The following is a 72,089-nucleotide window of genomic DNA, read 5'->3' on the forward strand; positions in this document are numbered from 1 at the left end:
AATCACTTCCTGGTTGTCACTGTATAACATATTGCACCCTGGCCTGCATGTACAGGCCACAAGGAGAGAGAAAGAATGCAGGAAAAACACTGACTGGCTGGATTTCTGTAAAGCCTTAAATCACCCTTTCTTGGGTCACAACATTAAGAAATTTGAGTCACAGGCATCATTTCCTGAGTTAAAAAAAGGCTCAGCAGCCCATGCACACATGCAATGTCTTCTAGCAAGAAAATAATCACATCTTGACAAGCTATACCAGATAATTATTATTAAATAATAGAAATGATTATGAAATAATAATGTTAATACTCTCAGAATATCAGCAAACTGAAATTCTGAAAACTTTAATGCTGCTTTCCACTTTTTACAATTTGGACATTGTTGAAGTGCTGCCTACTTTTAACATATACATATACTTTATACAGTTTGACTGTAATTATACTCATACTCTTACCTTTAAACTGTTTTATAGTGTCCTTCACTCTTTTCTGTGATAGACTTATATGAAAACCTACAGATGTCAGCACTTGATTTCGTCACAGCTGACGAAACATGAATTGTCTATCCGTCAGGACTGTTATTGGTCCATCCAAAAACTTCCAGATGATGATGGTGAAGTCACTTCCTCTCCCTTCTCTTCATCTGACCCAGTGTGGTCACATCAGCCGACACAGCCGCGCTCCAGACATGACACCATAAAAATTAATCATCAAAGCCAAACACCAGAAGCAGCTTCTCCTTCTCGCGGATCTCCCTCTTTTTTCGTCCCCTATAACGCTGTCAAATGGGCTCCCACTGCGTGCATTCTTGCTCTGTGTCCAAAACCCAAAAGTCTTATGTCAAAGAACAACAGGGGTAGTTATCGGGCCGTCTCCTGCATCATCAAACACGGGCATTGTGTCTGCACTGCACAGATCCAGAAAGCAGTCTGTGTTCGTCCTCGGCATTTTTTGTCCCGGTTTGGCCTTTATTCCCTGCTCGCTCTATCCTTCGCTGACCCACATCATACAATGTCTCAGTCTCCTCTGTGACCGGAGCTGATGAACCGGTCAGTGCTCTGTGATTTGCAGCGAACATGAAATGCGTTGTAAGCTGTTGGTATTTTGGGTAGTGTTGAGGTTAATGTGCGCAGCTGGTTTCGCATGTGCAGGAAATGATTCATGTGAAACCTGAGAAGATAACTGGAAGTCATTTTATAAAAAGATCTGTTTTTTTTTCAAAGGAGTCTTGAGCAAGCTGAGTTACACGATCAAAACCTCCAATGTGTAATACTGTGAGAGTGTAAAAAGACAGGGAATATGCATCACTGAGCATCTATATGATCACATGTTGCTGCCGTTCACTAGTTTCCTCCAGCAATAGCAGACAAATATTTGTATAGACAAATCAAAAACAAAGTAGACAAACTTTTTTCAGATGTCCCTGTCTTATAAAAAGCCTATATATATACAGTACATATTATCCATATCAATAAATATAAATATGAATATATTTGAAATATATTCAAATATATTCATATTAAATTCAAATTTAGTTTATTATTATGCTGATCTGCTAGAAAGAAAAAACTCTCCACTGAACTTTTGCACGCTGCAAATATTCTGTGGCCAGACACTGATGGCCTGACCTGACCCTATGGAACGTGTGATATAGGCTACTGTAGCGCTGGAGAAAAAGGCCTTTGTTCCAGGCCCACCAGCGCTTACTTCCACAAAGCCAAGGCAGCTGCTGATGACCTCGCTTCAACTGACTTCACTGTGAACTCATAACGTGGATGCTTTCACGCTAAAAGTGCCTGTGGAAGCTCAATGTCGCTGTGAGTGTTTCATTGATACAGATACAGAAATAAAAGAAAGATTTTGCTAGTGCAAATGGGATTAAATATGATCAAAATTGTCCCTATCTTGCCCAAAATGAAAAGATTTAATGTTCTGGGGACACATGGGAAATCTGAGCACTAACATTTCCATAATAACATCAAACATCAAAAGCATATACATGTATTGCAGTACAGTTTCACATTGCTAAGGTATGTTGACTATTGTTCAGACGTGGCTGAAATTTTTCTTCTTAATTCATCATTGTATATTTCATGTTCAATGCAAGTTAGACTTTTATTTTGACTCCTCATTCAATGGAATGCTATAAATAATAAACTAAATGAAAATGGCATCGACGAAAATTATGGTACCCTTCACCTTATAGTGTGTTGCACAACCTGGCCGCAGCCGTGGCCTACTGGTTAGCACCGGAGGGTTGCCGGTTTGAACCCCGACCAGTAGGCACAGCTGAAGTGCCCTTTTGAGCAAGGCACCTAACCCCTCACTGCTCCCCGAGCGCCGCTGTTGTTGCAGGCAGCTCACTGCGCTGGGATTAGTGTGTGCTTCACCTCACTGTGTGCTGAGTGTGTTTCACTAATTCACGGATTGGGATAAATGCAGAGACCAAATTTCCCTCACGGGATCAAAAGAGTATTTATACTTATACTATATATATACCTTTAGAGGAAGTCACTTCCAACACACGCTTTCTATAGCTCTGAATGGTACTTTTCTGTCTGTCAACAGGCTGGTGTTCATTGTGCAATTGCACGTGAAAACCACCTCAAGGCTCTGTTTCTGCAGTCCTGTTCACACTACATGTATACACCAGTGACTGCAGTAGTGTGAATCCAAATATGGGCCCACATTTAAATGCTGTTTTATTTTAATACCACGAGAAAGATCCTAAGTTCAAACAGTGGATCAGCTAAAGGCTATTTTACGCCAGATGATGCTGTAAGATGGAAGTTTGCTTATAGACTGACTTTGCACTTGGCCCAGCATTAAAATTAGGGCCTATGGTGTATCTGAAGTACTCAGATGACACAGTCATTGCGGACACCTCCAACTCAGGGCAGCGTCTGCTGTGGATAACTTCTCACTCTGGTGCAAAGAAAACCATGAACCGGAGCATCACCATGGAGATGTTCACAGACTTCAGGCGCTCCGCCACCAGCCCCCCCCCCCCCCACTCTTTAAGTAGATGACCAAACAATCAAGAGTGGAAGAGTATAAAAACCTCGCTCTATCATCGTCCAACAGCTGACATTTAAAAAAAAACTCTGACCTTATCTTTAGAAAAGGTCAACAACACCTGTACTTCCGCTGTAAGCTACGATGGCTGCAAGTCAACAAGTCAGTCCTGCTTCAACTGCTCCAGGCAATCCACACTCACCTTTGGCATCCTGGCATGGGTTGGCTCCTTGAGTGATTTGAACAAAGGTGCTCTCAACAGAATCATTAGTCATGAATCATTGAGTGAATCATTGGTCATGAATCAATGGTCATCCCCAGACTAGACTACCCTGCAGTCACCTAGTAACTAGTAACCTTGCAGCTAATTTGAGAAACAAGCCATCAGGAAGCCAAAATGGCATCTGACTCCACTCACAACCTCAATAACCAATGAGCTATTCTAAAACTGATAGTTCCAACCGTTGTTTATTATTGGCTGAATCACATTCGATGCCATTGTAAAATCCAGCACAAACGTACAGCTTGACCGCATTCCATTCTATATTACTGCACTACCACAACTTGATACAAAAGAGAGTAGCTGCGTCTCAACGTTGCTTGGCAACCATTTTGACTGAGGAAATATATTTTTTGGCGGAAGAATAATTGTCTATGAATAAATAGTTACATTTCTCATTGCTGTGCCTTTATTTTATGAAATCTTGCCAGATATATGTGTAGTAACTGTTTTAGAAAAGCAATAACCCACGCAAGTCCATATAGGTTACACTGATTTTAGAACAGCTAAGGGGGGTTTTAGGAACTTTAGGCGCAACAAAGCCCCTTCTAGCTGTTCTAAAATCAGTGTAACCTATGGCCTCTCGGGGCTTACTACTTATTTATCCTCTGGGAGGAGATTCCAGTCCCCACCCTTAAAATCCAAACAAGCTATGGCCACCTTTGTGCCAGCATCCATCAGACTGCTGACAAACAATAAGACCCCCCCCCCACACACACACACACACACACACACACACACACACACACACACAAACACAGTTTTTAAGGGTTCTGGTTATTCAGTTTTTTAGATTATTAGTATGGAATGCACGTGTGCATGTTTGCCTAACCGCAAGAGAAGTTCCCTCACAGGAAAATAAAGTTATCTTGAATTTTGAATCTAGTAATTTTATCCACTCTTCCTGAGCAAACTGCTCTAGCAGTCTTAAGGTTGAAGGATGGCTTCCGCAGACTGCTTGTTTCAGCGCTTTCCAGAGATGTTCAATGGGATTTAGAATATTCTAGTCCACTGTGTATTTCTTAACCATTCTTGGGTGCTCTTAGCTCTGTGTTTTGGGTCATTATCCTGATGGTGGATCCATGACCTGAGACTGATCTCTCTGGGCTGTGTATTTTGCTCCATGATGCCCTCTAGTCTTGAGATTTTACTGAACCCTGCACAGATTCAAGCCTCCTCCATTTTGCACAATAGATATGGTATCCTTTTTTTTAAACATAGAGCTCATGTAACTGCCAAAAAATAAGTATAAATGGCCACAGCAACAAAGATTATTGACTGAAAAATGTGTTGGTATTTGTGGGTGCCTCTATCAAGGGCTTGCAGTTTGTCTGGTTATGTTACTGATCATATCATACTATCAAGGGCTTGCAGTTTGTCTGGTTAGGTTACTGATCATATCATAAAGTAGCCACAGCAATGAAGAGGAATAACCTAGAATTTGTCTGTATTTGTTGGTAGAGAACACATCATGAGTTTGGAGGGGGATGGGTCTGGATGCCAGACACCACTGTTGAGCCTTCTGGAGGTGTTGTGGACCTAATTCAAAGAAACACCGTTTTAAGGAAGGTGCCTGTTTGATCACCCCAGTGAAATCCTCTTGAAGGCTGCTTTGTCGGTGATGTTTTGTACCCACAAACGTTACTTTGTCTGTTCTGGTTTTTGATGGTAAATAGGCTTAGTTGTTTGATTAGCCGTTGTGGAAAATCCCCTACCTTTAACACTACGAGTTGAACACCTCTCTTATTTTTATCTGACATTTCAAGCAAGAGTGGGTGATGTGAAATCCAGAGTTCTCGCGAGAGCACAATGGAATTGTCTCTGCGAGACACTCTGGTAAAGAGCAATGATGCACGTTTCTTTCTCCCCAAGTATTCTGGGCAACCAATCAAATCGGCGTGTCTGATAGAGGCGGGCCAGAGGCGAGCTAAACTGATGATGACAACGCTGTAAACATTGCAAGATGGCTACGGATGAACACCAGTTGTTTGAAACGGCTTTGGCTGCTACAATGAACGAGTTAGACTTGGCTTTTCATCTGAAAGAGCAACAGAAAACCGCGCTTGAATCGTTCCTTTGCAAGAAGGACATTTTTGCAGTTTTTCCGACCGGATACGGCAAGAGTGATTGGACGTGCCGTTATCCAATTGCGTGCAGTGAGAGTTTCAAATGCATGTTTGGTGCCGCCCCTCGAGTTGGTCCTTTTGCATTGCTCTTTGCCAGACCCTTAATCTTTCTAGATTATCAGGGTCTGGATTTTCCAGGCTAGGTGATGTTCTGCTTTTTTTGTCAAAAAATATTGACACAAGATCCGCCAAAAGAGAAGTAGTTCCATTTCGCTTCTCTAAATTAATAATATTTGTCAGACATCAGATATACTGTATACACTACAGTAATCTCAATAAAGGGTTTTAGAAGCTCTGGACTACATCTCAGTGTAGAGTTGCTTAGTGGAGTTACTAAGTAGCCTATAGTGTGCTGACTAAGGGCCAAATTCTCCCATTTGCGTGTAAGGGCGGTTTTCCACCAAAACTTTTGCGACTGTGTCCACCCTGTTGCCCATCCATTTCACAGAGGTTCATTGAATTGAATATGAAACAGGATGTTCACAGTCAGACGAGGCTTGGTGAAAAAGAGCCCTTAGGCCGGTTTTCCACCAAGCTTCATCTCCGACTGTGAATGCCAAGATAGGCTACTAATTAATTTCAATGTTACTAAAGAAAAAGGTTTTGAACAACTCACTTCTTGACTGGCAAGATGGCAGCGAGTGGAAAAACCAACTGCTAAAGTGAGTTGTTCAAAACCTTTCCTTTTAGTAAACTCTGTGTACACAAACAATGTTCTCAATGCTCGAGTTCATGTGTAGGCCTAGAGACCCTGTTGATAGGCTACTTAGAGCAAAGTTTCATGTTAATATCGAGCCTTCTTATTGTTTTAAAAATAGTAATTTTGATGCGATCATAATAGGCCAAGTGTCCCTAGCACTCCCATTCAATGGCCATTTGACCCAAAGACGAAAATATTGTAACAAACCACAATGTTTATCTCAGAATCGTTTTCTGTAGTTTTATTGACAGCAAACTCAAACACATGAACACCCCATGCCGGGCTAGAGCCGGCCCTTATGCCCCAGTACTGAACCTCTGCTTCAGGCTGTGCTGGCAGCACACACTGGTTAACCCTGGTACTACACACTCTAGCAACTGTAGAACACAGCCACAACTGTAAAGATAATGCATTGATATAACCAACATTGCAAGTAATCAAACATTAACATTCACGCACGCTTTACACAGCATTATTGGAGTTCACAGTCCTGAACCAGCTAGGCTCGGTTCATTACACAGCCCCCCGAGTCTTAGTCCATGTTTCTTTGACTCAAGTCTTACCCTACGCAGTCCCTGAGCCTGGCTGGGACGTGACGCTGGTGTTGTGGGTGCCCAGCCGGCGGTGGTGACCTTCGCCTGTGAAGGCTGCACGGTGACCGGTGTTAGAGCCACAGCTCCAGTGTCACCACGTTCCAGTGTCAGTGTCCGAGTCTCCACGGCCCTCGTCCGAGGCTAGGGGCCTGTGCGGGGCCAGTTGATCACGGTGGAGAGCCACAACTCTCCGGCGCTTAATCATTCTCACCCGATAGACCACGTCAACAGCTTCTCTAAGACATCACACGGCGCGACCCACTGGATAGTGAGTTTCGGGGAAATGCCTTTTTTTCATTCCGGGCAGTATACCCAAACTTTATCGCCGGTCTGGAACTCCTGGCCGTGACATCGCGTATCGTAAGCTCGTTTTTGACGTGTTTCAGCTTCACCTGCCGGGCCGACTCGTGTACTCCTTTCAGTCTCTCGGGTAGCTGCTTGTAGTATTCCATCCCTGGCTTACAGTACCTCCAACCTCCGCCCCGGGGGCTAACTGAACACCAAGTCCACCGGCATGCGTAGCTCTCGCCCGAAGATCAGAGCCGCCGGTGTGCATTTCGTTGACTCTTGCACCACTGTGCGATATGCCCAGAGCACCAGGGGCAAGTATAAGTCCCAGTCCTTCTGTCGGCGGTCAGCCAGTATGGCCAGCTGTACTGCTAGCATCCGATTAAACTGTTCCACTAGCCCGTCGCTTTGTGGATGCAGAGGTGTCGTTCTCGTTTTTCGGATGCCCATGCGCTGGTAAACCTCAGCGAACACCTCCGCCTTGAAGTTCCGCCTTTGGTCGCTGTGGAGCTCTTCCGGTGCCCCGAACCGGCAGAACATCTCAGTGACCAGTCTGTCAACCGTCATCTGGGCGTTCTGATCCGACACCCCATACGCCTCCGGCCACTTAGTGAAATAGTCCATGGCGACGAGAGCGTAGCGATTTCCCCGCTCTGTGACTGGCAGTGGACCCATGACATCGACGGCTACATGCTCCATGGGAGCCCCGACTGCGTATTCTTGCAGCTGAGGGTCGCGTGGGGACCTTCTTCGCTGTGCAGGTGTCACAGCAGTGAACATGCAGTTCAACGTCCTGCCTGCATCCCAGCCAATAAAAGTGGCTCCTCAGCCGACGAAGAGTCTTTGCAATGCCGAAATGAGCCGCCCCCACTGCCCCATGTACATGTTCCAGTACACGGGCTCATAATACGGCAGGAACCAGCAACTGGAAAATGTCAGATTGCCGTGTCCACTCGAAGAGCTGACCCTTGTGTGTCAGTCGATGCAGTGGGCTGGCGACCGTAGCAAAGTCCCGGATGAAACGACGGTAATATGACGCCAGGCCCAGGAAGCTCCGCAACTCGGCGCGTCACGCGGAACAGGCCAGCGTCTCACTGTTTCCACCTTAGCTGGGTCGGTGGCCACTCCGGCAGCCCCCACGACATGGCCCAGGAACCCGGTTTGCCTCCGGAACAGGTGGCACTTATTCAGGTGCAGTTTGAGCCCAGCATGGTATGGTGTCTGTTGTGTATATCCCTATCATACACACATTCAACCTTACAGTAATACCACATTCGATAATAAAGACCAGACAAGGGTTTAACGTAAGTTCTCTTTTTACCAACGACAATCAGTTACACAGCTACATACTCAATGCGCATGTCTCAATTACATCAACGCCACCAATGCGCAGCAGCAACCATACCATCAATACAACAAGAACATAAACACACACAGTGCATGAAACCACATACACAACACTCCTCCCATACAGCATTGGTGTTCACATTAAAAACTAAGGAGGTCATAACATGGATCAACTAATTCTAAACTAATCACATGTCTTCAAGTCTGAGTTTCTCAGGTGGCCTACGCATTCTCTCTGGATAACGCCTCGTAGATGCTGAAGTGATACTTGCAGTAGGGCTTTGAACTACAGGTGTATCAGTTCCAGAGCCATCTTCATTATTTCCAGAGATGTCGGTGGTGTCATGTTCTTGATTATTAGACTCTGGGCCATCTGAGCAAGATAAAGGGTCTGAGCCCATGGTTGTCGGCCCAGCTGCATCCAACAGCTGATCAACATGTCTACGCCAGACCATGTCCAGACCGATGTTGACTGTGTACGTCAATGGCCCAGTCTGTGATGCAATGGTGCCTGACTGCCATTTCTGTGCATTGTTACGATAGTCTCTGGCTAGTACATTCTGTCCGACACGGAAGGTGCGCAGAGGTCGCATTTTTGAACGTAGGGCAGAGTCAGACTGTTTCCGCTGCACATGCTGATGTAGGTCGGGCTTCAATAAGTCCAAGCGTGACCTCAGTGTACGTCCTAGAAAGAGCATGGCTGGGGTCTGCCCAGTTGTGGCATGCGTACTGTTACGATAAGCCAACAGGAAGTTTGTAATCTTGTGCTGTAGTGACCCCCTGTCTTTGTCCATGGCCTTAATGGACTGCTTGAAGGTCTGGATGAAGCGTTCCGCTTGGCCATTGGAAGCTGGGTGATACGGCACAATAGTGGTGTGTTGTATGCCATTCTTTCTAACAAAGCACCGGAACTGTTCGGAAGTGAAAGGTGTTCCGTTATCACTTACGATCTGATGTGGTAGACCTGTACGTGAAAACAGGGCTCTTAAGAGGTCAACAGTCTTTGCAGAGGTGGCGGTCTTCGTACAGAAAACCTCAGGCCACTTTGAGTGAGCATCAACCACAACCAGGTACATGCGGTCAAGGAAGGGTCCAGCGTAATCAATATGTACCCGTTGCCACGGCTTCGTAGGCCATTCCCACACATGTAATGGTGCTGTTGATGGTGACTTTTGCGTCTGTTGACACCTGTTGCATGTCTTGGCCAATGTTTCGAGCTGTTCATCAATTCCAGGCCACCATACAAAGCTTCGGGCCAGACACTTCATTTTCACCACTCCTAAGTGTCCTTCATGCAGTACAGTCAGAACCCTGGAACGCAGTTTTGGCGGTACAATCACTCTCGCTCCTCCACAAGACGCATCCCTGGTTCACTGTAAGCTGTTCACGCCGGCTGGAATAGCCTGGTAATGATAGATCACCCTTGTTTGACCAGCCTTTCAGGGTCAGGTCATACACTCTGGACAAGGTAGGGTCGCGGCCTGTCTCAAGCGCGATTTCCTCACTTGTGACCGGTAATGGATCCACTTGTACCATATGGAACATGTTCACAGATTCTTTGGTCTTTTCAGGCGGTGGCGGTTGTAGTGGCAGCCGGGAAAGTCCGTCTGCATTCCCATGCTGATGGGTTTCCTTATACTCAATGCTGTAGGTGTGAGCACCCAAAAACAAAGCCCACCGTTGTAGACGTGCAGCAGCCATTGCTGGAACCCCCTTAGCTGGATTGAAAATAGACACTAGCGGTTTATGATCAGTAAGGAGGGTAAAGTGTTTGCCGTATAAGTACTGATTGAACTTCTTCACTCCCCAGACCAGACTGAGAGCTTCTCGATCAATTTGTGCATAGTTGCGTTCTGCTGCATTTAAAGATCTTGAGGCAAATGCTATTGGTCGCTCTGTTCCATCAGCAACCCTGTGTGACAGCACTGCTCCAATCCCGTATGGGGAAGCATCGCAAGCAAGCTTGAGTGGTAACTGGGGGTTGTAGTGTGTTAGCACCTTGTCTGACGTGACTAACTGCTTTGCTTGTTTGAAGGCATTTTCACATTCTTTAGACCAGTGCCATTTAATTCCACTTTGGAGTAGACAGTTCATTGGGTGTAGCACTGATGAGAGGTTAGGCAGAAATTTACGGTAATAATTTACCAAGCCCAAGAAAGATCGCAACTGAGTAACATTCTGTGGTGGCGGTGCCTTTAAGACAGCATTAATTTTGTCTTTGCATTTATGTAGTCCATCTTTGTCAATTTTGTGACCACAGTATTCAATGGCATCCTGGAAAAACTCACACTTGGCTTTGTTGGCCCGTAATCCAAAATCTTCCAATGTCTTGAGTACTTTTTCCAGGTTTGTAAGGTGGTCGTCATCATTGGTTCCGGTAATTACAATGTCGTCCAAATAGCATTGTGTATTTGGTATGCCTTGTAGGACTTGTTCCATGGCCTTCTGCCATATTGCCGGAGCTGAGGCTATACCGAAAACCAGGCGGTTGTACTGATAGAGACCTTTTGTAGTGTTGATCGTCAGGTACTTTTTGGAAGACTCGTCCATTTCCATCTGTAAGTACGCCTGTGCGAGGTCGATCTTTGAAAACCGCTTACCCTGGCCCAGTGCTGCAAATATGTCATCAATACGCGGTAAAGGGTATTGTTCAGCTTTCAGGACCGGATTGATGGTTACTTTAAAATCTCCACAGATACGTACTGAGCCATTTCCTTTCACTACTGGAACTATAGGCGTCGCCCACTCAGACCAGTCAACTTTGGATAATATGCCCTCGTTTTCCAGTTTGTGGAGCTCATTCTCCACTTTAGGACGAAAGGCATATGGTACCTGGCGAGCCTTGTGAAATTTGGGGACTGCCTTATCTTCCAGCACAATCTGTGCTTTCATGTGCTTTAACGTTCCAATGCCCTCCTGGAAGACTTTCCCTGCATTAGTGAGCATTTTATTCAGTCTTTCACTTGTACTGCGGCTGCTCTGTTTTTCAGTGACTGTTATGGATTGCATTTCTTTGATTGACTACCAATCTAGTTTCACTTCACGTAGCCACTCACGTCCAAACAGGGGCACACCTCCTCTTTCTATGACATACAAGGGCAGCACACACTTTTGCTCTCCATATTGGACTTTCACTGTTACTATTCCCATCGGTGTTATCCTCTCCCCAGTGTATGTTTTGAGAATCAGAGTCGTAGGCTGCAATATCAGGTGTGGAAGGTGAGCCTGGTAGTCTTTGTTGGAGATTACTGACAAGGCGGATCCAGTGTCCAGCTCCATGTTCAAGATCACCCCTTCTACTTTAGGTTTCACCCAAATTATTCCCCTGTTGGGTCTTTTTAGTGAGTATACATCAAAACAAGCTAGGTCTTGCTCAGACTCTGAATCAGAATTGCAAGTTTCAATGTCATGCATATTTTGTTTTTTATCCTTGTTTTTATAGAACTTCCTCTCTTTCCTTTTTGTTTTGCACATTGTCTGTATGTGGCCTGTTTTCTGGCACTGTCTGCATTCTTTATCTTTAAACCAACAATCAGCTGGAGTGTGTGACTTCTTTCCACACCGAAAGCATGAGAGATTTTGCTGTTGTCGCTTGTCTGTTTTGTTCACATGGCACTCTTGCGCCATCTGCTGTTGCAATTCCACTGTGTCTTTCGCAGCAGTTTCCTTTGACACGGCTATTTCAATTGCACGTTGGAACGTAAGCGCCCTCTCTGTTAAGAGTCTTTTTTGTATATTGTCACTGTGCAACCCACATACAAATCTGTCTCGTAATGTATCTGCCAAATTCACTCCAAAATCTACAATTGACTCAGTTTTTAGTTGTGGAACCTAAAACGTTCAGCAATGACGAGTGGCTTAGGGTTCAGGTGATTTTGAAGCACGGTCACGATATCTTTGTATGACTTTTCAGCTGGTTTAGTGGGCGCCAAGAGGCTACGTAGTAGATTATAGGTTTTTGCTCCCATCACACTCAGTAGAACTGCTACCTTTTTCCCTTCAGCTATGTCGTTTGCCACACAATACTGGTCCAGTCTTTCGACGTATGTTACCCACTCTTCTGATGAGCTATCAAAACAGTCAATTTTTCCAATTCCCCCTGCCATAATTCGTTTGTTTTCCAGTTCGTTTTCAATTCGGTCAGTCATGTATCTGCGTTAGCAATCAGCTAGCTTTCATCTAAGTTAGTGTTCAGCTTAGCTTGCCAGAACAACCTACTCACGACTCCCGGCTGTGCAGAGATGCCTGTTCTTCGCAAAGTTTTCCTCTTCCTTCACACACATGAAACCTCAGAAATCCTCGTCGCCAATTGTTGTGTATATCCCTATCATACACACATTCAACCTTACAGTAATACCACATTCGATAATAAAGACCAGACAAGGGTTTAACGTAAGTTCTCTTTTTACCAACGACAATCAGTTACACAGCTACATACTCAATGCGCATGTCTCAATTACATCAACGCCACCAATGCGCAGCAACCATACCATCAATACAACAAGAACATAAACACACACAGTGCATGAAACCACATACACAACAGTGTCGAACACCCTCTCCAGATTCCCTATGGCGCCAGTGAAGTCTGTTGCATGACACAGGATGTCGTCCAGGTAAACCACGCAGCATGTTCGTGGAATGCCCGTCAGGACACGCTCCATCAGCCGCTGGAAGTTCACTGGCCTGTTGTATAGGCTGAACGGAAGTACCCGGAACTGCCACAGCCCTTGCCCAATGGTGAATGCTGTCTTCGGCTGAGCTTCCGGGGCTAGCTCAATCTGCCAGTAGCCCCTGCGCAGGTCCAGCGAGGTAAACAGCAGGAGCCGGCAATGCTGTCCAGTGCATCGTCAATGTGGGGGAGAGGGTATAAGTCTTTTTGGGTCACCTGGTTGAGGCACCTGTAATCGACACAGAACCGTCACAAGCAGTCCTTCTTCTGGACAAGTACAGTCGGCACAGCCCAGGGACTACTGCTTGGCTCTATTACTCCTGCCGCGGCCATTTCCTTGATTTTTTCTTCAGCTGCTTGTCGTTTAGCGAACAGTAAGCTGTGAGGGTGAAGTCGCATGGGCCGGGCATTTCCGGTGTCGATATTGTGTTGGACCAGACTCGTTCGGGTGCAGTCTCTTGCGGCGAAGATGTCAGTATACGCTTCTAGTAGCCTCGGAGTCAAGTGGAGTCTTGGATGACGAGCACTCTCTGCGAGTTTGATTTCTACGGGCTTGTGTGGAGCGAGTTGGAGGGGTCTTCGTCGTGCCAGCTCTGCGCACTTTGTGCTCTGTTTTCCCCACCGTGTGCAACACAACGCTGCTCGCCCCCAAATGTAGCGTGAACCGGGAAATGTCCACACAGCCCCCCATTTCTCTAGCAGGTCCAGGCCGAGAATACACTCATCCTGAATGCTAGCCAATCAAAGTCGGCGGCTCGCCATCTCACCGTTGATGCACACACACACCACTTTTTGCCCATACAGTTCCGCTCGCTCTCCGGTAACTGTAGTGATACGCGTTTTTGTTTCTTCCCAGTCTTTGGGTCTGGCTACCTACGTGCCAGGTAAAAGGCCGGGGTGCACAAGCGAGATGGTGGAGCTAGTATCAATCAAAGCGCGACAAGTCCCATCTAGCGTGCAGTCCACATAGAGCCCTTTTGTTTGGCCGAGCCGGCCTAGACGTATGCAGTCCACGTACGTTGTGTAGCCCCGCCGGGCATACAGTACAGCTGCAGGTCAGCCACAAACTTGCCCAGTCTCTTGTCCTTATTTCGCCATCTAGAAGCGAGTTGTTCTCGGGCATCGCTGGTGAAGATTCTCTGGCCGAATTGTCGTTGCAGAGCTGCTTCAATTGCGGTCCAACTTTATTTCAATAGCTACTTTTCAGGCTTATTGTTTTCTTAAATTATTTAAATGTGTTGACAAAGAACATTTTGTGATGACCTGAATTATGTCTTATAGTCAGCAAGCAATGCATCATCAAGGCTGTGTTGTAAGATGTTGATGAAAGCATTTTGCACAATTAACCATATCCAGTGCACCCATCCATAAGTTCAATAAATGTTCCTTTTTTAAATTGAGACTTATAACATTTGTTATCATCATTTGTGTAATTATGTGTCATTTGTATGATGTAAATTGAGGGAGCAAAACAAAAGCAGTATCGGCTCCAAATATCGGCTCAAGAAAATCGGCAGCCTGTATTGGTCATCGGCTAAGGCTGATGGAAAAAAATCGGTATCGGTATCGGCACTAAAAAATCCATATCGGTCGATCCCTAATTGGAATGCTTGTGCCGATCACTCAGTCATATATAGGCCTATAAAGACATAAACACTCATTAATCATTCACTAATTTAAAAATCCACTGCTAAAAAGCAATAAAAATAATAAATGCAAAAGTGCACTAGTGCCAGCTTGTCCCCATAGGGATTACACAGCAAGATGAAGTAGGTGTGTGAGTGTGTGTGCGTGCATGCATGTGCTTGTTCTTGTCCATGCATGTGACTGTGACTGTATGTGTGACAATACTCCGCTAGCAATACAACTGAGAAGGAGAGGTGTTTAGACTAGTGATGCACGATATATATCGGCCGCCGATATAATATCGGCCGATATGGTCATTTTTTTACACATCGGTATAGGTCCAATGTCAAAATAGGGCCGATGTGAACAGGCCGATAATCATTCCTGTGTATTTGACGTGTGTGTAGCGATCCAAGCATGTTATCTGTCTACACCAGTGGTCCCCAAACTACGGCCCGCCACCTCATTTTAGGTGGCCCCCCAAAACATGTCCGTGGTATATAGGATCCGGCCCGCACGGGAGTACGACATCGTCAAACTATAACCTCCGTAATTTCCCCCATTCATTCTCTATGGCGGGTCTTAACAGTACACATGTAATACTCTTTTTGTCCACTGGTGGTTGTTTTGGCGCTGTTTCGCGTTTGCCATCGAAAACGGAATGAAATGCATAGTAGGCCTACCTGCAAACAATGTAAGAGGCCTCTGCTGACTGCATCAGTGCTCAAAGTATTCTAAAAATGTATCAATTAATTGTTAATAACTAACTAACTTCTATTCAAGTCATAATTCTGGAACTTTCTGGTATAATTATTTTTTATTCACTCGTTCAAATGTTCATACATAGTTCATAAAGTTGAAAGTCAAATCAGGTGAGTGAAAGTTAGAATGGTGGTCATTTCAGATGTTTCTGCCACCACTTCATAAAACTCATAGTTTGAGAAATTATTTGTAGGATATTGCTTGTTCACAACTTGAGCTGTGTATGCAAAGTTCAGAGTTCAAAATATACTTTTGGGACTTCCTGCTTATAGTTTTGAGAATGCTATTATTAGTATTATTTCATTTGAGCTACATTTTACACTGATATGGAAATGGTATTAAATTGTAATAGCCTATAGATTAAATGAAATGGAATATTCAACTAAGGTAGACTGCCTTTGTTCACAGCGCTAAGCTATTTATGGTTACTGATATACTTGAGTCTCTGGCCCTCTCTTAGAGGCAGGCATAGTGAGCTGGCCCTCGGAAGAAAACGTTTGGGGACCACTGGTCTACACTGAATCCGTCAAATATGCCCTTCTATTGCATCATATTTCTTATTTAAAGGAACCGTATGTAGGATTTTGGCCAAAACTGGTACTACAATCACTTTCAAAATACTGTAGAGCGGTGTACACCGCAGATGTGGTAACTAAAGCAGAGCTGGCAACCCAGATGCCGAAACACTACTGACTTTGTGATTACTATGGCAAGCGATTTTATCATTTACCCGCTAAGTTTGACTATCTGGAATTAACATTGTAGATATCAACAACGTCTTTCTGACTAGTCGCAATTACATTTTGGATAGTTGGAATTGTCATTCAAGATATCTGTAACGTAATTGTGACTAGTCGAAACGTCAGAGATATCTGTAATTTAGTTTTGACTAGGCAAAACTGAATTACAGATATCTGTCCTCACGTCATTGAAAACAACATTCAACTCGTCACACATCTTAAATGGCAATTGCAGATATCTTTAATTCAGTTTTGACTAGGCAGAATGAAAGGTGAAGATATCTCAAACGTCATTATGACTAGTGCAAATTATTGTGCAAGACGTTGCTCTTTAGTTCCGTAGCAGAGCCCGTCTAGATTTCTAGGCTAGCCCATCTACTTAGACATTGTCAGCTAATTTCCCCTCCCCAACATAATCGAAGAAAAAGTGGGCTTATTTCCTTATTTCTATGAATGGAAGAAGAATAAGCAGGCTGTAATGTCGTAGCCTACATTAATTAGTAGGCCTAGGCTACTAAATTCACCAGCACCAGCTACAGGAAATTCCATTCATAATGGTGTTGGCTGTAATCGAAAAAATCAAAGCAACATTGAATCATCAATTCTTGCTGCCAGCTCCTGTCTTGCATAGGCTGCAGCATTAAAAAGACGATTAAAAACTCCTTCGCCCTCTGGCTGCTCTGACATGGTGCTAATTACAAAGTTAACAGTTAACAGGTGCTATGTGATTTGATGATTTGAACAACAACACGCTCTTCTCCCGCCTAAAGTGGGATGCGGGCCTAATTTGCATAGCACAGATAACGTCATTTCGCCTAGTCAAAACTCTAATTCAAGATATCTATAATTACATTTTGACTAGGCAGAATGAAAGTTATAGATATCTCCAATTTCAGATATCTCTAATCAAAACTCATTCAAGATATCTATAACTTGATAATAGATATCTACAATCAAATTATGACTATCCCTAACTCCAGTTTGAGATATCTACAATGTCATTTTGACTAGTCAAAATTCCATTTACAGATATCTACAATGTCATTTCACTATGGCAAGCGATTTTATCATTTACCCGCTAAATTTGACTATCTGGAATTAACATTGTAGATATCAACAACGTCTTTCTGACTAGTCGCAATTACATTTTGGATAGTTGGAATTGTCATTCAAGATATCTGTAACGTAATTGTGACTAGTCGAAACGTCAGATAGAGATATCTGTAATTTAGTTTTGACTAGGCAAAACTGAATTACAGATATCTGTCCTCACGTCATTGAAAACAACATTCAACTCGTCACACATCTTAAATGGCAATTGCAGATATCTTTAATTCAGTTTTGACTAGGCAGAATGAAAGGTGAAGATATCTCAAACGTCATTATGACTAGTGCAAATTATTGTGCAAGACGTTGCTCTTTAGTTCCGTAGCAGAGCCCGTCTAGATTTCTAGGCTAGTCCATCTACTTAGACATTGTCAGCTAATTTCCCCTCCCCAACATAATCGAAGAAAAAGTGGGCTTATTTCCTTATTTCTATGAATGGAAGAAGAATAAGCAGGCTGTAATGTCGTAGCCTACATTAATTAGTAGGCATAGGCTACTAAATTCACCAGCACCAGCTACAGGAAATTCCATTCATAATGGTGTTGGCTGTAATCGAAAAAATCAAAGCAACATTGAATCATCAATTCTTGCTGCCAGCTCCTGTCTTGCATAGGCTGCAGCATTAAAAAGACAATTAAAAACTCCTTCGCCCTCTGGCTGCTCTGACATGGTGCTAATTACAAAGTTAACAGTTAACAGGTGCTATGTGATTTGATGATTTGAACAACAACACGCTCTTCTCCCGCCTAAAGTGGGATGCGGGCCTAATTTGCATAGCAATACAGATATCTCTAACGTCATTTCGCCTAGTCAAAACTCTAATTCAAGATATCTATAATTACATTTTGACTAGGCAGAATGAAAGTTATAGATATCTCCAATTTCAGATATCTCTAATCAAAACTCATTCAAGATATCTATAACTTGATAATAGATATCTACAATCAAATTATGACTATCCCTAACTCCAGTTTGAGATATCTACAACGTCATTTTGACTAGTCAAAATTCCATTTACAGATATCTACAATGTCATTTCGCCTAGTCAAAACTTAATTCAAGATATCTGAAAAGGAACATGTAGATATCTTGAATTGAAGTGAATTAAAGATATCTTCAACTGGAGTTATGACTAGTCAGAATCAAATTGTAGATATCTCTAACTGGAATTACAGATATCTACAATTCAATTGCAGATATCCGTAATTCACATAGTGGATATCTGCAACTGAATTGTAGATATCCGTAATGATAAACCCCATAGAAATGAATGGCAAATGTGGCGTCATTTGTCCTAGGAAGAATGTCTTTGTGGATATCTGAAATGACGATTATGGATAGGAAGAATTCAGTTGCGGATATCTAAAATGTTCGTTTTGACTAGGCAAAACTGAATTACAGATATCTGCAATACATATCCAGTCTAGCGGGAAAATGTTAAAATCGCTTGCCATATTTCACCTAGTCAAAACTTAATTCAAGATATCTGAAAAGGAACATGTAGATATCTTGAATTGAAGTGAATTAAAGATATCTTCAACTGGAGTTATGACTAGTCAGAATCAAATTGTAGATATCTCTAACTGGAATTACAGATATCTACAATTCAATTGCAGATATCCGTAATTCACATAGTGGATATCTGCAACTGAATTGTAGATATCCGTAATGATAAACCCCATAGAAATGAATGGCAAATGTGGCGTCATTTGTCCTAGGATGTCTTTGTGGATATCTGAAATGACGATTATGGATAGGAAGAATTCAGTTGCGGATATCTAAAATGTTCGTTTTGACTAGGCAAAACTGAATTACAGATATCTGCAATACATATCCAGTCTAGCGGGAAAATGTTAAAATCGCTTGCCATAGATTACTAGATAGGTGGAAGGTGGCGGATCAGGCTAAAACACAAATATGTAAACATCAACATCAGTTGAGGGCTGCAACTTCACTTTTTTAAATGACGATATCCTGGTCGGACTACTGTTGTCAGTGATATAAGTATTTGAAATTAGCATGATTTCCTAATGTCTAGTGACAAATCAGGGCCATTTTATGATTAATTGAATTACATTTCTTACATACGGTTCCTTTAAAATAGCAGGGCAACAAGACTGAGAAAGAAGACACTGGGCATCTGACAAAAGTTATTTCAAAACGTTGCGTTGTATCGCACTGCTCGCGTTGCTTGCAGTCAAGTTGATGGCTGGCTTGCATGTCATGTCACGCCTAGCACTACATCTCTCGCGGTAGGCTAAATATAACTGTGTATCAGGCAGAATGTAGTTATATGGTCGTAATAGGAATTTAATAGGGCTGTAACGATATGCGATTCAAAACTTAAATCGCAACACTCATATCCACAAACCTGTGTCGCGGTGTGAAAAGGCAGAACCAACACACCCTTTCTAGTGTCTAGCAGTGCTTTGCCGCTTACGCGGCCGCATAAACAACACACATCTCCCGCTTTGGCGGTAGCCTACGTTGCTTTCATTGTAGACTTTACCAAACAGTATAAACCCCCTGTTAACCTAACCGTAGTCAGAAACGCAGGGGAGATTCGTTATTCGAGGGCCGATGTTATAAGATAGAATAACGTCGGGGTCACGGTCCCATTTCTGATGAGCAAAATACACGAGCTGAACTTTATGGAGTTTTATTTGTTTGTTACATGTTCTATGCCCATGAACGCTAGGTCTGGCCACGAGCAATGATCCAAATTTCTTCTACCTCTCAAACGAGAGGGACCAATCAAATCGGTGTAGGCGGGACAAAGGCGAGCTGCACTGATGACGACGGTGCTGCGACGTCATCTAGAAAACCTTGCAAGATAGCTACCGATGAACACCGGTTGTTTGAAACGGCTTTGGCCGCTACAATAAAGGATTTAGATTTGGCTTTTCAACTAAAAGAGGAGCAGAAAAGCGCCCTCAAATCGTTCCTTTGCAAGAACTGGATACGTCACACCGTGAATTGTTGTGATTGGTCGTAGCGTTATCCAACTGCGTGCAGTGAGAGTTTCAAATGCATGCTTGGTGCCACCCCTCGAATTGGGCCATTTTCATTACTCGTGGCCAGACCCTTAATCTGAAAGATTCCAGGGTCTGGTTTACCAGGCTAGAATTAAAGAGGGAGAGTTGTAATATAAATAGTAGGCCTAGTGTGCCATACCTATAGGCTAATCTGCATAAAGTGCTGTCATAAATATCAGACATTCAGTATTCTCTCTTTTTATATCAGGATATAAAATAATATAGATATATTCTATTATATTGTAATCCTCTGGTGTTCTAAGGTAGGCTATTGAAACGTTATTTAAAAAAATGCATTTTGGAAAATAGCTCTTTATTTGATTATCATAAGAATGTGTTTTCTATACAGATATATCGACATCTGTAAATATCGGTATCGGCCATAACAGCAAAATGAATATCGGTTATCGGTATCGGCCACAATTTTCACATCGGTGCATCACTAGTTTAGACGCAATTTCAGTCAGTCGGCCACATTAGGTGGGGCAGAAGACACATTAGGAGGGACATTGCCCCTCCTAGCCCATTCTAGATCCGGCCATGATGTCTTCCTTAAAGCAGAACGCCAGCGTTATTGAACTCATAGCCCTATCGAACAAGCTAATCATAAAAGTTCACCCCCCCCCCCCCCTAATTTATTTCAAAAAGTGAATATTTCAGAAATTTTAGATTCATTAGATATAAGGTGAAATATGTTCTGTTTTAATCTGGATGATTACATCTTACAGCTCATGAAAACTCCAAAATCAGTTTCTCAAAATATTAAAATAAAGAGGTTATAATACAGAAATGTTGACCTTTTGAAAAGAAATTAACTAATCTGACTAATCTAAAGTAGGCTAGTTAATTTATACACTCAATACTTGGTCGGGCTGATTTTGCTGCACCATTGGGACGTGGTATAATCAGCCTGTGTCACTGCTGAGGTGTTATGGAAGCCCAGGTTGCTCTGCTAGTGGTCTTTGTATTGGTGAGTCTGGTGCAGTGGCGTAACTATAGTAGGTGCAGCAAGTGCAGTCGCACCAGGGCCCGTGACCTCCCGGGGCCCGTCGTCGCTACCCCCGCCCTGCCTCCTTTTTTTTTTTTTTTTTAGAACTTTAGAATGTTAGAGCACGGAGAGTGAAGCGTCACTTTGACGATCTATCGAAAGATGAGCGCTTAACCGATGCAGAGAGATACTTCAAAGTGCAGGTATTTAATGCAACTCTGGACATCATAATCAGTCAGCTCTCCCAAAGATTTGCAAGTATGCGGGAAACTTGTCATGTGTTTGAGTCTTTACGTCCTATGACCCTTCAACTCGCAGGTGATGATGAACTGCTTGAAAAGGCAAGACGTTTGTCAGACCATTATAGCAGGGACATTGCACCGACATTCCCAACACAACTCCTCTCATTCAGGTGTTGCTTTAATTTCCTGAATTTCCCCTTGGGGATCAATAAAGTATTTATCTATCTATCTATCTATCTGCTTTAAAGCAGAGATTTCACAGAAGTCATCTATTTTTTAACTTGCCAAAATGCTGGTGGTTATGACAGTGTAACATCCACATTCGGGGAAGTGTGTACTCATGTTGTTTCTGACATTGCCTGTGACTGTGGCAACAGCTAAGCGATATTTTTCCAAACTCAAACTTATTAAGACCTATACCTAAGGAGCAGCATGGGGCAGGAGAGGCTCCGTGGGTTAGCTATCCTGTCCATTGAAAATAGAGAGCCAGAGCATTAAAATATGACGATTTTGCACAACGAAAGGCTAAGATGGCCTTCTTCTAATGGCCTAATTCACGCATATTGGGGATTGTATTTGAATGATTTTATTTGGTTTCTGGACGGTTAAATAAGTTAGGCTACATTAAGTTTTGTTTCTGCGCAGTGCGAGTTTATAAGCAAGCAATCTACGCTTGCAGTTTTAGCAGAACAGAGTTGAAGAGGCGCATTGAGTGTTCCCATAATTCCATGCGAGTTGATGTTAATGCAGTAATATCCCAGCGGGCACCGTGATGTCAATTTGATGTCAAGAATTAGTCAAGGTTTTGACCACCATGTTGAGCATCTATAATTTCATATTATTTTAGCATTACAAGCTATGGCTTGCTTGTGGTTGTAAAGACGTCCAACAAGGGATCAATAAAACATGTAGTCACTGGTCTATAAACTTGGGTCAATATGATTGATGTTAAATCAACGTTGATTTGATATCAAGAAAAAAGGCATAGGAAAAAGGGCGTCAAAATGATATGGAATTGACGTCATTGAATTGACCACCATATGAGAACCAATAATGTTAATAATCTTAATAGTAGTAATAATAGCCCACTAGGCTAATGTTACTATTGTTTTGACACTTCTACCATCCAGTCTGGTAATATAACAGACTAAAATGCCAACAGTAATCATTTTCACGATTGTTTTTAACGGATGCTTATCACCGCTTGATAAGCGCATGCGCACACACAGCAATTCCCATCCCCCACCCCTGATCAAATTCAAATTCGCGCAGCACTCTAGAATCTTCGCTGAGTTTGCTCCTTTTCAACTGCAGTCACCAGTGACTTCAACAATCAACCGTCACTTTTCTGTCATGCCTCGACTGAATGTGTAAGCTGTACAAACTCTGCCGTCATCATATCCCAGGTAAGAATTACAGTACTTTTGTATGCCAATTGAAAACGTGAATTTATTTGAAATATATTGTTTTCATAATGGAATGTTAATCAAAGCCGTTGGTCATGTTTAGAATTAGCTAGTGAGCTAACGCTAGCGATGTTAGCTGTTAATGTTAACTTTTCCAGTAGCAGACTAACTTCACTATTATGTGGAATATCTGTTTGTTTGCCTGTTTGTTAGTTTTAGAATGAAATATCAGGCCCAAGTAAGTTAGCTATACATTTAAAGTAACGTTAGCTACATTTAAAATGGCTGTTACCATGCAGGCTAGCAGACACAGATGAAAGTTGTTAACGTTAGAATTAATAACGGTTAACGTTAGCTCTAGCTACCTTGCGAACTTCCATGGGACATAGGTAACGTTAGGTCACTGTATTTAAACTTAATACGTGTAGTGCTAGTGTTGATACATAATATAGTGTTGCTATAACTGCAAAGAGGTCCTGTATGAATTAAGTAATATATATATATATATCAGTTATCTACCCACTGATTTAAGGAACTGCAGTTTAATATAGCCATGTTTTTTAACAGACCTGTCATTTAATGGATGTGATGGGTGGGTGGCACCTCAATATCATGCCCACAAGTAAAGGGATCTTTAGTTTGTGAAGGGTAGTGTTAGGCTACATGTTCTTCATTTCATAGCCCTTATTTGCCCCTTGTTTGATGTACCTGACTTGCTCTGAGGCATGTGTTAAGATGCATGTGAGTGTAGTAGTGCTTCAGTGATGGTCTTTTCATGTTCTGTGTGTTTTGCAACATATTAATCTTAGTCTCCCTCTGTTTGCAGGTGGTGTGTTGTGAGGATTGCTGCAGTAAGAACATTTGTGCATTCTGGAATATTCCAAATGTGTGCCACGTCCAAGCTCGCAAGAGAGTTCACTCACCAGGTAAAGACACACACACACACACACAATGTTATTTTGAAGTATTAAAAAACATTGTTGTTTTAGAATTTTCGAACGAAATGGTTGGTAATTAGCACGTTTACGAGTATAGTTTACATTCCGGTATGATGGCAGAAGTGTCTTTGTGTACTGTGTGCCAAAACTATACTATTTAGCATGGTTGTGCAGCTACTTCAAATACTGTAAGTATTGTAATTTATCTACCTATAACACTACCGTTAAGCGTGGGAAAAAAGTGGAGGTGGGGGTGGGGCGGGGATTGCATGGAAGGAGATGCATGCTATTTCAAGAGTTGAACACCCATTCACTTTACTTTTTTAGCACAGTTAATTTGGACTAAATGCATCAGTTTTTCGTATTTTTTTTTTTTTTTTTACATGGGTTCCTCTGAATTCCCCATCAAAAACTTTACAATAAACTCATATTTTTGTTCAGTCTCTCTCAAATTTGAAGGGTTTGTTACATAAACCATATATTTTTTGCATAAAACGTAAAAACTACTGCTAACGTAACGTTAATTTACCCACTGCATTACAGATATTGGTTTGTACCATCACTGTATTCAAGAGTTCGATGATGGAGAAAGTGAACTTTCTTTTGAGATTACACCTATCAAAGATTGTAGCCTTTACCGAAATAGTCACGCTGCCCCTCCATTTCAATTGTTGATGCGCCAAAAGTAGACCTATCATGCTTATCAAGTGTAACTCTCTGAAGACATCCTTAACTTGTGAGTGTTGGAATTGTTGCTAGGTAGTTCATTTAAGTTCACTCAAAATGTCAGGCCGATTGTATGGTGTGTGCGTCTCGTCACTGCTATGGCACGTTTACATGTTATCTGTCACTGCCAGCACGTTCTATACTCAGCGTCGTCCATCCTTGCAAATGGGTTCAGGTGAGGACATAGAGTTAAGTTGTAAACAATTGTAAAAATGATTGCCATAATCTGATTACACTCAAAAGACGTCTGGTTTTGGTACTCTACAAATTAATGTTTTACTTTTGTTATGCAATGTTAATGGTATACAGATTAAAACATGTTTTCAGTGTCTCTTTAGCTGAAAACTACTTCCAACACGCATGCCTCTTCCATGAATAGGCGCACTTAGCCTGGCTAACGTCAGACCTCATTGAGATAGGGTCTGGGAATTAGACATTAATTTTCTCGTATTTGAAACATGGTTTACGAATGCCCAGAGCCGTTTATTGGGCGCTACGAATGTCTATCAAATGCGTCTGTACATAGCTCATAACGGCTTCGGCGTGTCGTCATCGTCTTGCTGCCCTTCCTCCGTTCTGTGAATTGTTCCTTCGTTGAGGTGAAAACGAAGTCCATAGAATCCAGGCTGCCTAGCAGCGTGAATAAAATCGCGTGCGTAAGGCAGCATGGGAAAACCCAGGCTAAGGCACTCTAGTCCTTGAGCCACCCCCTAGTCCACCCACCCACCTACCCATCCGCCCCCCGGAAAAAAAAAAAAAAAAACTTGGGGGTGTCACTCCCGGGATTTTAAAAACAATTCTAGTTGCTCAACATCATGTCTGATTAGCAATAACTGCTATGAAACAGACATTACATTTTCTGGTCAGTGAGGTTTAAATTAATTAGTTCCTGAATCCTATCCCATTTAATGTGACTTCAGAGGGCTTGAGAGGGATAGGATTTAAACCGTGGCGGACCGCCATGCTTAAATAAATTTAGAGGAAACACTGGATATTCCTTTCCTTGTTCTACAACAACAACCTAATAACATGATCACGCTGATGGCTGATAGCTTTTGCTCTTCCCAAATACAAGTAGCCAGGTGAGATGTTTGCAACTACATTACTTTTTATCAATCCAGTTGCAGCAGGCCTAGTTCCAAACCACAATTGTTGAACTGTAATGAACTGCCCTATTTGTGATTGTTTTTAGAGATTCTAGAGGTTTTATACTAGTGCTGCCACTAACAACTAATAACTAATTTTGTTGTATAATCGCACTCCTCCTTGTCCACAGGTGGCAGCAGTGCGGTGGAGGCAGAGTGGCAGCAGTATGGTGGAGGCAGAGTGGCAGCAGAGCTGGCCTAAACAAAACAGTCTTCAGCCCTTGGAACCGCACCTGGCTCTTTGGCCCCAAGAACAAACCTTCCCGTCATAGGTGCCTCTGATAGTGCATCACTCACAAGAATGGTAACAAGAATGCACTTAAAGAATGCCCTGGCAGGAGCATCACATATGAATACTTTCACAGACAGTTGAAGTGCTTTGCCTCCATGAACAATGCCATCTTGCTGTAACTGCTGCAACTCCTGGAGAAAGTCACTTAAGTACTCTTCCTCTGAATTTGGTTTAGCAACTCCACAGTAGATGGCCACAATGAAAGGAGCAAAGTTGTGAAAGTTGCAGAGTATGGGCCACATTTGAAAGTTGGAGGATTTAAAAAGTGGCACACCATCAAAAAACGCAAATGTAGGTGCTCAACGATTCCTGGATGCTGAGACAAACGTTTGGTTTTGGAGTAGCATTGTCGAGAATGGTCAGAAAAATCTACCAAAAAGTTTGTAAATTAAAGGATGGAAAAAGTATGGGAATTTAAAATAGAAAATGTGTAGGAACCCTGTTAAAAGAAACCTTTTCTCTGTCTCTCTCCATTCAACTGGATCTCTCAATGTTCTCAATGTTCTCCAACATTCCATTACTTGTTACTACATTGTACATGTTGTCATACATTGTTCATATTTAGCCATATTTATTCTGCCCTTATAAGATAACTACTAATACACTGCACATATTTAATTTATATTACTCTAAACCACCTTCTATAAACCAACTGTATACTACTGTCTACGCGGCACTGTGTCTTGTCCTGTATATGCACCACCTGTCTATACTTTGTATATCACTTTTCTGCTTTTTTGCACTTGTAGTTAGACACAAACTGCATTTTGTTGTCTTTGTACTTGTATTCTGCACAAATAATCAAAATATATATGTCAATAAATGCTGATGTAATTTTGACATCAATGTTTGTCGCATTTATGTTTATTTGACATTGAAGCTTGATATTGAATATCAAAACAACATCAACATCTTGACATCAAATAGATGTAGAATTGACATCAAATGCCAACAAAGCTTGACATGGAAATGACATCTTGATGTAGAATAAATGTTGAATTGACATCAAAGCTTGACATTGAATGATATCAGAATAGCATCAAAACGACATCAACATCATGACATCTTGATGTCAAATAAATGTCGAATTGACATCAAAGCTTGACATTGAATGATATCAGAATAGCATCAAAACGACATCAACATCTTGACGTCAAATAAATGTTGAATTGACATCAAATGCCAACAAAGTATGACATCAAAATAACATCAAAACGACATCGCGGAGGTCAAAATATTGACGTCAAATTGACATCAGTACATTGACGTCGATACAACTTTCATTCTAGACCTGTTTCTAGACGTAATTTTGACGTCGATGTTTGATGTCATATTGATGTTGAATTGACATCAAATGCCCACTGGGATTAGATTACCCTGGCCTGCAGGCTGTTAATAAAATTATTTTTTTTAATGTTTTCACATGTAATGGATATGTAGTCGTGTGTTTTTTTATTTGAAATTGTAATCTGTAACTACTAAACTACTTCGGTGCCTCAGGCCCTTTGCATAAACAATTGAAGTCACCCTTAATGTGTATTGCATGTATCAGAGCTAATTCATCCTGGGCCGGAGTTCGTTGGTGGGGCACGCGTAGCGCTCTCGCACCTGGGCCCACCGTTGGTTTGTTATGCTACTAGTCTGTTGTCTCTCATTTGCCTCTTGACAATAAACCATAGATTCTCTATGGGGTTCAGGTCAGACGACTTGTCTGGTCAATCAAGCACAGACTCAGTGTTACCTTAGTAAACTAGTCACTAGCGGTTTTGACACTGTGGGCATGTACTAAGTCCTAGGTCTAGAAAAGAAAATCAGCATCTTCATAAAGCTTGTCAGCAGATTACACTGATCAATATCGCGGCTGTTGGGTGTTGAGCTACACTAGCCAATGGCGACGCACGCTTTCAAAGGTAAGAGTCCAGTCAATGCTCCCTTATTAGACATTCTCTGGCTCCACCTAGCTAGCCTACTGTATAGTCTGACGACGCGGGCTTTTTCTTCCTGATAGCGTTTTGTTTGTTTGTTGAGTGGTTTTAGAGGACGCAATTTTTGTTATGGTAGGCTAGATTTTTAAGACACATTATTCGGCTAGAGTAAATAAGCTACGGACTGACTAATTCGTCTTAATCATCACAATGGAGGGTAAGTTATGGTCCAGACTGGTTCATGAGGTTCATTCATTCATTGTGAAGCTGGATCCCAATGTCATCCAAAAATATTTAAAAAGAGTTTCTTTTGTGCCTTAAAAATGATCGTTTCTGCTGTTAAGGGTAAGGCGTTGAACCGGTTCATGGAACGAAAACGAAAACCAAAAACTTTTGCCATTTTGCTAGAAACAAAAACGAAACCAGAAACTTTATGATTTTTTAATGTTCCGGAACATAAACGATAAAAAAATAATAATAGTGGTAACTAGTTAATACCGGTTATTTTTTTGTTCCTTGGAAGGTTTGTGTCTTCAATGATTTTTGAAATTTGCGGGAAGAGGAGACGTCTTTTTGCAGCATCGTGTGTCAGGAAGGAGGCAGGATCAGCTAGAAAATTAAAATGTGACGTGCAACAGGGGGCGTGTAGAGTGATAGTCGTAGGCCTTATTATGACCGCCGCGCAGCGAAGCGTGGTTAGTATAGGTTTAGTCAGAATTTTTTTTTCTTTTCTTTTTCTTTTTCGCATGCCCAAATTTCTGTCAATGAGTCCCGGGTAACTGAAAGACCGGGGTACACGAAACTTGGTGGGCATGTAACCCCACATCCCACATGGATAGCATGGAACCATCGTTTTTCATTTTGATCTGTAGCCCCCCCCCCCCCCCCCGCTTGACTGGACCCCCCGAAAGGAGGGTAGGGCAGACACAGTTCTCTGTGAATATCTTGAGAACTGTAAGGCCTAGGATGACCATTTTTTTCCGTATGTTTGCCTCCAGGGGTCATGTTAACCCATTTCATGTGCACACATGTGCACAAACAGATACACACACACACACATACATTCACAGTAATCATACGTATGACACATACTCACACAGTAGACATATGTACGCTTGCATGCACAGGCACATACGCAGGCACACACACAAGCACGCACACACACACACACACACACTCACACACACACACACCCACACACATAACATAAACATAACACAAACAATCAAGAATTTCTCAGAATTATGAACAGGCAAGATGGAGGTGGGGTTGTATAAAATTAATTTTACATGTGAAATCTATGAACTAATCATGTTTTGGTACTTGTTGTCTAGCAGATACCAGTGAGAATTGAGTGTGGATAATGCAATTTAGTGAGACAGTTAGAATCATATAGGCCTTTCAGCGTGATTTCTTCTTTCTGGACTGGGCGGCGGTCATATTTTGTACCGCTCTGCGGTACATCTAGTTATACGGGGGCCTTCAGATGCAGCAGGTGTGTGATTTCCAAAACCATAGCGGGAGAACCGACTGCACTTTGGTTAGCTTGCATTTGTAGGCTACCCTACAAATGCAAGTGAAGTTGCTTTGCTGTTGCTTAGAATGTTAGATTCTTGCGATCGATGTCTCCAGACAATAAAAATTAATTTGGAAGGGAAATTGAAGAGAAGAGTTGCCCCCTGCGTTGGCCGTGATTCCCCTTTGAAAATCGGAGGGTCACAGGCTACTGTGGCCTTGGTCAGTGGCGCCGCCAGCCGTAATCCTTGCGCACAATTTTTCAACGTTTTTTTTCATGAAATCATTCAATATTACAACAATGAAAATAGCTTGTGTACTGTCTTAATTGAAACATGCTTCGCGCACAAATTGGCTGCCCGCGGGCCGGGTCGGGTCATTTGTACTGGCCCTTTGAAAAAAAATAAAAATTAAGCTCTAGCAAGCGCATGAGCTGTTCTCCACTCTTGCATCTCTCGCTCGCTTTAATCCTGCAGCCACTGCACCTCAGCCCATTGCACAAGTTAGACTACATTACAATTCATTACATTTGTACGTAAGTTGAACGTAGTTTAGTTTCAACCTAAATTGGCACTACGTTGGAGTTTATGAACTACTAATATTTAACAGGTTGCACCACACAAATAGTTTCTGTCAACAATATCGCAAAAAAAACACGGGCACAATTTCTGCAAAACTTGGTGGAAAGGTGGAGCAGATCCGACTCAAAGGGAATTTCAAAGTATTTCTATATAGTAGCCTGCCTATTTTTTTTCGCAACGATAGCGAGTCTCTCTGTGTCCATTTAGCGAATTATGAATTTGTGCGTAGGCTATTGCCGTTGTCCTTCATTTCTTCACGTCTTACAACATAATGCAATAATAGTCTAGTGAAGTCAGAAATGAGCCTGTCTAAAGGCCTCTTGGAAATCATGTGGCATGTCACATTAAATGCGCACTCAATTGCGATTTGAAGCAAAAAGTATCACCAATATAGCCTAGAAATCTAGACGCACCCTAGCGGCGGCAAATTAATTTGCTCAGCCTGTACGTCTAGTAGCAAACCATAGGGATTTCTATTGGCAGACGCCGTGGACTTCATCCAATCACAGCGCTCTATTTTGTTAGAGAGTCTTAAGGCGGGCTTAACAGGATGACGACAGTCCTACGACGGTGAACAACAAGGAAGGTGGCTATGGCGAACGAAGAGCGGTTGTTTGAATCGGCGTTGGCGTCAACTTTGGAGGAGTTGGACTTGTGCTTTTCTTTGAAAGTTGAGCAACACAATGCACTTAAGTCATTCCTTTTGAAGAAGGATATATTTGCTCTGGCCACGTCATCCTGCTTTTTGTTCTGATTGGTCGTAGCGCTGGCCTATTGCATGCCTAGGCAGTTTGAAATACAATTCTCTGCCCGCTCCTTGGATTAAGCGAGGTGAATGGGTCGATTCCAGACTATACATTTCAATGATATAGGATAAATGTGGCGACGGCAAAACTTGTTGTGGTTAAAGTGAATCGTAGACTAGGCTATATAATAACCAAAGAAAGTGAAGGAGATGATTTGCACCTCCGTTCACCAAATAAAGGCCGTGGTTGTGTTTCTACAATATGTTGGCACAAAACGTAATTTCTGTCAGAAACCAAGTAGGCTAAACATTTTCATTGTCATCGTGAACTATGCCCATGCTCAGTAGGCTATGTTTTTTCATTTATTCAAGCAGTGACATTTGGTATAATGCATGGGGTAACGTGTGCGTCAGAAAAAAGATGGGCCTGTCCCTCTCAAAACATATTAAAATAGTGCGATTAGCATCCAGAAAAGAAAAAAATCCCGGGGGAGACTAGCCTGACGTAGTAATACTCAATTCTAGTCAGAATATGAGTCTGATACTGCTCCATTGGGACATAATAATGGGGCGTGTTTCAACCGGTACAGGGGGGGGAATGCCTCTGCACTCAATTGGATAGACCTAACCAATCAGAGCAACGAAATAGCTTACCATGAGGTGTAGGAAGAAAACACACGAACCAGCCTTCTTCTCCACAAATGCCTCATGGTCTTTTGTAAAAGTTAGTGCCGTCAATAACTCCTAGCCTACAACACTCATTAGCGAAATCTAAGAGATACGTAGTAGGGTAGAAGTGTTTCCCACAGAATTGAATTCCATTTGTGGTGGTTGGTTTGCAGAATTAACTTGAATACAACAGTTTTTAACAATTAGCACTGTGTGGTTATGGTGCTAACCAGATTTAAGCACAATTTAGTACAACCTGGAAAATCATTATGTGGTGGTCAATGTTGATATTGTGGTGGGCCGCCACAAATAAGTCAATGTATGGGAAACACTGGGTAGGCTATTAGGAAAAAACTGATAGCCTATATCCCCTCCGTTTTTAAAAATAATTCTGTTGAACACTGATATGCTACAAACATGTTAAACAGCTCGGAGAGGCTGTCGCAAATCCCTCGAACAGGTGGTCAATCAGAGATTTCAAGTGAACGAGGGAACATGTCGCAATGCAACAGCGCTGTTTTCCCTTGATGAAAGTGAAACCACGAGTTTTCCCACATCTCAAAGTTTTCAGAAATAATCGTTTTCAGTGATAAAACCTCATTAAATAATATGCATTTTCCATATGGGGTCTTAAAAGCCATGTATCCTTCTAGCCACAGCGTTTTTGTTTCAAACATAAGCCTAATCTAAGCGTGCTCAGATGACGTGATGACGCTGAAGGCGCTGTTGCTCACCTGTCCATCATCGTAAAGCCCGATTTGATTGGTCCGCCCGATCTAGGGCGAGCAAACTTGCTCCACAATGGAGCAATGCCAGACCGAACTTCCCGACCTCAAATGTTGTGGGCGGGACTAAGTTCGGAATGGCACCCAGGTTAGGGGGAGACACCCCCGGACCCCCGTGTTATTATTATTATTATTATTATTATTATTAAGCTATTTTGACTGGCCTGCCCCCACTGCTAAAAAAAATTTAGAGGTCACAGTCATCTCATTTAAATGGTGGGGAAAATGTAACAAGTAGGCCTATACGTCAGAAGAGCTACATATGCGACTGATTACACATTTAATTCACCTGAACAGTGTTTGAATCCTGTTTGTACTCAATGGAAATCTTGGACCTAGCAGTTACTGTGCAAAGCACAGATTCCATTACTGTTATCTTATCAAAAATTTCATTCCATATTAGCCATCAACAACCAGTTAAAGATGTTATGCATGTACAAAATACAACATTTGAACACCCATATTGCTGCTGTTGTAGCCTACTTCATTGTATCTACAGCTGTAATGTGATTACTCATATTTCAAGCCGCATTTCTCCGGCCCCTCAGTTGTGATGCTTTTCATGAACTGGCCCCCATTACAAACTAATTGAATAGCCCTAATTGCCACATCCCTGGGCGCATTGTTTAATAAAAGAGAAGCGCATGGCGAAAAATTCTAGTGTAAGATAAGAATATGCTATGCGCTGCGTTTCTGAGTGTCAAAATAGGGCCCCATATCTTTTATTGTCTGGTTACCGCCCATAAATGCCCGTATGTGGCAGTTGTTGGTGGTTAAAGTGCATCACACACCTTGTGTTTGCAGGTGATTTTCAACTAATCAGCTATCTGTTAGCTAATCAGTGATTTTTATTAATTAATGTATTTTTTACACAGAAAGAAGGAGGACCTCAACATTGGGAGGTGTTTCCCCTGATGTTCTGAACATGAATTTCCATGCTGAAGGTGGAAGTGTTCTTTTAATACCTGTTATCAACGGAAGTCATGTTGGAGGGGGTGTTTCTGGTTTGATGAATGGTGGTAGGTGCTTCAATAATGGAATTTAGTTTGGTCGATGCAATGTTTTTATTAGAAGTTTAGTTTAGTTTTTGGTAGTTATTAAGACATTTTACGCAAGACGGTAGCCAATGCATAAAGCTAATATGATCGATGCCCATTATTTTTGTCTTGAAACATAAAACGGTCTCATTCTGCTACTGCCTCAGATATTTCTTTTGTCAATATCTTTGTATCTAGTAATGGAATCAGCTGTACGTCGCCGGGCAAAAGAGCCAGGGCAGCCAGGTGATCGAGGCATTTGAGCTTTTACCTATTACATCCCCAGACTTCCGCTGAAGCTGCCTAACTTAAAACATTTTTTGAGCTCATTGATTCGAGATTTGGCATACCCATGTTGTATATTCTCCTGATGGCCTACTTTTTCTTGACAGACCATTAATTAAAAAGTGAGTGTGATTCTTGTCCATACAGACTTTGCAGAGCCGGCTCCTAAAAGGGCTCGTGTGAACCCTGATGTGATGAAGGCAACAAAGTCCCAGGAAAGCTTAAAGTCCAAGATTGTCACCTCTGTTTCAGAGGTCAAACATTGCGCTGTGGATGACTTGGTGAGTTCTGAAGATTTAAATGTTTTCCCCATCAGTCAATAGGAGGAAAACACAGGATATTTGATTATTCATTTATTTACCCTACTACTTCAAATCATTTAACAATTTTATTTTTCTCTTTCTCTTTATTTAAGATCACAATCCAAGGGCAAATCAAGTCTGGACAAAAGGGACAACTTAAATATGTTCCGGGAAGGAAACAGGAGATGATGATGAAAGAATACCTTCTGGCTGACCACAGTGCCTTAATCACTCTCACTGTGTGGGGTGACAAGTGGACCATCTGCAAAGGAGGCTGGTACACGTTCTGCAATGTCAAAGTGAAATTATTTGAGGGCCAAAAAAAGCTAACATTCACGGCACACACAAAAATGACTAAGTGTAAGTGTAAATATACAAACTTTATGTTGACAGTGTAACTGCGAACGCTTCCCATAGGAATGAATGTAAAACATACCCTCCAAAACGAGACCTCCCGAAATGCAGAAAAATGTACTAAATTGAAATCAGACAACGTTGTTACCTTTGGTAGATTATAGGGTAGCTGTGATATAAATGCTATGACGAAAATCGAAGTGTAAATATACAGACTTTATGTTGAAAGTGTAACTGTGATGTCCATTAGAATGCATTGAAATGAATGAAGTGCAGATCATGTAACCCCCAAAGTTACGCCATCACCAAATTGCGTTAAAAAACCCTGCTAATACCAAAAACGACAAAAACTGGCATTTAACACCATTTGGAGACATTTTTTAAAATTATACATATCTTGAGTGCTTTATGTACCCATTAATCGACAGTGGTGGTTAACCTGCAACACGGCCTTTAAAACATTTTTTGAGCTCATTGATTCAACATTTGGTATACCCATGTTGTATATCCTCCTGATGGCCTACTTTTCCTTTTCCTTGACAGACCATTAATTAAAAAGTGAGTGTGATTCTTGTCCAAACAGGCTTTGCAGAGCCGGCTCCTAAAAGGGCTCGTGTGAACCCTGATGTGATGAAGGCAACAAAGTCCCAGGAAAGCTTAAAGTCCAAGATTGTCACCTCTGTTTCAGAGGTCACACATTGCGCTGTGGATGACTTGGTGAGTTCTGAAGATTTACATTTTCCCCATCAGTCAATAGGAGGAAAACACAGGATATTTGATTATTCATTTATTTATACTAATACTTTTAAAATCATTTAACAATTTTATTTTTCTCTTTCTCATTATTTAAGATCACAATCCAAGGGCAAATCATGTCTGGAGAAAATGGACAACTTAAATATGTTCCGGGAAGGAAACGGAAGATGATGATGAAAGAGTACCTTCTGGCTGACCACAGTGCCTTAATCACTCTCACTGTGTGGGGTGACAAGCGGACCATCTGCAAAGGAGGCTGGTACAAGTTCTGCAATGTCAAAGTGAAATTATTTGAGGGCAAAAAAAAGCTGACATTTACACCACACACAAAAATTACTGAGATCCCAACCCCATGAAAACGATGCAGATGTTTGCCACTACAAACACAGCGACAAGTCTAAGGTGGTAGGTGGTGTGGAACCAGCACTTTTGCATCTGTGATAAAGAGCTACCTTTGATGCGTCCAGATTGCACTTCTGTGTGGTGCTCTGTCTGCAAAAACACGTCTTGGCACCGTCTGTGGTGAATGTAAAAAATGTCCTGTTCCTGAATTCTGTGTGGAACCAGAATATATATATATATATATATATATATATATATATATTTATTCCACTGCTTGGTTGAATTTCCCATTGTCCTACGTAATTTAGAACGACCATTAACCGTATGTTATCTGCACACCTATGAAGTAGATCCATTTTTTTGGCCGTATCACACTTGTATATTAATTCGCCGAACTCGTTGTGAAGTTTAAATGAACTGTCACGTTGCATCCGAGCTGTAAAATGCAGACGTTCAGAACATTGCAACATTGTAGCATATGACGGAGGTGTCTTTTAGCTAGATGGATGACAGCAGGCTAAGTAAAAGCGATGTTTCAAAGCTAAAGTTCATCAGAATCTTGGGATACGCCCGCTTGACAACGGGAGAGATAGAACTAACGACTGGCCTTTGGCCGTAGCAACCATCCATTTAGAACTAGTAACGGCAGTTTGTCCTGTGAGTTGAGAAATTAGTTGTTATGTGTCGGAAGAAATTAGTTCTACAAACAAGACAGTTTTAGCAATTAAAACGTTTAAATTGTAACAGAAAATGAACACAACGCAAGTGGCAACAGTGGAATAAGCGGGATAATGGACTCCACGGTGGTCTGTTCACAGAAGTTAATGCACTAGGAGGTTTAAACGGCCCTCCGCTTCGCGTCGGGGCCGTTTTACAACCTCGACCGTGCATTAACTTCTGTGAACAGACCACCGTGTCGTCCATTATCCCATGGTCGTTCTAAATTACGTAGGACAATGGGAAATTCAACCAAGCAGTGGATATATATATATATATACTGTATATGTATGTATGTATAGATAGATAGATAGATAGATAGAGAGAGAGAGAGTTTAAGTTTGTGTTTGGTAGTTGACCCTTTCATTTATTATTAATTTTCATTATTATTATTAGTTTTCGAGCTGCCATGCTAGCATCTACCGTTAGGTGCCTGGAGTCTGGATTGAGTGCTAAGGAACTCTGATGACAGCGTCAATAACCATGAAACAACAACATGTCTAGGACCACCGAGTTGATAATCGGCAGGGTCGCCCATCACGACTTCGGACTGTCTTGCTCTCCAGACTGCCACTGAATTCTCCGGGTTGGTCAGTTATAAAGAACTTTGTTGGCGTTGCATCGGTTGTGAAGACACAGCTGTGTGCAGTTTTCACGCGGGTCATCATTGGCCTTGGACATTTTCAGCTGGTTTGGAAATTGGACTAGTTTAACATGATTTTTTTTTCTTTTGAAATTGATTTTCTTTTTACTTTTTATTTGTTAATTTGTCTTTTGTCTCTCTTGTATGTCTTGCTGTCACGGGTACGCTGGTGACTACGCCGCTCCATCCAGCATCTTTTGTCTTTTTGTTATGTGTCTTGTTTGTGGAGCGCTTTGGGTTGTACTCTGTGCATGTTAAATGCACTATAAAAATAAAACTGACTTGACTAGGTATATTCTGTAATCATTGTTATTATTTAAATACTATCACTTTGAATCAATCCCGTCGCAAACACCCATGTTCTTAGAACGCACATTTGTTATTGTTTGTTTAATTCTGTTATTTCTGTTGAGGGCTTTACAAGTACGGAGCAACACAATTTTCTTACTGTAGCATATGTTTAAGAATTAGAAAGTTTTAATGTACTGTTATGAATGACACATTGGACAATTGTAATAAACCCCTTTCTGTTGACTCATGGCCCGCCAAGCACTTTAATCTGGCCCGCCGAGCATTTCATTTGGTTATCAGGCTGCTCGCTATTTTTTTTTCTTGCAGTAGAAACGAAGTTGGTTAGCTTTGCAAACTTCTCACTCTTCTTAGAGAACGTTTACAATGTCAATGTCAAAACATCATGTAACAGAGATGACCGGCCTACTCTTTGCAGCAGATTGATCTAACTTGAACGTTATGCTACTCCATTTAATTGTGGTGATCTGTTTTATGTGATTATTTAGTGATAGGTCCTGGTCAATTATAACCCCTAGATTTTTAACACTTGTGGATGAGGTCCCGCCTGACGAAGGGCCACAATGAAGTGGAAGATCACTATATGTAGCCTGTGATGAGGATAGGATGTCCCTCATCTTTTTAGGACCTAAAACCATAACTTCTGTTTTATCTGAGTTCAAAAGCAGGAAGTTGTTCGTCATCCATGTTTTTATATCTCTTATACATGTGTCAAGTGTGGCTAACGGGGTTAATTCATCAGGTTTTATGGAGAGGTATAATTGTGTATCATCTGCATAAGAATTGAAATGAATGCCATGTTTCCTAATTTCAGAACCTAGGGGAAGCATATAAAGAGAAAATAACAGGGGCCCCAGTACTGAGCCTTGAGGCACTCCATATTTTACCATTGTCTGGGTAGATGGTTCATTATGGACCTGTACGAATGGTCGATGGTTAGAAAGGTACAGTATGATTCTAAACCAAGCGAGTGCTGAGTCTCTGATGCCTATGGAATGTTCAAGCCTATGAAGTAGTATGTCATGGTCTAATTGTCTAATGATTGTCTAATGTGACTCACTATGCACATGCACTTTACACACTGGGATTTTTAATCAGTACTACGTATGTAAATTGATTAATTGAATGGACTGATTGTTTTATGTGACTCACATGTGAATAAGGACAAGTGGGGATTTATGATGGTGCATTATGAAACACTTGTTTGTAGCCCGAGGAAGAGCCAGGGGCTTGAAACGTTACACGAAAAATAAAAAATAAAACTATCAAGGGAGCTATATGGTGTGCGGATCACTCTCTTTTACCTTTGAAGTCATACTTTTCTGATCCAGCACCCATCCGAAATTGTGGAAAAGGGATGTGCGTGGTCACATGTCTACTCTGTTTATTGGCTGAGCATTATTCTATTGCAAGCAACCTGTTATTTTAATAAGTTGTGAGAGCTCCTGAATATGCTCATTGTCTGTGAATACTTGATATAAGGGTTGTTTGAATTCTTTGTGATTACAGATAACAGCTTGATTGTTGAGGTGAACTTGAACATAATATATCACTCTTAAAACGAATGTGTTGTCCCTATCTGGACACAGGGATGTTTTTAAAAAACAAAGCAAGTTGTGTTATTTTTAACACATTTTGTTTAACAAATAAAAAAGGAAAAAAACACAAACTTGTGTTGTCCCTATCTGGACACAGAGATGTGTTAAAACAATGCAAGTTGTGTTGTTTTCAACACATTCGTTTTAAGAGTGTACAGTCTGTGTACTGTATGTGGTGTTCATTATGAAAAGATTTACACATATACATTACGTGTATGACATGTAGATGTACAGATCCCATGTGGGTTTAGCCATAGTGATTTTTTTCAGTGACTGTGTTATGCTCGCTGCAGGTTAGTTATGGGAATAATAATGCTCTAATAATGTTATTTGCCTCTTCAAACTCCATGTCATGGCTGCATTAGCACCTCTATGTGCATTATTATCTGAACACCATCCATTATCCCTTCGTTGTATTCATGTTGTATTCATGTTGTTGGTGGGCAGTGTTGGGAGGGTTACTTTCAAAACGTATTTCGTTACAGAATACAGAATACATGCCCAAAAATGTAATCTGTAACGTATTCCGTTACGTTACTCAATCTGAGTAACGTATTCTGAATACTTAGATTACTTCCGCATTGAATTGCATTTTATAAGTGTAGGAATGCGGCCATCCAATCCTGCTTATAGGCCTACTAAACAGGCCTATTCTGGTGTGTTCTTCTGTTCCAAATGGCGCAAATAGCCTAGTGTTAGGCCCACATAGGAGAATGTAAAGTCAACTAAGCTACAACTAACTACAGCAGGCAACTAGGCTAATTAAAACAAACAAAATAAATAGGCTACTTTAAGGGCGTAGCCAGAAATTATAATTAAGGTGTGCCTGTGAGATTTTTCGGTGGCATCAACCCAGTACAAGTGAGGGGCGCATATGACAGGTGGAACGCAAATGACCTGTAAATGTAAACATGGGCTACTGTATATCAGTGCTCTCAAAATGAACGTGATTAAATGACAATCAAAAACCGAACGTTAAAATATGCTAGGCCTACTCGCAAGAATAATTCTTCAGAGGCTGCACCATATAATTCATTTTAAAACGTAAATGTAGATCTAATTAGAAAAAATAATAATCCATAAAGCTATTTTAAGTTAGAATAAAAAACGTAGAATGCAGTGCCTATTTTAGAGATTGGTTTTATTGTAGGTCTGAACTAGGCTTTGCTTAGGCCTATTGCTTAGCAAACTGTGTAACCGATTGGCCGAAGTAGCCTAGGCTAATACTTGGGAAAATATCCTTTGAACAGACATCAGGAACCACGATTATTGAGGAACAGGAGTTACCACTTACTTTACTCCTAATTTGCTGTGCAAACAGTCATTTCAGGGTCTCCGATGACGTGTCCATAATGCGCGCTGGCTGCGTTTTGAGGCTAGTGCAAGACGGCGGGGCTTGGATTTAAACATGTAAACAATTTCATTGCTTTCAGGAGCTTCTGGAAAAATGGAGTTGCTTTAATTTATTTAGAGAGTGAACAAACTTATGAAACAGAGAAGTATCATCATGTAATCCATTGATTTCAAAAATGTAACTGTATTCTAAATACCAACTATTTAACTTGTAACTGTATCGAAATAGTTACTCATAATTTGTATTCTGAATACGTAACGCCGGTACATGTATTCCGTTACTCCCCAACACTGTTGGTGGGATAGTGCACATACTGTGGCAAATAAATGCTTAGGATGTGTCCAGACATACCTGGTTTCAGTTTCAGGTATTCAGTATCAGTTATTTGGACCACAGTAATCACAGTAAAATCTTGAAATGTACTCTATCAATATGTCTAGGATTTGTCTAGCAGTCTTCCATGGAAGTGTTTGTTAACTTGGCTGATGGGCTAGTGCCAAACTGAGATATGTTCTGTCATTCTGGGAAGAAACACTTTGTGCTTTGTCCTTACAATGTCCTTACTTCCTGAAAGCATGTTCTTGGGTGGATCTTGTTTCCAGTGAACTGCATGTCACAAGGCTGAAGTAAGGTTTCCGCAGCCTTGATTTATTATTTTTTCTTAGCTGGCACCTAACACATTTCTTTGGAAGCACACAGGAGCTGGAGGTGCTCTTTGAAAGCATTTATAACATCAGGGATAAAAAATGAATCATTGTTCTGACTCTCTCAGTGGTATCGTAATTCAGGTCTGCCAATATTACAGTGATCCCGTGGGAGTTTATCTACTGGAGTATTTATACTTGTATGTGGCAATACACAATCAGTTTATGGTTCTAATGAGAAATGTATGGCTTGTGTTATTCACGGAAATGCAACTTTAATAAAACGCTTCGTGGGAATTGGGTTACATATTCCTGAGAGGGTGTAATGTGATCTCTCATTGCTATTCATCCACTTATAAACAATGCAGACATCCAGTTACCTTACAGTTTCTTACTGCCTTTATTCAATGTACGTACTTCTATATTATATCATATAAGAAAATAGATAACATCATGCCCCCAGAGTGTAGCACTTTAGCTGCCTGACTACTATAGATGCCTGGCTGCATCAACTCGAACTAGGTTATTTCGTGTAGCACTCGGTGACCTCAAGAAACGGAGATCTATGTGAAAAATCGCTGGAGCTTTCCTTTAATGTGCAAGGGTATTCTAAAGCTTTGTATACAGAGTATTAATTTACTCTGGCCTGCTCCTCATGGGAGACAGATCGATAAAACACAATCTGTAGGTGATGTGGCACAGTGGAAAGAGAGTGAGGGAAAGAGGGACCCGTAAACATGGTAGGAGGAGATGACATTAGATATCACTGCTAGAAAGAGGCAGCATTTGAACAGATGTAAACTGTGTTTCTTAACGCATCACAAGAGATGGCTAAACAAAATACATGATATGTAAATAAATGTACAAAGACTGTATAAGACTGTACGAAAATAGACCAAAATATAGAGTATCACAGACTCCTGAAAGCCTCAGCTATTGGACTAAGAGAAAACATAAACAACTGAATGTGCATATACTGTACACTAACATGTCTGTTCCATTTTTTACTACAGGCCTGATACCATCATATTTAACTGACTTCAGACTAACAGACTTCAGTATTCAGAAACCAAAAGCTTTGTCCAGGTTTGCTCGACTGCCATTAGTCTAGTCTCTCCACCAGAGGGCGATCTCTGCTAAAGACTGCAGCTGGTTCGTCTGCAGTGTGTGCTGACATTTGACAGCTGATCACTGGAGATTTGGGATGTCAGTACGGTCAGACAGATGGCTTGCCTGTTTGTGTTCACGTGACAATTGGCCAGGATCGATTGCACCAAAGTAACTCAATAGTGTCAGCTGCTCATCCGACACATACAGTAGGAGACCTCAATTGTCCAGCACCGAGTTTGACCTTGATGGAAACCCAGCAAATTGCCATGTGAAAGGCTTACTGCACAGTGTGGTCTTTACTCAACAGGGTTTGTTTTTCAGCATCCCTACATATGCTGGGACTGCAAGTGCACAGTCACATGAAGTGGGATGAAAATAGAACAAAATGAGCATTTTCATCAAATATGTTTTTTTGTATTATTGTTTTGTTATTCAATTTCAATATTCTACAACTGGTACGTGAATTAAAGATAACTTGCTTATTGTCCCCAATGAGCAGAATAGAGAGAGAGCATTGTGAAATTTGTTTTCAACGTGACACAAAATGCCAAATGAAATATAACGCTTTCCTGTGTGGCTGTGTGCAGTCGCTGTCAGCGTAATCTGCGCACACTCGCCCTCCCTCCCTCCATCCCTCTCTCTCCCTCACTCTCTCTCTCTTCCTCTCCCTGCACGTGCCACTGTCATTGCTGCCAGGATGAGTATTCAAATCTGAGCCTTCGGCAGTCAGAGGCTTTGCATATGCAGGGATAGTCTGTTTGATGTCTACAACACTCAACACTCACATTTGCGATTCTCGGTTTGTTGTTTGCATTGATTGAATGAAACGAGATTAGAAGGGTCTTAACAGAAAAAGGGCATCATCACAACACATTCTGCACAGACGCAGGCTTCCTTTGCTTTCATCTGTCTGTATTGAACGTATAGAGAGACGTGCCACTGTATATGTTTTTGGTGCATGTTTCTTTCTTCTTTGAAGTGGTGCTTTCTGAAACATGTTCCACACATGGTAGCCTATAATCCTTGGGAGGCACTCTCAGGAGTTACAGCAGACATATTGCGGCTTTTACTGAAACACACCATTCATAGCACACAAACATTGCCATTTCCTAGAGGTGAGAGCAGCTCATTTCATGCCTATTGAGGACTGAATGAGAGTGGGAACACATTGGTGATTAGGGTCCCGGAGGTGCCTGGGTGGGTAGTGGGAGAGTGAGGTGAGTGCTATATGACGGTGGGAAGCCGCATTATGAAAATGGGTGATTTGCCTCCGCTGCCGGCCTGACATCAGGGCGATGACCTGCTTTCCCCATTGTCAGCGCGCTGATGAGTATCCAAGGCCTTTGTGGCAAGTTAAGTCATCCGCAAGATTGAATTCTCTCTCAGCCTCCCCGACTGGTTTGAACCGGTCATGAGGCAGAACAGCGCACGCTCGTGTGTAGTGTGACTGTGAGAGTGCCTGTGTGTCTTTCTGTGTGTGTGTGTGTGTGCCAGGGGGCTTTCAGTCAGAGCACTGTGCTTCTGCCAAACGGGCAAATTAAATGCAATTATACCTACCTTAGCTAATTACTATTTTCAGCCAGAGTGAGCTGTCACACTGAGCTTGTGCTCTGATTATCTCATAATTCTGTGGCAGCAGACTTGGTCTGTATCTTTTGTTTGAAGTCCGTTTATTAGAGGGTTCGCAACATCAGCTATCTTCATCAGTCTGTCATTTTTGATGGTACACACATAAAGCAAATGACGCACCCTAGTCTCTGTTACAATTAAATGTGTTTCATCATGTGAGACAGACTCAAAAGCGGTTTATTGTGCTATGTTTTCTAACTTTGATCGGACAGGCTAGCACTCTTCTTTTTTCAGGCACCATTGGAGCCTTCTAGCTGTGAGTCAATGGCACTGGCACTGACCCAGCTATGACCATTCTCTCACCTCCTGCCCGACAGAATGTGACAGCACAGGGGTGGTGAGTGACATGGCATGCTTTAACGACTCCATCACCCGCACGCACACACATACACGCACGCACGAAGACACACACACACACACACACACACACACACCATCACCACCACTCTCCCTGGCCGTTCTTTCGAGAAGTTCTCTGTTGTTAAGTAACAGAAGAGGCGAGCGGTAGTGTGGCAGACACACACCGAGGCACGAGTTGACGCCTGGGCCTGAGGGAGAAGGGGGCTGGGAGAGGGCAGGGGGGGGGGGGGGGGTAGGGAGTCCCATCCTTCCTTGACCTTGTTCTCCTGCCAGGACGAACAATAGCACTGCCTGCTCCAGAGCCGATCCCTGAGCTGGAGCCTCTCCAACAGCCACGGCGCTCCTGTCAAGGCCAGGCCACACTGTGACAGCCCAGGGATAGAGAACTGGGGGGGTTGGCAGACTAGCACTACTGCTCAATACGTACTGTAATTACAGACAAATCACACAGGATCCTCACTGTATGGATTTACAACCAGCCTGCACTGGTATGCTGGTGCTCGTTTGTTGAGCTGCCATAGACAACCAAAGGTGGGGTTCTTTGAGTGCGTCTCGAGTGCGAGCTAATTATACAATCAATGAGCGTCTCGCATGCAAGTGTGATGATCGTCTCACCTCGCAAGCCCGAGCTCCTGGGGCCCTGATTGGCTGACGTCACACAGAGTCACGATCTGCTCATCCTACTGACTATAATACCTTGTTTATGAGAGTTGTAGTATCGTGACACAACAATCTTAGAGAGGGCTGATGACACACCAGGACTTTCCTCATTCTTTTCCCTGCACCCACTCTCCTGCTTGTTTTGCTCACCAGTTTGTTTATTGGGAGATGTTGCATGCCGCTTACTGTTCTGTTATTGTAATGTAGAAAATGAGCCGTAAACACAAAGGACACGCAACACCATGACGACACGTGTCACTAACCGGAGAGTAGGAGGAGATGCATATATTTACGCATGGAAGATGAGTCCTTTGACGGAAGCAAACATAGAAAAGGTTGCAACAAGGAGCAAACGCGTCATCAGTTTATCAGTGCCCATGTTGTTCCGAGTGTGACAGCATTGCCTTTTCCATTGCCTTACTGGTTTATTTTTACACTTTAACATGACAAACTATTGTAGTATGTCATTCTTCAAGTTAAGAATGAATCTAAAAACCACAACCTCACAAAATGTAGTTCAATATTCTTTTTTTGTCAAAAATATGACTTAGAGTGACCTCTCTTTGCACACACAAAAGCTGTTCAGCAGTGCTCTCTCTCTCTATCTTTCTCTCTCTCTCTCTTTCTCACTGCACTAGCTCTGCTTTTTTCCTAACCAAAAAGGAGGGCAGCCCAAGTGAGACATTACAGTGTAAAACGATGGAGGTTAGAGTGGGCGCATACAGTGGTGTTCTGGAATGTGACTCCAGGGCCACCCAGGCCGTGTGCACCATGACAGGGCTGTTCTCCGCAGTGATGGCCTGAGGCTGTGCGGGGGGCCACCCAGTCCCTGCGCTCTCACTCTGAACTCTGATTAGAGAGTGCTGTGATGTGGAGACAGACGCGATGCAGCAGCAACGCTCTCGTTCCTCCTCCTCCCTCCCTCCACCCACCGAGGCTGATTTAGCGAACGCCATGGCCAGGCCCCAGAGGCTGTGATCACAGCCGGTTTGAGCCGGTTTGCTCTTCGAGCATGTAACACTGCCTGCCCGGCTGCCTGGGCGCCCCGTGTGGGAACCGCACTGATGAGTCATTTAATCTGCGTGCTCAGGCCGCTTCTCTCTCTCTCTTTCTTTTTCTCTCTCTCTCTCTCTCTCTCTCTCCCTCTCCCTCTCTCTCTCTCTGTCTGTCTCTCTCTCAGCTCCCCCTATCCCCAACACCGCCACCATCACCACTACCCCCTCAGAGTGAATCAGGGGAAACACGAGCTCTCGCTTCCCTGTGCGTGCCAAGAGGCTGCTTCGGAGGGCAAATGCACTATTGTCGACCAAGCACCCAGACCGCCACAACAGCCATCTGCTGGGTTATGCAAAGTCCACTTTGGAAAAAAGGGGATTATGTTTTTGTATTTTTGTGATTGTCCAAAGATTTCCCAGAGTAATAGCCAACAACCTATTCATGTAATACCCACTTAATTATACAAATGACTATTCTCTTTCAATCCAGGTGTAATTAAAGTAAATGTCAATATGTTATGGCATTATGAAACACAATGTGCATTATGTCTGACCTGATTATTGTTTGTATTACTAGTGTTCTGTAAAAATAAATCCAATGTTTAAACAAAAGTCAAAATGCAGTCACATGAGCAAAACATGAAGCAGTGTTTTTCATCCCAATTGCAACCCTTTTTACCCAGAGATCTCTCTGGCTGTTTCTCCAGTCCCCTCCACTGTTTCTTGTTCCATGTTTTTAGAGGGGATGCATCCCCTCTATTGAAATCCGGTGACTTCTTCTTATTACAGTGCATGAAAATGCACTGTACTGTTCTTCCTAGGCAACTTCTTATTATTCCGCTTACCACTTTTTCCGTACGCAATTTCTCTTGAACAGTTTAACTGAAACTTTGTTCAAACTTTGTAACGTAGGTATTCAAACGGACCAAGCTGCTATGTCTTTTCAACTTTGAAACTTTTATACTTTTTAAACTATTAAAGAAAAACTTTTTTTTTCTTGACTTAACATTGTTGATTGTGACATCATAATAATCACCGTTAAGCAATTAGAATCATATGGCAGGTGTTCAGGCCACCTGGATCAACTGCCAGTCTCAGGCTTTAAGCATACAAACTGGCCTTATTAAGACTACACATCCTGTTCAACTGCTTCCTCTGCCAAAAAACTGTTTCAAAATAAAGGTCCTCACTACAATATTTCACTGTTAAACAATTTAAACTACTGAACTTTTCAACTGTTCAGCCATTGTAACTGTTACTTGTCATCAACTATGACTCCTATCCACTGTAGCTAGTTAGCATGGTTAACACAGTTAGCATGTTAGCATAGTTAGCATGCTAGTTAGCATTTTAAACAAAATTGCTAAAAATGATTAGCTAAGTTAGCTAAGTAACATGGTTAGCATGTTAGCATTGTTAGCATGCTAGTTAACATTTTTAACAAAACTGCTAAAAATGATTAGCTAAGTAACATGGTTAACATAGTTAGCATGTTAACATTGTTAGCATTCTAGTTAGCATAGTTAGCATAACTGATAAAAATGATTAGCTAGGTTAGCTAAGTCACATAATTAACATAGTTAGCATGTTAGCATTGTTAACATGCTAGTTAGCATAGTTAGCATAACTACTAAAAATGATAAGCTAGGTTAGCTAAGTCACATGGTTAATATAGTTAGCATGTTTAGCAAAACTGATAGAAAACGTTAGTTAAGTTAGCTAAGTAGCATGGTTAACATAGTTAACATTGCTAGCATAGTTAGCATGTTTATCAAAACTGCTAGAAAATGTTAGCTAAGTAGCATGGTTAGCATGTTAACATTGCTAGCACTGCTATAAAACATTAGCTAAGTAACATGGTTAGCATAGTTAAAAATCTTAGCATAACTACTAGCAAACATCAGAGTCATTCCAACTTTTAGTTATCGTCAAATATCTACCTATACACAGCCATTAAACTATTTGAATATCAACATTCATTAAACTGCTAGAAAATGTTAGCTAAGTTAGCTAAGTACCATGGTTAGCATGTTAGCATTGCTAGCACTGCTATAAAACATTAGCTAAGTAGCATGGTTAGCATAGTTAAAAATCTTAACATAACTGCTAGCAAACATCAGAGCCATTCCAACTTTCAGTTATCGTCAAATATCTACCTATACACAGCCATTAAACTATTTGAATATCAACATTCATTAAACTGCTAGAAAACGTTAGCTAAGTTAGCTAAGTAGCATTGTTAGCATGTTAACATTGCTAGCACTGCTATAAAACATTAGCTAAGTAGCATGGTTAGCATAGTTAAAAATCTTAGCATAACTGCTAGCAAACATCAGAGCCATTCCAACTTTTAGTTATCGTCAAATATCTACCTATACACAGCCATTAAACTATTTGAATATCAACATTCATTAAACTGCTAGAAAATGTTAGCTAAGTTAGCTAAGTACCATGGTTAGCATGTTAGCATTGCTAGCACTGCTATAAAACATTAGCTAAGTAGCATGGTTAGCATAGTTAAAAATCTTAGCATAACTGCTATTACATTAATACACAGGATTAGATGTTAAAATCCCTTGTGCCAAAATCCAAGGTAAAAACACATTCAGAAGCCCCTGCTCAAGTTTAACTTTAAAAAGCACACTACCCACAAATCCGCCAACAAATGGTCACAAGCACAATACAAATGGCCTATCCAACAGCAGTAGCCTATATAGTATGCGGCATGTCATTGGGGTTATCAAGTGGGCACCCTCATTCACCGATGTTTCGTTAAGTTAGGCCCACGACACCTCATGAAGGCTTAACAGTGAAACCAGCGTCCTGGAGACACTCCCCTCCATGCTGCCACCATATTACCACATTGAAATATCCAATACCCAAAATACTCTTAACCAGCCCAGGCATGGTCAAGGTTGGCTAGGTTGGTCCGTCCCGTTGATGTGGACTGAACCATAACCATAAAAAACCTTGGCCAACCAACCATCACCCTAGGCACAGCCCATCACAAACACAAAACAAATTAGCCAGTTAGCTTAGCCTGTTAGCTTAGGCCCCATCCCAAACACAAAACAAATTAGCCAGCAGTTAGCAGTTAGCTTACGCCCCATGCTGCCCCATATTACCACAACAAGCATCCAAATACCCTTAACCAACCTAGGCATGGTCTAAGTTGGCTAGGTCGGTCCGTCCCGTTGATGCGGACTGAACCATAAACCTTAAAGAACCTTAGCCAAGTACCATCAACCTAGGCACAGTCCATCACAAACACAAAACAAATGAGCCAGTTAGCTTACCTTAGCTTGCGCCCCAGGAAGGGTAACTTCTCCTTACCCACAACCAAAACAAATGAGCCAGTTAGCTTACCTTAGCTTGCGCCCCAGGAAGGGTAACTTCTCCTTACCCACAACCATTCGCTTGCCCGTTCTGCTGTCAACAACTTTTAAACTATTTACCTTCAACTTTTAAACGGTCTACTTTTAAACTATCATTAATCTATCTATTAAACTAGCTGTCTATCAACAACTTTTAAACTATCTACAGTCTATCAACAACTTTTAAACTATCTACATTCAGCTTTTAAACAGTCTACTTTTAAACTATCAACTTTTATTAAGCTATGCAACCACCATGTCTATCCTAGCATCACCGTAGTAACCATCTCTGTATTATCTGTTTTAACTATACATGATATTTTACATCACAACTTTAGCATTTTCATGCACTGGTAATTCCTTGGAATTGCATTTCTAGTTATTATTATTATTCTTTTTACCTTTTTGTGTGCGCTATTCAGCCCAAACTGTTTAATGTACAAATTTGGTTGAAACACCGTTCCGTAGATCTTTCAAGGCTTTACCGTCCTATCCGTTTTTCATTTTTGAGAAGTTTATACTTTTTGAGATATTTGTAATTAAAAGTGTATTTTTCCCCCATAGACTTGAATGGGGGTTGTGATGTCATAATAGAGCCAGCTGCGCTCGTTAAGTAGTTCTCAGAGCAGTTCCCAGGCTAATCAGAATACTGGCACAGGTGTCACCTGTGAGGAATCCAACTGTCTCAGCTTCTAAGCATACACTCTAGCTCTACCTGAACTACACATCCTGTTAAAGTGTTTCCTGTGTGTCAAAATAAAAGTCCCAGCCATATCTCATGCATTCAGCATTATATCTCCAGAACGGCTTGACGTACATGCTTCAAATTTGGTACGAGTGTTTTTATGGACTCAAAGATGAAGTGAGTTGATGTTGGAGGTTGAAGGTCAAATGTCAAGGTCAAAAACACCTTGAGTGTGATATCTCAAGAATGCCATGTCACACAAGATTCAAATTTGGTTACTCCAAAAGCACCTTTGCAGGTATCACAATTACCCTACCAACCAGCTAGCAGCAAGCTCAACAACCCCACCAACACCCTAACCAGCAGATTGCATTCCCTCATGTAATTCCTCGGAATTGCATTTCTAGTTTTTTCTGTTGTTACTCCAGTTGTTGATGAATACTTGGAGACAGACAGCCATTGTAGGCACCAATGGTATATCAGTCATGTTCCAAGAGGAACTGTCTGGCGATTTGGTTGGTGGCACGGGTGGAGGTTGTTGTGGAGGGAAACCCAGGATTGTTTGTGTTCCTGCTCCAACTCTGAATGACACCATAATACTGTGAGGGTGGGGGGTCTCTCCAGTTCCAGAGGCCTTTACTGTTGTTGCACAACCAGCCCAATAGAACGTCCAGTAACCGACTCATTATAAATACACTTAGGGGAGAGTGGGGTGAGTTGTGCCAGTTTTTACTTAAAGTGACTTTAAAGGGAGGCCATGATAGTAATGCTTCCAACTACAATATGAACATATATTTCAGGATGTGGTGCATCTCTGGGAACAATAACTTTCAATCTGAAATATAGTATTTAAGAGATATAGCTTTCTGAAAAAAAGTGGTCTTGTGGCACAACTTGCCCCCGGTGCGGGGTAAGTTGTGCCTTTGAAGAGAATGCATTGGGGTAAATTGTGCCATCGATTATTGAAGTAAAACAGTATATTTTGATCTCAGACACTGTAATGCTTTATAAAAGCTAGACAAATTCAATACAAAATTACTAATTTAAGGTTTATTTAAAGTTATTTTACAACATCAAAGGCCAACTTTCTACAAGCCTATTGCGCCACACGAGCACATCAAAGGTAATTTTCCATTGTCACACCAGTTTCATCCATGTTGTAGATCTTGTGTGGAGGGAAGTCATACCTGAAATGAGATTAAAGTTTTGTTGATCAGAGAAGTTTACAGCAGATTTAGGTGGTTGGATGTGGTTGTGTAGATGTCAACTCTGCCACTGCTACTACCTAGAGATGATGTTCCCCCTCTCCTTCCCAGGCTTCCTGGTCAGTGTGTGTGTGTGTGAAGTTCACAGCATTTCATGGACTTAGACCGTGAAACATTACTGCTAGTGCCTTTATATGTTCTGCCAGCTCCTTCTCCATACAGTATGCCCTGCCTGTCTTCGTCTTATAACACTGTGTGGCATGATGGTATATTTCTATTTTTGGTCTAAAATAAAGAATGTCACATAGTTTTAGTAATAAAATGTAAGAATAAAATGCACAATTACAATAAAATAATATGTTTAAAACATTATTTATAAGTGGGGGTGAGTATAAGTGGAGGTGCCACTGGCACAACTTAACCCAGGGCCTTTGGCACAAATCACCCCAACCCCACCATTTTGGAAAAAATGCATCATCCATCAGATTTGAGCTAACATCATGCTACCTGTATAGACTCATAATGTAGCTTACCAAAGCACTAAAACATGTGTGAAATGTTTCAAACTTGTCTATAACTGTTTTGACACAACAATAAAAAAAACATGATCATAGAAATTTTACTTTGAAAGGCAAAAAACAGTTCTTTTAACTTAAATGTGCCTACCTCTCATGCAATGAGGCTCTCTTCTCTGCAGGATGATTGAAATGGTTGAGTCTTCAAAAATGTGTGGTCACATGACCAATTTCTTCTATAGTTTCCTAGAAATAGGGGGTGGCACAACTTCCCCACTGGCACCAATCACCCCACTCTCCCCTACAGCTAGCCCCACTGATTCCAGTAAGAAACGCATGTGGGGAATCCAGAACAGGTGCTGTACTTTGAGGTGGGGTTCACACTCTCATAAAACGCATAACTGGGCTCTGGCTTCTCATGGCTCCATCAGTGGGGATGCATTTTAATTGGCTTGTAAATTCACCTGTTGTGTTGCAGTGCTGTTGTTTTCTGGAAGGCAACCCCCCCCCCCCCCCCCCCGCTTCCCACACTCGGTGAATGCTCTAAAATTGACCCCCATTAAGATCATTATTAAAGAATGATTATACACTCCAGTCCAGCCGATATTGATAAACTCCTGGGGTGTTGTGTCCTCCCTCTATCTCGGCCTGTTACTCATTCACAGCTGATTTACAGCTTCACATTCCTGGAGCACTGGGTTGTACATGGTGACCTCCTTGATGTCAACATCATCTATACTTGCTATGTTTTGCATAATTCTAAAAAACAACAGTATGTGCATACTGAAAGCACTAGCTGTACACCAGAAACCCTGTTTACGTAACATTTTAAATTCGATCAGGTTATTCACATTGGAGGCACTGAAACATTTATTTTGTTACACTAAACAAGTTATTTTGAGCCGTTTTATTTTTCCGACTCAAAACAAAAGTAATTCAATATTGTGCCTGTTTATTAGGACACATTAGTATTATCATTACTACAGCATTCGTCTCCCCCATTAGAAATCTTCTGCAGCTTTTTGACCTCGTAATCAATCCCTCCATTAGCTGTTATCGCCTGTGAACTCACAGCATGCAGACAGGCACTTTACGTAACTGTTCTGAACTTATCTATGATAACCCAGAGATAATGTGATGGGTTAGCCAATATCAAATTAATATTTCATTCACAGCTTCAACAAGAAGACCCAATTTAGTATTTAGCTCACAACGGGCCCGCTGCAAGTTCAGCAGATGAGGTCAGATACCCAGGGGACCAGAAAAAATGTGCTCACTTCCTAGAACTGCGAGCCTCAAAGCAGAGGACAGAGGTGGCACAGAGAAAAGCAGCGCATATGGTCACACAGCATGTTGACAACAAGGTCAGAACAAGGTCAGACGGACAAAAAGAGCAGAAAATATTCAATTTGTTTTATTCAGAGACATTGTGACTCCTGCTTGTTCCGCTGTGACATGTCGCCAATCGATGGTGATTATGGGAAAGTCACTCATGTCTGCACATTGTCAACTTCTTATCTTATTTCATTTTCCGCCTGAGAGATAAGACTTCAAGGTTTGCTTTGCAGTCGTCCAATGTAATAGTATAACAGCTTTCCGTGGCCCTAATGAAACGCATGACTGGCTTAATCCCGATAGGCATCATTTAAAGTATTTGAAACATGCTCAGTATTGCTTCACACACAAAAAAATTAAACAACTCCAACTCTAGAACACCATAAAACAATTTGGCACTGTTTGCAGGCTGGATACTGGAATCCTCTATCTTGCGGACATATTTCATGGTGTGCTGAGAGGCAAACTGACATCTTCAGGTTGAGGGCTTTTCATTGTCTGGCTCCAGAGGTCTGCGCTGAGAGAGTATTGTCTCCGCTGGCCGGACTGTTGGGAGTCACCTCTGACCCCAGACTAAATTTGGTACCGCCATTGTTATGATTAATAAAGGACACTTGGCTTATGTTACTGGGCAGGGTTGGCTAAGCAACTCGAGCAAGCACTTCCTTTTCCCCCTCCCACAAGATCTTATTGTCCCCTCTGTGTCTGAGTTTGAACTCTTGAGTACTTTAAGGTCATAAATATGCTTTCTTCTCCCCCTGACAGCGTTTCCGCACCTTGCCCCATTCTTCCCTGGCTCCAGTCTTAACTGCCATGCCAGTCTAGGACAGGACCGTATGCGGTGGCGAGACAGTGTGGACAGACAGCTGGGAGAGAAGGGGGAAAGAAGGTAACTGTCAATCATCGATGGCAAGCAACTTGCATTCCACACATCTGTTTGCCTGGCACATCTTTCATCATAAATGTTACCCTGGAGATCTAATAAGAACACGTCAAACATTTTTTCCTTGCCTCTCGCGTGTGACAAAAACCCCACAATTATTGCACTGGTTCTGGACAATAAAGACTGGAGTTTTGGAAACAACAAAGTCAGTTAAAAGTAGCCTACTTGACTTGAGATCTATTTGTTTGTAACTTGAGTGGGTGTTATTCTCGGTAAACATGTGGGCCATGACTAAAAATAGAACAACTTACTGGTGATTCCCATCATGTATTTGGCACAAGAGTAAGTTTGCCAAGTAAGACATAGTTGTTTGTGTGTGAGTAATGAGGGTGCACGCTAGCTTTACAGATGGAGTCTATTGATAACAGACACAGGAGTCACTGCGAGGTAAGAACTCAATGTATCGATGTAAAACAGTCTTGGCAAATCTTCAAATGCTGGATGTTTTAATGCAGTATGTCACTTCATGCTCATGCATGATGTGAAGCAATTGCTTCAAGCAAAATGTGTTACTCTGCAAAGAAACATAAGCCAAAATATATAAAATATATGGAGAATGTAAAAAAAGGAGCACAGGTTATATAGGCCTATGCTAGTTGTGTAAGATGTGACTGACAGTACCCAATATTTCCTTTAAATATGTTCCTTTGCATTTTAGTCTATGGATTTCATACTTGGGCAATTGCATGTGTATTTTGAAACGCTGTGGATTAAATTGCCTATTTTAGTAGATTACAAGGCAGGCCTAGGCCTACTGGCATCTCAAAATAGGGAATATTTTTTAGTTGAGCCAAGTTATGTTTCTGAGTGCATCATACAACATTTTAGCCCATGCCTAAAGTGCTATTTCCAGGGTAAACCTTCATTTGAAACATTTTAGATTCTCAGCCTGCCTGTTCCATGTTTTTCTGTAGGCTATTGGCAAGCACGATGCGGGTCTCTTGCTTGCAGCTTACAGCTGTGCTGGAGTAGGACATTGCACGTTAGCTTCGCTGGTTCTCTGTGGGCGTGTAGTAGGACTTGTGACGTCAGCCGTGCAAGTGGGACTTGACAGCCGGGAAGCCTACAGCAACTGTATAAATAGCTCCAGCAAGGGACTAGGCTCTCCACTCACACACAGAGAGCACACAAGCAGCCGGCAACCCAACTCAGCTGAGAGAGTTGGCGACCAAGCCTCTGCCGCGAACAGACAAGAAACGCGAAAACAACTAAACGCAAGGATGTCTTCTTACGTAACTTCGGACTGTCACCGCGTCTGCCCGTCCTCTCACGGGAACCGGTTTGACACAGCGCACCGCAAAAAGGCCGTGGGTAACATCTTCGAGAACGTCAACCAGGACGCTCTGATGAGGCTGTTCCAGAAAACGGGAGACATGAAGGCGGAGGAGCGGGTGAGGAGTATCTTCTCCTACGCACAGGACCCAGAGGAGACGGCCAAAGCCTTAATGGCCCTGAAACAGCGCAAGAAGGACAAGTTTCTGCGGATCGCAGGGATGGTTAGGAACCTGCTGAAACTCCGTTGACTGTTCTATATCGACTCGTGACGAGTTGTTTTGACCCAGCATATAAGTCTGTCAGCACACTGACACCTGGCTAACAGGAAGTTCAAGAGCAGATGGCAAACGACACGGAGATGAGCTAAGGGCTCCTGGCTAAAATGCTCAAAGAAACTTGCCTGGACTACGGAGATGTCATCCACTGATGCAGCTCGCCCTGAGGGATGCGCAGTGACCTGCTACATGATGCACGGAGGGATGCAGCACAGTGATGGAGCTGCGCACTAGAAAATTCTTGGGGCCTTTTCCCAAGCACAAGTCAAAGAGACTCTTGCAACGGCGTCTCAGTGATGAACTGCATTTTAAAAATGCGCTTTTTATCTGCACCTTGAAGGTGTTCTTAATGGTTCATGAAAGTAGTGACTGTGATGAGACACTGGTGCCGAAGATATTGCCTGAAAATGTTGCCTGTATTGTTTGCAAACAAATGCCTTGTCTCTGTACCAGTTTTACTTTGTGATACCTGCTATCTCTTTATTAGTGGCCACTAATTTATTTGTCAAAATGTTATGAAAACACCAGCTCATGACTTTTCTAAAAGTTATTTTTCAATTTCTATAATAAATTATGAACTCAAGAAATATATTTCTTCACTCTGTTATTTCACACCTTTAACACCACATAAGACACTGCATAATATGATTATTCAGGCCTATATTAAGTTAACTTGAAATATATACCTTGATATATATAATTTGTGACAGGATTAAGATTACCAAAGTTTATGAAAAATATATTTATATTTTAAACAACAATAACAAAAAAAACATTAATTACAGGTCAATAATTATGTAGACCATCTGCCATTTTACAAAAGGGTTCATCATCAGTCTCTGGTATTATAGTGCAGCTCAATGTTTAAATTCCATCGAAAGTGATACAGGCATCTAAATCTCAAATCCATGAGTCAGCTTTATTTCTATGTAAACAGAACAGAATATTGAAATTCCGACCTCTAACCTGAGAGACTGGGTGTACTATATTGATAAACACAGCAGTTGACCTACTGATAGGGGTATAATCAAAAGAATACAGTTTGCTGAAGGAGGATTATTGTAACTCAGTGCAAAACAAGATATTCACTTTCATCTGATACCCCACAGAGCCCTGTAGATGACTGATAATCTTTGACCATTTAATCAAGATTAATACAATAACAAAGCACAGATTAATAATTAATAAGAAATGGAAATACTTGGGGACATGTAATCTAGTACTATTTCTCTAAAGAGCTCCTGGATAAGACTAATGTGCTGGCTTTGTTTTCATCCCCGTCCGTTGCTGAAATAAGGGCATTTCAAGAGGGATATTATGTTACCCGCCACTTGATGTGGTTAGCCTTCGCTGAGTTTCCCCCTGCTGGCACGGTTTACGAGACCGGCGTAAACCAGTTTGGTGGAGGAAGCTAGCTAGCAGCCGGGCCCCAGTGTGTTTGTGTAAGGTGCACTCCCATCACCCTGGCCACACAGATAAGAGCTGGTTTAAGTGGTATTACCAGGGCTCTCCCAGCTTGTCATCCTGTTGGGGAGGGTGATTTGCATTTGCTCTATGACAGCAATCACTCAGGCACAATAAAATGTCAATATGACCAGGGTGTTGATGATAGGCTGCATTACAACCGTGAGTTAAGGTGTTTCATCATGCAGTTCATATTTGGTATGTGTTTTTTTTCCCTCCACATGGGCAGGATTAACTGGCAAGGCTAAGATCAGTGGATGTCAGTTAATCTCATTCACTTTGATAGTAGCTGTGCCGGCTGGAACCGGTTGCAGAAGCCCGCTGATGCGTCATCCGACATCTGACTACCTGGATTGTGCATGTGAGACAGCAGCACAATCACCAGAGGGACCTGCCCCATAGCCCGTGGGCGGGGGTTTTGCTCAGGTAAAGGTTTACCTGAGTCTGGGGAAAGTCATCCAGCAGGCGCCACATTCTCCCGAGTACACATACATGTTTACACACAGACAGACCTACACACAACATATTAACACACAAACACAGACCTGATGAGTGCTTTTCAGAGGTCTGTGAAGATTCAAAACATGAGTGTGAAGCTGCATCACAGTTGATAGACTCTATCCAGATAAACATTGCACTCAAACTCTCAAACAGCGAAATATAACGAAATATAACTCAAATCTACTACTCCATCTGATCTGTACAATTATTATTCTTTGTATTAAATAACCTTCCCCTTTTAGTGTTTCGCCACATGCTTCAGTGACTTATATTTAAACATCAGTCCCCTTTTGTTTTGTCTTTGTTTTATCTTGCCAGCCACAGCATGTATTGTCTTCTTTCCCTTAAAAGGCAGTCCAATTGTTTGGGCAGGCAGAGCAGGATACTGAGCCACTGCTGCTGGCAGTCGCCTTTCGTGTGACAAAAAGATGCTGAACACGAGGCTGTCCTCTCCCACCCTCTTCCTGTCGTTCTGAGAGGGCTGTTGCCGGGCGCTTTGATGTCAACAGACAACGTGGCAGCGGCAAAAGGGTTTGCTTGGGGCTGGGTGTTTGAGCGATCGCCATGTAATAGAGATTGGGAGACAGCAGGAGGCTCACCGTTTCCGCTGAGACCTGCCCCTGACTCCAGTTCAAACCGGTATAGAGCCGCAGCAGAAAAGGAGGAAGTGAGAATTCGAGAGTACTGTCTGTACGGTGTAGATGTGCGTCAGCTCGGGCAAGTCTGATGAGAGAAGCCACACTCACTCTGTGTGACTCAATGAGCTTCAGTGTTGATTAAACACTTCTCTTCTAGAGACTGTTTTTACATAATACAGCCATTTGTATCTAATTGTCTGTTACAAACTCTAAATTTAGAGAGCTCTGAGTCTGAGGAACTTCAAAGCCAAGTGATAAATTATGGAAAGACAAGACAAGTATTTGAACTCTGTACAAGCGTGGAAGTTGTCCAAACTAGACGGTGCCTTGACTTCCCAGGATGTCTATTCCTGTTTTGCTGTGATGCCAAGGAGACAATTCACAAGACAAAAAGACCACATCATGTTATACAGACCAGAGATAATGGTCTGTAGATTAGTGAGGCACTAAAAGTTTCTTCCTTCAAGGATTTCTGCTGAGTGTATGCCTATTTGAGGATTTCTGAGAAACTGTGTGGTAAAAATAAAAATGTAGTTACTGGAACATTTGAGTGCTTAATGGTTAGCCAGATATGTGGAAATATTGCATTGTTTTCAATTAACTAAAGTAAAAAATGAGAACGGTGACGTGTCCTTCAAAGAGCGTTTTCTCTCTGCTAAGCGTATTACATAAATTAAATTAAACTGCGATCCAGATGGTGTTTCGTTGACTCCTACAGACTGGAAGAACACAAGCACTTTACAAGACCCCACACTTACTCACACATTCAGATTTTATTGTCAGCCGCACGGCCTGCTTTTGATACTTCAGTCCAAAGGCGGCCTTTGGTTTTGGCCCCGTCTCCCTTTCATATGTCACAAACAGCTGGACCACACTATGTCACCAGTGCCACCTCAAAAGAAGCAGAAGAAAAGGTGGTCTCCATACAGGAAGAGTGGGAATGCCAGCGATGCAGACGTACCGCTGGCCTGTTCCATGAGCCTCTGATCGAGTGCTTTCCCTCTGTGGAGTCCCGGAATATGACTCATATTTCTATTCCCCAAGGAGCCTCTCTTCGGAATGCTCTTCAGCTGTGTGCTTCTACAATGAAACGGGACAACGGGACAACGGGCCCTGACGTCTGCAAGCTACACTGTGCACATTCCTTTGCGGTTAGTCACTTAACGTGCCATTTGTTGCCCGTTGACGAGCAGAAGGACGAGGAGGAGTAGGACAATGGTGCGACAGAGGGGCCAACTTGTTGTTCTGGAGTCAATGCGGGCATTGTGCGCGTTGAATGAGTTGTGTGTAGCCCTCGCGCTAAACTCATCGTCTGCTACGTCAGTGGCCTCAGCTGGAGATGACCCCTGACACGCCACCATCACCCAAAGGGGTTTTGCGGCGGCCTGTTGATGCAATATTCACATCCTAAGAAAAACATTTGGACTGCACATTGATCCAGATCTTCTTCCTGTACTCATAATTGTGCCACAGGTGTTGATTTGACAAAGAAATTATCCACGAAAGACAAGGCCTAGTCCAGCTGGGTGGAATGTATGACAATATTATACAGTTCGAGTTAGCACTCAATTTATCCCAGAAAGACAACAAATACATGTAGCCTGTCTGAATTTGTACGCTGATTATATTTCCTTGTTAGTAATAATGCATTATGGACTGTCCACAACTGCATCGCCGTGGGGTACTCTGACCCATGGTAACCTTCTCGCTGGCCTTCTCTTCTGTTCTTTCAACAGCAAACTTGTGAATCCCCAACAGAGGAGTCATGTTCAGGTCTTGTCCGGAACGGGGGACTGCATTGTTCTGGCAGCAGTGTCTGCCCTGGGCGGTATAGGGAAGTGTCTTCCTGTGCTGTTGAAGGTGTTTGTGTGTGTGTGTGTGTGTGTGTGTGTGTGTGTGTGTGTGTGTGTGGTGGTGGGGGTCAGAGGCGGGGGGAGGTCTGCCCCCGGGGGCTGGGTGGCCGGCGCGGTCCGCAGACAGTCTGTCTCGCTGCAGTTCCACCGCTCGGCCTTGCCATTGTTCTCCACTGCTCGGCCTCGTCCTGTCCCCTCCGGCTCGCTCGCTGGCCCCCCTCACTCACCAAGGCTAGCCTCTGCAGGTGCAGCTTAGAAGCGCTCGCTCAGGAGGAAGCCAAAAGACCAGCACAATGGGCTAAGCGAAGGCCTATTTATATATCAATTTCTCTGTTTATTTATTATTATTATTATTATAGTGTATATTTTTGGCATTGACTTGGTTTTGTAACAATTACCTACACTGGGTATTCCAAGCCAGGTAAAAAAGTCCCCTTGTAAGATGTGACAGGAATGATCTCACTGTTCCACTTTGACTGAGGTGTCACAATTCATCTTCTCCTTGCTGTGGGAAAATTTTTTGAGGAACCAACATAGGACACTGAGGAGTGTGACTATGAGACAGTGTCCGTGTCCCAGTCGGTCCCATATTACTTGATTTCACAGTTTCCTCTTTACAGGGAAGCAGTTAGAGGAGTGTGGTCTGCAGCCAGTGCTGGAAACATTACCTCATCCAGTGTTATCTGCTCTGCACCATAGAGCTGAACGTAATGGGTCAAACAATTGCACTGCTCCAAGGTCCACAGGTGTCCCTCAGACCTTTATGCAATATCAAGCAGAAGCCAGGTGAAGAAGATATGTGTCTAGTTCAACTATATCTAGACTCAGATAATGAGCCAAACGCTAGAGACTCTTTAGTGCACCTTGAACTGTAAGTGAATTAGGTCAGTGCCACATCTACAGCCCACTGCATACCTCACTCTTAGAAGTTGATAAAACATTAATTTCATTAACATTCCCGTGAGACATTTCTTCACACACTCATTAAATTATTAACAGAGGATTCAGAGTATTTTGAATGTTTTCAGAAATGTATTATGGTCAAACCGATTGTATAAAAGAATTTCTTCAGCCACTTGTTCAACCAAAATAAGGTTATATAACCTTTCATCAAAAGGTTCAAAGTTCAAAAATGGACAATAACAGCTACCACAGTTATAAAAGGGCAGGTGAAGAAAGAAATGGACAGCTACTGTGCATCTCCATGAACTCCATGAACTCAGACTGAACCGTGTTTAACCTGTTTTATGCAAGGTGTGTTAGAGGTGTCTGCAGAGGTGTCTGGGACAACATGCAGAGTCCTGCACAACTGGTTAGGTAACTTTTACTCAAAACACACAGAGCAAGCACAGAGTCAGTGAAATGATAATGGTAAATTCCCCATCTGCTGCTGCATGACACTTAAATCCTATCAGTGACAAATACATGGTAGCTCAGACAACTACCACCTACTATCAACAGTAGTGCATAAATGCATTATTTTTAGAATGAGATTAGTTTTTAACATGAAATGGAAGAGCTATAGAGCTTGATTATCGTGAGAAAAGATCGTAAAAACAAATTAGACATAACAATAGAGCTTGGTTATCGTGAGAAAGGTGTCACTTTTTTTTTCTTAAGATATTCTTGAAATTTAGAACAAGCTTTTTGGCAAAGGTCTGTCATGACTAGAAGCAGTAGGGAAGATTTGACTTGTTGACTTGATGACTTGTTGGTGTGCCTGCCCTTTGAATTGTTGGAATGGGTTTATGCTTAGAATGACCTTCCTGCATCCCAGTGACATTTTTGACTTTATGATTATGCCCTTCAGCCTAACCCAATATCCCAGGTGATGAATTACACAGATTTTCTGATTACAATTCCGCATAACATAATATGCCGGTGTGTGCTGTTGAGTCATAATCAGAGGCTACACTGTGCAGTGCATAAACTAGAGTGCATTATCCTCCGAAATGTCAGTTCTGGCTTGACAATTAGTCATTAGGCCATCGACGCCTGGTGTGATTAATCGGAATCAAAGGATCATTAGAAATAGCCCCGGTAATTCACGCAAGGGCAGCAGGATAAACGTAACCATCGCCACCCTCTCCCCCTCTCCCCGGCCTATCCCCAGGTCAGGCAGCAGCTCACTGGAACTTTATTGAGAAAAGGAAACTGATAAGCCGCTATTGCTGCTGTGCTTGATCCATATCAGGCCCCTTGCAAGCGCCAGGCAGCAGGCCAGTGAATGAGCGGATGTGGAGCCAGCCAGGCTTTTGTCACCTTATTCCTTTAGCTGCAGCACACAGTACAGGACTTTGCCTCCTCTGGGGCGAGGTGTAGTAGTGGGTCGTGTTGACATCATGTTATGGGTAATCCCGAGGCAGTAGTTTCCAAGTGCAGGTCGCTGAGGACGTTCTTTTTTTCACTGATTGAAAATTTAACCAATCCTCTCTCACCTGCTGGATTGACATTCGTTTTTCCATTACTAAGGAAGGAATGTGAACCTTGGAATAAAAGTGCCTTAAGCCTTGACAGAAATCAGATGGACCCAGTGATTTTAAGCCGTTGCAAACCTTGAGCAGGATACCCATCACTTCCAAGAACATCCCCAGAGTCTGGCGTTCATCTGACCTGCTCAGGGTGATGACTACCCCTCCCCCCACCCCCACTCTCTCCCTCTCTTTCTCAAGCAGTGGAAACACTGGGGGTGGATGATGTCGGTGGCTTGACTCACTAGACTCATTAAGTCCATTCTTCATTCACCTCATCCTGCGAATCTGCGCATGGAGTGAATGTGGCGGAGGGGATGATGGGAGATTTTTGGCGAGCCAGCCGAGTGCACGTGATGCGGGTGTGACCGCAGCACTGGGAGAGATTATGATGGGTCACTGATGGGGAAATGGACCAAGGCGAACCGGCGGCCCACTCACCAACTCCGACACTGAGAATGGCCTGTCCACAACAGCAGACGTCAGTGTTTGATGTTTTAAGTTTGAGGCCCCCGTTCAGCCCTCTTCTAATATAGGCTGGGGGATTACAAGGGGGAAAAAATGTTCCAGGCAGGGAATGACCCCAACCCACTTCCTGACCCTTCTTCAAAACGTCAACTGCAGCTTTTTATGAGCACTTTCATTTTTAGTTCTAACGATAAGGCCTTTTTATTCTATACCCGCGGTCCTATCAATACCCTCGACAGCCATTTCATATCTGAACAGACTTCAACAATTTGGAAGCTGTTTTGGAGTATTTTTAACCCAAGGGATAAACACTGTCACTGAGGACTTGACCAGATTATGAAATGGCCTCACATTACGGTAGTTAGCCCTGGGCTTTGTTGTGATGGTAAGAACAAGGCAGAGATTTTTTCCCCATATCCGTCTTTTATCAAGGCACTTGAGAATCACAATAACAGTAGGCGGACAAAGAAAGCGGACAAAAAAGAAAAGTACAAAAATCTCAGTTGAGATTACCAAGAATAACAAGAAATACTGGAAACAGTAGACTTGGAGACGGGCGAAGGATGACTGCCTATCTAACCAATGTCATAATAAGCCCCCTCTGTTTGATAAATATTGTCATCAGAGTTTCAAAACTAACATCACATGTATAAACAGTAGACACTACCAACCTCCTCTGCACAATCACGCACACACACAGACAGACACACACACAACCTTTCTGGAGCTGCGCACAAACACACACACACACACACACACACACACACACACACACACATACACACACACACACGCAGACAGACATACACACACAACCTTCCCGGAGCTGTTCACAGACATCTGGTGGTGTTTTTCTAGGCCTTGGCTGGGGCGTGGTGTTTGAGGGAAAAAAAGGGGGAAAAAACATAAAAACCTTTGCTGTGCTTTGGGTCGACAGAACCGGTTTCAAACCTGTTCGGCTTAAAACTTAACGGGTCAAGTCAGCGCGAGAGCGGCGAAGAGCACGCCAGCTTAATGCCGTGGTCTGGCACGTAAAGCCCTTAAGCAGCTCAGTGGCCAGCCGGGCCCAGCAGTCAAACTCGCCGCCAAAGGGGAGCCAGTAATGGTCAACCCTCGAGCTGCTAGCGTGAGATACCTGCTGCTGCTGACACTGGGAGACATCTCTCCCACACTCGGCAACTCTGTGTCTGATGCAACTCCCCCCCCCCCCCCTTGTTCCTCTAGTGGTTGCGGAACTGGGATTGGAGGGAGTGGAGCATCAGATGGGTTCTGCCCAGGGCTGGTTTGATCCCATTGGCTGGCTCGCACCCACACTGGCCACTAGATCCCACTTAGTGTCCCTGAGGTAAAGCGCCAATCTTCTGGTGTGTGAGTGTCAGTGAGGGGGAATCATGCCACTTTCATGCCGCTTTCTCCCTTCAGCTCTCTCTCTCGCTCTGGGATCTGGCGCAAACCAGTTCTCCCCAGCGTGGCCTGAGACTGTCTGAAATGGTTTGCCTTTCAAAACATGGAACAGCAAACACAGGGAGAGTAGCAATTACTCCAGCAGAGCATGGCGTGGCTTATCACATGCCGATATGTTTATTTGTTTTCCAAGGATGGGCGGTTATGTCATGCAGGTGTGTGTGTGTGTGTGTGTGTGTGTGTGTGCAGTGGTCACACCTACACACTCACTGCATTACCATCCAAAGTTCACTGACCCCTTTCAGCCTTTTTTTTTGCTGTGCAGCAAATGGCGAAGGTCAAGTTTGCTGAAGTGGCTTTGAGCAACGGCAGCATATTGACATTCACAGCTAGAAAAATCAGGATTTACCAAATATAGAAACTGCTGTCACAGGTTATCTGGATATATCTATATTTCAGCTTTTTCATAAAAACACTCGACATTGGATAGCGACTATTTGTTCTAAGTGGCTTCTCTCTGCTGCTCTCCTCTCCTCTGTGCTCCTGTGATTAACTGTAGAGGGATGCTGCACGTGTCTTTTGTTTGGTCCGCTTTAATCTTGTCAGTGGTTGAGACGCCGTCTGCGTGTTTGTGTCTGTTGCCTGGTGGTGGTGGTGTGCAAGCTCCTTTCGTGTGGCGTAGTACTATGTTGTATCGAGCCCCTTTGCGGGTGTGTGTGTGTGTGTGTGTGTGTGTGTGTGTGTGTGTGTGTGCGTGCGTGTCATGCTGTAGTGTGTGTGTGTGTGTGTGTGTGTGCGTGTCGAGCTGTAGTGTGTGTGTGCGCGCATGTCGTGCTGTAGTGTGTGTGTGTGTGTGTGTGTGTGTGCGCGTGTCGAGCTGTAGTGTGTGTGTGTGTGTGCGCGCGTGTCGTGCTGTAGTGTGTGTGTGTGTGTGCGTGTCGAGCTGTAGTGTGTGTGTGCGCGCATGTCGTGCTGTAGTATGTGTGTGTGTGTGTGTGTGTGTATGTATGCTTTGTTGACATTTTTAAATTGCTTGAAACATATGATCAGTGTGGTCTCCCCTTACTGTATGTCACCTCTACTTTAAGCCAAGCGGTGTTGACATAGTCACAAGGTGGCGAAGATAGAGGCCACATGGCTGTGTGTTCTCTCCCAATGTCGTGACTGATGGCTCCTCTTTGTCTGATTTGCTGAGTCAGCATTCAGCTCCTCGCACGAACACACTCTGTTGCTGCCTGTCGCCACCCACACAAACACAAAGTGAGCGAGCATAACACAGAGTCATGGCTTTGTTGAAGACTATAATATTAGTCTTATGTTCCCTGATTGCATGTGATTGTATTTGTGTCGTAGGTGAGGTGAAGTGAAGATAGATAGATAGATAGATAGATAGATAGATAGATAGATAGATACTTTATTTGTCATTCTCACACCAACTAGTGATTAATAAATAAATAAATAAAAACATTTCTTCATAAGCCCTATCCTACTAAAACCAATAAAACAACAACACACAGGTTGATCTCTACTTTGCATGTTTTACTTTCCCTTCTGTAGTATGTTTTCCTGTAATGTGCAGTATGTATTGTCTGACCCCTCTACCATACTCTGTTTCTGTTTCACCATGTCTGTTGTGACTTGTGACGTATGACACAACTGACATGTGGTATGTTCTTGCGGATACTATATACCACACATGAGAATACCAGGAAACATAAACCATGAAATCCAACCAAAGCAGATCAAATCAGACTTTGTCTTTTGTTGTACTGTATTGTACAGAAAAATGCAAACTGCAAAATGAGTACCGGTATATATGAAGAGTATACTGAATTATTGTTGTCAGTTCAATTATCAATTTCTTTTATTATTATTATCACCCCATTTCAGTTTATGAATCATAGAACAGAATCCACAGACACTTCCACAGGCATGAACGTTAAAGAGAGAAGCGGGTAGATTTGATAAATCGGCTCTGAGTTGGCACCGGCCGCTCCTGGCTGACTCCCTGCTCTCAGGTCAGGTGGACGTGGTCCAGGCCTTCACTTGTGGGAGTGAGTATCCTGTAAGCTCATTTGGCCTTTGCCATGGTTTGGCTGGGCGACGTCCACTCTATGGCAGCACGGCCTGACATCTTAATGTGCTCATTATCACTGGCATCATCAAGCAGCAAAGGGTTTCCTCCTGTCTGGTTGCTAAACAACAGTTAAGTCAAAAAACATTTAACACAACAACACAAAGCTTGGACACAATCCACTTTGATATGATCACGGTCAGAAAATGCTCTTTTATCCGCATTAATCTAGTGTCCCAGTGTAAATTATGAAGCAACAGTATTAACAGGCCTGTTTGTTAATCTTTTATTACAGGGAGTCTGAAAATAGAAATGCTGCACTTGATATAGTTAAATACTGCTAAAAACAGAATAATAAATGACAATTCAAAGAAGAGATACTTATGGGATCCCCATGGCCAGTTTTTTTTTTTTTTTTTGCCAACAAGACTTAATAGTCATCTTAACAGCAGTGAGGATGACATTTTAAAACCGTTGTATTTTTCTGTCTAGCAAATGTAAATACATGCAGTATGACTAAGTGAGGAATGCAGAATGGCAGTTGCTCTTTTGTTGGCAATTTAATCATACAGTACCTTCAGGATTGCATCACAACTGTAGATCTAAAATAATATCTGCTAGAAATAACAATCTGCACCTTCAGCGTGCAGCCTAAGTACAACAACAAGTTTAAAATGGCACGTGACAGGCAATGTATGTCACAGTATATTAAGCAAGGCTGGCATATTTGTTTCTCTGGATTTGAAAGGGATTAAGAGAAGTGAGGGTCTTGCCAGCGACTTTCAGCAAACATCTGTGCTGGTGTTTTGAATTTCAAACTCAACACGCCATCCTGTGGTCAATGTGTAAAATTCAGTTTCATCAAGCAACAGTATCCAGGCGTTTACATAATCAAAGACTCCAAATCCAAATGACACAGCACATTGTACCCATTCTATAATCTCTGGATCTTTAGTCATCCTCTGCTTCTCTGGCTCATTCTCTGCAGAAGCTTAGACAAAAATGTCAGACAATGAAATAAAAAATATGCTTATAGAGACCACATTGTTGTGTTGTAGTGACATGGCAAATGATGAAATATTCAGACATGTTGTGCATTCATCTAAGCTAAGAAAGATGTCTGTCAGTTCTCTTTTGGGTTGAGCAGCAGCAAAGAAGGAGAGTTTGCAGCATTTCTCAAACATTTTATTCACACTGTTCACAGTAGCTGTTGAAGATTGCCATCAGATCTCTATATTTCTCCGAGCGCAAGCTCCTGTCAGTTCCCCAGTTCAGAGAGATAGAATTACCTTGAGCACTTCACTTTGAAATGAGAACATAATGCAGCACATATTTCACGGTCTGTCACTGCTTATGACTGAGATGTAGGAATGGTGTGTGAATGGAATTGATAAATGGTTGCCAACTTTTCTGAAGAAGATTTATTTTGTGTTCTTTTTTTTTAACCCTTCACCTACACAGTAAACATAAAATATGCTTAATAAACTAGAATTCATCCTGAAATCTTAATTCAGTGGCAGTTTAATTGTGGACAACAGCGCCCTCTAGTGAGAATGAAGATGTAGAGGTAGCATACTGGCTCTCCATCGCTTTTCCATTGGCAAGATGAACACATAAATCCTTAGCCTAGCCTGCAATATGTATTTCAGAGTACTCCAACAAAACCGCATTGTTGATTTTGTCTTACACTTGGGGTCATAACATCTTTGTATTTCCACCCCTGAGTGCCAGTGGATCATTACCCCATAATGTGAATAATCTTTATATTTTCCACTTTATGATGCCTCTTATGCAGACAATTCCCCCCTTTAGAAATGCTAAGTTCAGCCACTCTGAATGGAGAGAGAAAACCATGGGGGGAAACGGTTCAGCAAGGTCAGCAACTGATGTGGGCTATTAAATTTGTTTGGAGAGTTGTCTCCAAATTGCTGCAGCGAAGCCAAAGACAGGGCCTGCCCTGTAGGAGTCTCGTTAAGCCAATGGGGGAGGCAAATCTGCAGCTCAGCTAAAGCTGTCTTTATGGAGATGAGGAAGGTCGGAAGACACAAATTTGAGTCGAGGGAGAAAGACTTACAGCTCACAGCCCCTCCGTAGTAATGTTGCTCTTACAGTGGGAAAAGGGAGACAGAAGCTGTGATGCATTTAGTATTAGCAGAGGAAAAAAGACAGGAAAATGGCTTTTTCTGAATAGTTTGCTAGTTTTATGGTGCTACATTATGGTGTCAGGGCTGAGAAGTGCACGCAAGTGGATACACAGTGCATACGAAAGTATTCAGAGTGCTTCACTTTTTCCACATTTTGTTATGTTTCTCACTCATCTTAAAATGGATTAAAAAACATTCTCATCAATCTATACACAATACTCTCTACAAAAAAACAGGTGTTTGGAGTGTTTTGTAAATATACTGTATAAAACAAATAAAAGACTGAAATATTCAATTTACATAAGTAGGCCTATTCACACCTTTTGTTATGACGCTTGTAGCTCGAGCTCTGGTGCATTCTTGAGTTGCTTCTACAACTTCATTGGAGTCTATCTGTGCCTAAATTAATTTACTGGACATTATTAGGAAAGGCAAACATCTCTTTATATAAGGTCTCACAGTTGATGGTGTATGTCAGAGTGAAAACCAAGCCACGAGGTGGAGAAAATTGTCCATAGACCTGCTGCAAGATAAAACCAATACCCATGGTTTTATTATGACCGCCGCTAGCGAAGCTAGCGAAGCGGTCATATAGGGATTGTCAAAGTTTTTTTTTTTTTTTTTTTTTTCCCGTCATCTACTTCCTAAAATTTTGGTCAACGATACCCGGGGCACCGAAACACCAGGGCACATGAAATTTGGTGGGTATGTAGCCCCACTAGACTTTTACGGAAAAATTTCGTTTGGTCCCCGGGGGCCACTCCCCCTCCGCGCTGGGCCCCCCGAAACCCAAAAAATGCAGTTTTTCCTCAATAACTACCTGAACCGTGGCACCGAGGATGAAGAAATTTTTATGGTATGTTGGTCTCAAGGGCCCACATCAACTTAGCCCATAATCACTCATTTGTGATTTGCACCCCCCCGGTAAAAAATGAAAATGCAATATCATTCTGCTTTAATCGCCCCTCTCTTCAGTAAAGACGTTCAGAACTGCACCAAATTTTATGTGTATGATTAACCTGACATTCTCTGGGGGTATGCCAAGTTTCGTAGAATTTCATCCATGGGGGGTCTAAAAAATTAAGTTATGTGTACATTTAGTGACTCTACACTCATTGGCCTGTAGATGGTGGTGCACACATATACACATGCACACACACACACAGGCACCCACATACTATCGGTATTAGAACGGCCGATACATAATTACAAATTCAGTAGGATTAAAAGAAAGCCAAAATAAATATTCATCATCATCATCATGGCTGCATTTCCAGTATTGGCGATAAGTAGTCGTTTGTCCACTAGATGGCGCATCGTTGCAGTGAGACGTAATTTTGTTGGAAGTTAATCTTAAATGGGTTGGAAAGACACTATGCTTCCTACAAGGACAAGACTGTAGGCTACAGTAGTTTACCGCAGAGAACGTCTAAGGGTAGGATGATTTCTGCATGACATGTAATTCCCATTTCCTATTGAAGCCGAAATAAATCTGAGAATGTTTATCGGACATGCTTGTTTTTTACTGCAGGTAGGCTACGTTAATCCTATCAATAGCAGAACGTAGGTAAAATAATGTTACCGTTAGCATGGTTGAGTGATGGAGGCCAATTTGATTATTGATGTATTTGTAGAAAACCATAAATGCGTTTATAAGCTACCAAGCAAATCGATAACAGCACTAATTGTATCTTTCGACTGTCATCTCATTTGCTTATGACCATAACCTAGGCTACTAACAGGAGCTAAGTGAGTTAGCCACAACACGTTCGCTACGTGATGGTTTTTTAATGGAAAATATATAGGCTACCTGAAAGATAACCTGTCTATGATCCCGTGATGATCTACAATCTCCATTTAAACCAGATGTTTTAGAGCGCACGTTGAGATGTATTCAGGGCAGGGCTGTACCTACACATATTTGTTGCACGTGCTACAAAAATCATTCTTTGCGATGAATGATTTAGTACCAACGTTACAAGGGTCAGATACAGTTTTGCCTATGGCTATTCCGTGAGACTGAGGCGCTTTTTGTTTGTTCGAAGTGCGTGTTTAGGGTGTGAGAGGGGAGTCGATGTGCTTTGATTCCAGCTTGGTAGTTGTAGTCTATGCGATTAAAAAACACGTGTGTGTGAAGTATCCAAACAATGATAACGCTTTCATTATGGCTGCTTTAGCCACAGACCTTGAGCTACTGTACAGTGGGTTGGGTTCCGTTTAGAAGTGTCCACTTCATTCGCCCTTTCCGTGATTCACAGCTACGTGAAATGTATTACTACTGATATGCAAAACTATTAACTTTTTCGCCAAGAGGTGGCAGCTTGATACTGTAAGGTGTAAGCCATTGGTTCCAACGGAGATTTTATTTGGGTCGCCAGCATAGCCTAGCGACAATTTGTGTTGTGTAATAGGCCTAGCATAGGGCCTACCTTATATAGCTTATAGTTTGTTAACAGTCACGGTTTTGTCATAACTCCCTCTATGCATTTTTGCATTTAGAATAGCTCTAAAACCGGGGGGCGAACACGTCGCAGGGGGGGCGCCAGTGCGTGGATATCTCAATCGCAAAATTAAACAATATTTCTATCGGGCGCCTACCATGGACTAGGCTGGGTGAAAATCAAAAGATTGCGTCAAAAGATTGAGCTTAACCATTGACCTCATGGTTGCAAAATGCAAGGGAACATGAATCAGAATATTATTTGCACAAACAATAACGGAGAGTAGCTCTTCAACTTTGCCCGTTAAAATGTGTATGAACAGTCTCGCAACGCATTTCATGAAGGCCCTTTGGACATGTCAGCTAGTTATTTGCACCACTGGGAAAAACGGCATTTTGTTTTAGACTACTGGTATTTCATTTGTGCATTGACAATAAAGCTGAATATCATTTGAACTAGATGACTAAACTTATGCATATGTAGAAGAAGAAACATTCACAAAAATCCATGACATGACCTCTCTTCTTGATAGCTGTTGAAAACTGCATGGAACTGACAGGGATTGTTTTGTTTAATAATAAATAAATAAATACATTATGCTGCTACCTTCTGCTTTTCCCAAATACAATGTAGCCTACAGGTGTACCTTTCATCAGTCCAGTTGCAATGGATGGACTGTGATGAACTGCCCTACTTGTGATTGTTTAGAGATTTTAAAGGTTTTATAACAATGTTACAGATTTTTTGGCCCAGAAACAAATCTATTCACCTTTGCAGCGCCAGTAGGCTACTTTGTGTGCGGAATGTGTGCAAACACACATTTCAAACAAGCATACACAAAAGTTTCAAGAGTGGGGAATGGAGTAGAAGATGGAGACAAATTCATTAATATGATTTATTTTCGCGGAATGGATGTGCAGGACTGAGCGGCGGTCATATTTTGTACCGCTACGCGGTACATCTAGTTTCAGTTACTGTAGCCTAATAGCTAATAGCAAATGATTCGATTTGCATTGAGAGATGATCTTATGGAAAGTACTCCATGCCAATCTCTAGGTAAGGTGAAGGGTATGTGATGATGTAGGGGTATTTTAATTTGGGTCATGGGAACTTTATCAGGATGCATAGTGAAATAACTGGCTTTTAAAAATAAAAATCTGCCTGCCTCTATAGGAATTTAACATAGGGGTGTGTATATGTATGCCCCCTCTATTTAAGGAAGAACATTTATTTATAGAATGTTTTATTTAGATACATTATTCATTCACAAAGAAAATTGGTGTCCTTAAAGGTTTGATTTTTCCTCATTTTATTAATTAAAGGCATATTCCACCATTTGAGGAATCCCACCTCCCCCCTCCTCCCCAATTGATTTTTACCTTTCTCCAGTTCATCCAGCCGTCCTCTGAGTCTGGCGATACCACTTTTAGCTCCAGCCTAGCATAGATCATTGAATCTGATTAGACCATTAGCTTCTCGCCTGCTAACTGACTAACTGCTCGCCTGCTAACTGCTAGTGACTAAGATTTCCGGTAATTTTCTTATTTAAAACTTGTCTCCTCTTAAGTTAAAGTTTGATTTTTACCTGGAGAAAGGTAAAAATCAATTGTTTAACTCAAGGGGAGGTGGAAAATGAGTGCAATTCCCCAAAATGGTGGAATATCCCTTTAAGGCATTAAGAT

At 42.2% G+C, this 72,089-nt stretch overlaps 3 protein-coding genes across 5 annotated transcripts in view; 2 read left to right on the plus strand and 1 right to left on the minus strand.

Annotated features, from left to right (window-relative positions):
* adam28 (ADAM metallopeptidase domain 28) overlaps window positions 1–1,044 on the minus strand; it is a 13,299-nt gene extending 12,255 nt beyond the window's left edge. The window contains exon 1 of the mRNA XM_076269588.1: window positions 455–1,044. The gene's annotated coding sequence lies outside the window, so the exon portion shown is untranslated. The remainder of the gene's footprint in view (window positions 1–454) is intronic.
* A 26,950-nt stretch (window positions 1,045–27,994) lies between these two features.
* LOC143106302 (uncharacterized) lies at window positions 27,995–38,213 on the plus strand. Of its 3 annotated transcripts, none has more exons than XM_076270560.1 (7): window positions 27,995–28,169; window positions 33,123–33,266; window positions 33,483–33,530; window positions 33,717–33,850; window positions 33,985–34,231; window positions 34,809–34,942; window positions 35,077–38,213. In XM_076270560.1, exons 1-7 carry the CDS (start codon window positions 28,163–28,165, stop codon window positions 35,335–35,337), a joined length of 975 nt encoding a protein of 324 aa, XP_076126675.1. In that variant the 5' UTR covers window positions 27,995–28,162; the 3' UTR covers window positions 35,338–38,213. The 3 variants fall into 3 exon arrangements, with proteins under 3 accessions (XP_076126675.1, XP_076126677.1, XP_076126676.1); XM_076270562.1 differs by having other exon boundaries at window positions 33,127–33,266; XM_076270561.1 differs by lacking the exon at window positions 33,483–33,530.
* A 16,284-nt stretch (window positions 38,214–54,497) lies between these two features.
* tcima (transcriptional and immune response regulator a) lies at window positions 54,498–55,536 on the plus strand. The gene has a single exon (XM_076269687.1). It carries the CDS (start codon window positions 54,620–54,622, stop codon window positions 54,920–54,922), a length of 303 nt encoding a protein of 100 aa, XP_076125802.1. The 5' UTR covers window positions 54,498–54,619; the 3' UTR covers window positions 54,923–55,536.
* Window positions 55,537–72,089: the final 16,553 nt, after the last annotated feature.

This window comes from Alosa pseudoharengus, unplaced genomic scaffold, assembly GCF_046254945.1.
Source record: "Alosa pseudoharengus isolate Yale_2024_CS ecotype anadromous, Long Island Sound unplaced genomic scaffold, YU_APseudo_1.1 YU_APseudo_1.1_scf_6, whole genome shotgun sequence".
Taxonomy (NCBI): Eukaryota; Metazoa; Chordata; class Actinopteri; order Clupeiformes; family Clupeidae; genus Alosa; species Alosa pseudoharengus.

Excerpts from the sequence above, each read along its gene's own strand:
- LOC143106302 (XM_076270560.1), top strand. Across the intron at positions 33,267-33,482 it reads TTCTGGTTTGATGAATGGTG|TAATGGAATCAGCTGTACGT; the intron begins GTAGGTGCTTCA and ends CTTTGTATCTAG. Across the intron at positions 33,531-33,716 it reads AAAAGAGCCAGGGCAGCCAG|ACTTTGCAGAGCCGGCTCCT; the intron begins GTGATCGAGGCA and ends TTGTCCATACAG.
- tcima (XM_076269687.1), top strand. The coding sequence starts at position 54,620 with ATGTCTTCTTACGTAACTTCGGACTGTCACCGCGTCTGCCCGTCCTCT.